This window comes from Mustela lutreola, chromosome 13 (genome assembly GCF_030435805.1).
Source record: "Mustela lutreola isolate mMusLut2 chromosome 13, mMusLut2.pri, whole genome shotgun sequence".
NCBI classification, from domain to species: domain Eukaryota; kingdom Metazoa; phylum Chordata; class Mammalia; order Carnivora; family Mustelidae; genus Mustela; species Mustela lutreola.
The window spans coordinates 60,671,516-60,727,885 of record NC_081302.1 but is presented as its reverse complement, the minus strand read 5'-3'; the positions used below and the strand labels follow the sequence as shown (position 1 = coordinate 60,727,885).

General features: G+C 39.0%; 1 protein-coding gene across 5 annotated transcripts; it reads right to left on the bottom strand.

Moving 5' to 3' along the window:
• Positions 1 to 8,493: 8,493 nt before the first annotated feature.
• On the bottom strand, positions 8,494 to 55,857 carry CDADC1 (cytidine and dCMP deaminase domain containing 1). Of its 5 annotated transcripts, none has more exons than XR_009346870.1 (11): positions 55,624 to 55,857; positions 54,796 to 54,893; positions 47,313 to 47,387; positions 37,369 to 37,546; positions 32,204 to 32,773; positions 26,940 to 26,989; positions 22,733 to 22,902; positions 20,690 to 20,879; positions 16,736 to 16,796; positions 14,475 to 14,661; positions 8,494 to 10,856 (listed from the first exon to the last, which is right to left on the bottom strand). XR_009346870.1 is itself a non-coding variant. In XM_059143899.1 (10 exons), exons 1-10 carry the CDS (start codon positions 55,703 to 55,705, stop codon positions 10,825 to 10,827), a joined length of 1,506 nt encoding a protein of 501 aa, XP_058999882.1. In that variant the 5' UTR covers positions 55,706 to 55,857; the 3' UTR covers positions 8,494 to 10,824. The 5 variants fall into 5 exon arrangements, 2 of the variants coding, with proteins under 2 accessions (XP_058999882.1, XP_058999881.1); XR_009346871.1 differs by lacking the exon at positions 14,475 to 14,661 and having other exon boundaries at positions 8,494 to 9,113; positions 10,716 to 10,856; XR_009346872.1 differs by lacking the exon at positions 47,313 to 47,387.
• Between the last annotated feature and the right edge of the window lie 513 nt (positions 55,858 to 56,370).

Sequence of the window (56,370 nt, the reverse complement as noted above, 5' to 3'; positions counted from 1 at the left end):
TTCTTCCAGCATTCACATTTTCTCGATTTGGGGGCTTGGGTCAAAGCAGTAGATTCAGTAAATATTTGCTTCTGCTGTTGATGGTGTTTCTCTTACGGAGGCATTTTTTTTTTTCCATTTGCTTTAATTAACTTTAAAGTAAATTTCTTTTTTTAATTTTTCTCCCTTGAACAATTTGGTTCTTGCTTCTGGTTTATCTCATTATCTCTAAATTAATGTCCATGAAGTACAGAATTTCCACAGTAACTCCAGAATGTGTAAGGAGCAATTTTCCTTCAATACTGTTTTCCATTAAACAGCTAGTATGAGTTTCATCATATGTTTCATTCTGAGGGCTAAGATTAGGAATGTCTGAGTCTTCTAAGAAAAAAAAGGCAGCACAGTGGAGATACAAGAACTCAATATAATTAACCACCTTTGGGAAATGGAATTAGCTGCCTTCTATTAGGATGATAAAGTAAAAGAAAGTAAAAACAGCTAAGAACAGGCAAAAGAAATACATAGAATGTTATTTTTTACGGAGGCATTTTTAAAGGAAGGTCAAGGTCTGACCCTGCATTCTCTGTCACCCTCCTCTCGCCTCAGCTTATTCAAAGTGTGGTCACAGAAAGGCAGGGGCTGTTGGCCAGAGGATGTCTGGAGGAGGGTCTTACCCTCCCTGCAGGTGTCAGGACACAACCCGGTCACTCAGAAGGACTTCATAAGAGGAGTTCCCGGAACGAAGAGTATGCAGAGTTCCAAAAGGCATCGGATTCTGGCCGATTCCCAGGGATCAAGTAGGCAGGAAGGATTGAGGTCTGTCTGTCACTTTGGTGGCAAACTTGGCCAAGAAGGGTAGAGCTTCCCAGCCTGTATTCATCTTAAAGTATACTCATCAATTAGGGCATCCTTTGGACATCATTATAGCAGTATGAATGGTGGCTTTCCCCAGCATTGCTTTTTTTTTTTTTAAGATTTATTTATTTATTTATTTATTCATTTATTCATTTATTTGACAGAGAGAGATCACAAGTAGGCAGAGAGGCAGGCAGAGAGAGAGGAAGGGAAGCAGGTTTCCTGCCGAGCAGAGAGCCCGATGAGGGGCTCAGTCCCAGGACCCTGGGATCATGACCTGAGCCGAAGGCAGAGGCTCACTGAGCCACCCAGGTGCCCCTCCCCAGCATGTTTAAGATAAAATTTTAAACAGATTTTCAGAAACACACATGTGTGCCACAAAGCACGAGTGTTATCCAGAACCTTCTCCCACATTTACCAACTAGAATTTGGGTTTTAGATTGAACTATTGTCTTCTTAGGGGTCTGTTTGAGATTCTCTCTCCCTCTCCCTCTGCATCTCCCTCCATGCACTCTCTCTCTCTCTCAAACAAATAGATCTTTAAAAAAAAAAAATAAAGGTATCTCCCCTAACAAAAAAAAAAAAGAAAAGCTTCAAATTTAAGGTACTTAGTTCTATTATCATTATAAAAGCTTGAGTTCCATTTCAAGTAGTGGTCTTGGGGACAGAACTCTGCCCAGAGCCCAGGACGTGTGGCTCAAGTCTCAACTAGCATCAGCTTCTGTTATCTGCTCAGTGGCTATGGTAGACCGTTACTTTCAGGACCTCCAGTGATCCTTGCCTCCTAGTTCTCATGCCCTGCGCTGACCCTCCTCATGGGGACTATGGGCCTGGCCGTAGGACTGGCATTGGCCAGTGAGATCTTAGCAAGCCTGAGCGAGGGTGGCTGGTGGAGCTTGTGCACACAGGCCTTGTCCCGTTTGGAGCCCTGAGTCACCAAGTAACAGGGCCTGACTACCCTGCTGGCGAGACCACATGGACAGATGCCTGGCAAGCCCCCGGGTGTGTCAGCCTCTGAGCTAAGACACCAGAAATCTGAATGAAGCAGCTCCAGCCTCCTGTCCCGCGGTGCCCAAGTGTGCCCTGCTCACGGCTGACCCACCGTTGTTGGGTGGCCATGAGTGACTGCAGCCAACACTGTCGGGAGCGCAACTGGCCAGCTCTGTGTCGCCCAGATGCCTGGCCTACAGCAAAATTCTGCTTTTTGTAAAAGATAACACTCCTTTCCACCTAATACCCCCACAAGCATCTGAGTTCTCCATAGATGACACTCCAAGTGTGTCACTTCAGGAGAAATGGGGTCCTTTAATAAGGCTGCTTCAGTGTCAAAACGAACCAGGAATGGCAGAATTTCTTGTCAGCAGAAATACTTGTATCTGAAGTATAGTTATTTGCATTTTTAATGTCATTGCTCTTCTTTCCTTCTAGATGCTTCCCCAAATATTTCCTGGTTACGCATGTATTATTTTCCAAAAACCTAAACCAAAAGTCAGCTGCCCAACAGATGAGCCACCCAGGCTCTCCCCATGCCCCCCCCCCCCCCCCGAGCTGAGCATCTTTATGTATGGGTGTCAGCACTGGGAGGGATCACAGCTTCTCCTGGTTCAACTTGGCCTGGGCATCAATTTCTGAGTGTAGAAACTTGCAGAAACACAACTGCCTTAACATCTAGAGTGGCTGGGGGCAGGGAGGGGAGAGTTATTCCAGAAAAGTCCTGGCTCGTGCCCTTCTGAAAGACATGTGGTGTCCCTAACAAATTACTTTGTGCTTTATCACCAAAAAGCTTCTGTACCAACATGTATTCCCCTTATTTCTTTCTCCTCCCCCCAAAGCTATACGGATTTAGAAATAACATTCAGGAAAATTCGAAGCAATGCTCATGTATCTTAGTGTCACTAGAGATAGAATTCATGTTTATAAAGAAAAAAGTGTTGGCACAGAAATAAAGCTAACCAAACTGAAAAGATCTGGGGGTGGGGGGCACCTGGTGGTTCAGTCAGTTAAGCATCTGCTGTCAGTTCTTGTCATGATCCCAGGGTCCCGGGATCAAGCCCCACACTGGGCTTTCTGCTCCTTGAAGAGTCTGCTTCTTCCTCTCCCTCTGCTGCTCCCCCACTCTCTCTGTCAAATGAATGAATAAAATCTTTTGAAAGGAAGGAAGGAGAGAAGGAAGGAAGGAGGGACTGAGAAGATATGGCAGACAAAGGAAGGCAAGAGAGGCCTACAGGAACAGTAACTTGCTGGGTTATAGTCATTCTTCTAGAAATGAAAGCTCTAACTCTATGTGGTAAATTAAAATTAAAAACTGAGGACACCTGGGTGGCTCAGTGGGTTAAGCCTCTGCCTACAACTCAGGTCATGATCTCAGGGTCCTGGGATTGAGACACACATCGGGCTCCTTGCTCAGCAGGGATCCTGCTTCTCCCTCTCTCTGCCTGCCTCTCTACCTACTTGTGATCTCTCTGTCAAATAAATAAATAAATCTTTAAAAAATTTTAAATTAAATTAAATTAAAAACTGCTACATATTGGTAGATATGTATACTTACTACTCTTTCTAATTCTTTCTACCACCACATAGGAAACTCAAGCTTGATGGTACCATTGTGAAAAGAAACAACATTTCACTGCTTTTCCATTGTGTATAATCATTAAAAATCACTGAAATTCCACGAATTTGTTGCATACTGAAACTTCACTCGGATGTCTCAGAAACATTTTTTTTTTTTAAATACTGAAGCCCTCCCTTGCCAATATTTTCCTTTTCATATTGTCAGTTATTGTCAAAAGTATTCATAAAGTAAATGCTCAGTGTTCAGGAGAAGTTCAGTACCCAGGGTAGGTGGCAGGGAGGTACAGTGTTAGCCAGCCACGCTCTGAATTAAACTGGAGCCTGAAGCCACCTGGAGGGCCAGTTCCAGCCCAGATCAGAGTTCAACAATAGAACCAGAGGGAGAAATCAGAAGTGACAAGTGGAAATACATCCAAATGCTACAGGGATAGCGAACAAGATTTGACTCTTTATCTGCAAAGGTTGCTTTTAGAAAATCTTTCTCAGGTACTCCTCATCTCTGTCAAGCCTTAAAACTAGCCCTTGGCGGAAGAGCACTGCTCTAACACTGTGTCTTTGGGGCTCATCCCCAAGGAAAAGATGTAGAATGATGTTATGGGGTGGCTATTTGTATGAAATATATTAGTGAAAAATATTCAAAATGACTTTGGGAAAGGAATTTGATGCTTAAAGCCAAAAACATTAAAGAAAAGACAAAAATGAAGAAGGGAAGATATGACTTTACCTCTATTTTTCTTCACCAAAACCACTGAAATGAAAGTAAAGGATTTTTGTTTTACTTTAAACATAACCTTACAGGACAAAGAGAATGGAAGAGGAAACAGCAGAATTTTGGAAGCTGTGCCTGTGAAGGTGAGGCCAAGGGTGCTTGCTGCTCTGCATGACGTTATACTCTCTGTTCTACACTGTTCCAGAACACCTGGTGCTGTATCCTAGTTTATGGAGTTCCAACCCAGACCTTGAAACTCACTCTAGTCATGTAACAAGAATCATGAAACAATGCCTTCCAGTTTCTAAGGGAAAATTATCCCCTATTTACAGTTCTATACCCAACCAAATTATCAATTAAGCGTGAAGGTAGAATAAAGACAGACCCTGGCAGGTACCCACTCCTGGTATCAAAACTGCTCACCAGCAGTCTTACCCGATAGTCATACTTTCCCAGGAAACATTCCCCTTTCTCAGGAATCTTCTGAAAACTATGCCCCACCAAATAGAGAAACACATGGGTTCCTAGAACAGGGGCTCTCCAGGGTTAGTTGCAAAGGGTGGGTCCCAGAAGACCCCTGTGCAGCACATCTGGTGAGCAACTGGTCCAGACTGGAGGTGGACAGAGGCTCTAAGAGGGATTTCTTCAGTAAGAATTTTTTTTAGGATACCCAGTGTGCTTAAAGGTATTGAGAGATACACAACTTCGAGACAAGTTTGGCTACAGATTAGTAGTAAAATGGAAAATCAAGCCCTCAAAAAAGGCATTTTTTTTTTTTTTTAAAGAGAGAGCACGTGTGAGTGGGACAGGGAGGGGCAGAGGAAGAGGAAGAGAGAGAATCTTAAGCAGATTCCATGCCCTGTGTGGCGCCCAATGCAGGGTTCCATCTTGCCACCCTGAGATCATGATCTCAACCAAAATCAAGAGTCAGTTGCTTAGGGGCGCCTGGGTGACTCAGTGGGGTGAGCCTCTGCCTTTGGCTCAGGTCATGATCCCAGGGTCCTGGGATCGAGCTCCGCATCAGGCTCTCTGCTCAGCGGGGAGCCTGCTCCCTCCTCTCTCTCTGGCTGCCTCTCTGCCTACTTGTGATCTCTGTCTGTCAATTAAATAAGTAAAATCTTTTTTTTTTTTTTTAAGATTTTTATTTATTTATTTGACAGAGAGAAATCACAAGTAGGCAGAGAGGCAGGCAGAGAGAGAGAGGAGGAAGCAGGCTCCCTGCTGAGCAGAGAGCCCGATGCGGGACTCGATCCCAGGACCCTGAGATCACGACCCAAGCTGAAGGCAGCGGCCCAACCACTGAGCCACCCAGGCGCCCAAATAAGTAAAATCTTAAAAAAAAAAAAAAAAAGAGTCAGTTGCTTAACTGACTGAGCCACCTAGGCACTCCAAAAGATAATTATTAAATTCAGGAAAATTCAATAAGGAAAGGAAAAGGAATCCTAGTGCACGACAGGAGGAGCTGTGATTAGCATTTCCATAGTCATAATAACAGTGAATACTAATTTAACCAAAGCAAAAATGGAACAGTATATGGAAGATGGAGAAAGGGAAGTGTGTGGAGAGGGGAATGAGGTGAAAGAAAGCTCTTCCATGATGGAGATTCAAAAGACAATGCCTAGAACTGAAAACTAGTAAGGGACAACACAAGCACGTTATTGGGACATAGAGAGATAAATGCAAAAGAATCAATTAAAATACTTAAGGCTGTTGTCTTTGTGATATATAGGATGGGGGGGAGGCTATTGTTTTCAAGTAAGGTTTATAGAGCTATTTATCATTTAAGATATGTGGGTATAATTTTACTAAAAATTAGTAAAATTTTTTTTACTAAATTGACAATAATGGGAGTCCTTGAATTTATTACTGTAAAATCAACCAACATGTCAAATGTGTGCTTACATTAGAAACAAAACTGAAAAAGTGGGGTGAAAAAATCCTGACACTGTTTGATTAGGTCCTTGGGACATTACTAACTAGTATTTAAGAAATCATTTCACTTCCTAGATTCTCCTACTTCGAGATCTGGAGAGAGTGTGCTACGCAGATGAGATCTGAGTTCCTTTGAAATTTGAGTCTATTTAAATGCAGTTCATGAACACAGTGAATACATTTATGGACCAACTTCTACTTATGTTAATGTGGGATGTTCCATTTTAAATGGGCCTCATTTTCAACTGGTACTTACTAATGGAGCTTATTTTACTTGGGAACAGGATATTCAAAAAAATCAGCCTAAAAAGTTCTGCACAGTATTAAATAGATCCACTGGATTTTTAATGGTCAATAGTAATTGCACGAAAAATATCAACGACTCTAGGGGCACCAGGATGGCTCAGTGGGTGGAACATGCAATTCTTGATGTGAGGGTCATAAGTTCAGGCCCCATGCTAGGTGTGGAACGTACTTAAAAAAAAAAAAGGAAAAAAAAGGAATTAAAAAAATTTTTTTAATGACTTTAAGATACATGACAAATGTTGATACAAGAAAAGAGAGGCCTACTGGTCAGGCAATAAGAGAAAATTTGATCATGCTGAGCAGTGCACTCTATCCTTGCAAAAGGAACCACAGCATGTAAGCCAACTGAGGCCATGTAGCAGGTATGTCACTTTTCTATGCTAGAGACAGTTTTAATAGACTCAATTCTCTGCTCCTGAGGGAAGTAAGTCGGGTTGGTTCTATGGGACACCAAGCTATGGCCAAATGCCACCCACAAGTGAACTTTTGATTGATTGATGACTAGCCCAGCTAGGTGTAACTCTGTAGATATTCCACTACCTTTCAGAAACAGGTAGAGAAAGTTATTGCAGGTTGAGGGTGTTTAAAAAAATGGTCTGGCTGATTCATATGGATCAGTAATCTGAAAAATGAACAAACGAAACCAAGCAGAAGCTATAGGTTATAACAATTTCCCACCTAAATTAAAACTGGAGAAGACTGCAAACTGCTTTTGATTTATTTACCCTAGAGCTAAATCTTTAAAAGATTTGAAGATGATACAGTGGGATTTGTCATCTTTAAATTCTGGTAAAGAATTTAAAATTCTTTAAATTCTGGCTGTAAAAATGGCCTCGGGTGTCAAGGTTATACTAGATGAAATGGTCCTTCCATCTGTCCTTCTAAGGCATGTGTAGTAAAACCCACACTTCACTTACTTGATGGCTTCTGTCAGTGGCTTGCAGCAGGGGCGTGTGTGTGTGTGTGTGTGTGTGTGTGTGTGTGTGTGTGTGTGTGACTTTACCCTCTAAGGAACACTTGGTTGGCTTCTGGATGGGGAGTTGCTACTGACATCTAGTGGGGTAGACCAGGGCTGCAGCTAAATGTTCTACAATGCCCAGGACAAGCCCTCATAGCAAAGAATTATCTGGCTCAAAATGCCAACAGAATCAAGGTTTGGGAAACCCTCATCTACGCAAATTTTCTGGTGTTCAAAAAACGAAAGACAAAAATCTAGCAAAGCTAGTACAACCGTTCTAAAATATCAGTAAAGGGTTTTCTGGTACATTGTTCAGGTAGGATTTTGAATAACACACAGCTTTAAACTTGTGCTTAGAGGTAAAGTACATGGTTAGCTCTGGAAAATAAAGATTATGCATTCAGTCTGCTGCTGAACGAATTCCTTAAACTTCCCAAAATTCAATTTATGATTTTTGGCAGTGAAAACTTAATATCTTCTATTTTAAAAATTGTCCAAAGCAAATTACACTGTTTCCGTTGGAGGTAGAGAGCCTAGCCCAGTGTTTAGCATGTAGGTGCTCAGGAGATGAATAAATGGTAGCATACATCTACATGGTGGTCCGAGATAAGGGGCCTAAGTTCCAGAATCAGTAAGTTATCAAGGTGGCCTCAGCTGTAACTAAGAATCCCTTCTTAGGGTAGAGGAGGAGGCAGCCATCCATAATCCAAGTTAGGACACTCCTCTGCTATGTTAGCACAATGGCCACAGTGTCATTGGTAGACCGGTCTGCTCAACCACAGAGAAGTTAGAAAACACACATAGACTCTGGCCCAATAAACCTTCTCTGCTAGCCAGAACTGGGTCACCCAGGTTAGAGCAGCTAGTTTCCTTTTCCCAATAGGAAAAGTATCACAGGCTATGGAGAATGAAGAAATTTGGCAAAGAGTAATAAAGTAAATGAAACAGACTGGCTCTAAGTCTCTCTTAGAAGCAGGCATAATCATAGCTCTCTGGGAAATGGTCCTGAGAGGCTTGGCCTTTAAAACGATGCTGGTCTGGCAATAAGCATGAATGTTCTTTCAGGAACCCATGTTGTGCCCTTGAAAGCAAATATAGCAAGGATGTGTAAGGAAAAAAAAATTTCCCTTCTTCCCTTCTAGATTCTTTGGCTGGCCTAAGAATTAAATTGACGTAAGACAAATGAACAGGAGAAAAACAAATTTAATTCCGTACAAACAGGAGGGCATAGAAATATGAGACTCAAAGAACTGACCAAGCAGGAAGCTTTTATACCTTTCAAAAAACAAAGAAACAATGATTTGTGAAGAACTGGCAAAGGGGTTTGCGTAGCAAACTGGCTTGGGGTAGCAAATTACTGAAGAAGTGACAAAGTGGTGTATACAGCCTTCTCAGTCCTGAACCCCCTCTCTTGGGACATGAGGGTGCTTTTACCCTCCAGGTGCAGGGAGGGTCCCCTTCACACAGGGAATTTATTTCCTGCTTTCAGGGGGACAAAGGGGTGTCCTTCTTGTAATGGATATTTCTTAAATAATTTTAATTCAACGTAATCCATATGCCAACGTAATCCATATTTGGAGTGGCATATTTTGCTCCTCTTCAGACCCACCTTTGAAACTGCAAGGAGCTTCATAATCCAGAAGCTGAGTTGGTAGATTGTTTTACTATTTCATTGAATTAATCTCTAAGTCTTGAAAATAGTTCAGTTCAGTTAAACAGTTGTGTCTCTCGTTTTAGGAGGTGGTGATGTAACTGGGCTCCCCACATAAGGCCTACATGCGAGAAATTTTTAATAAGGCATTTCTATGGAAACAAAAGAAAAACACGGGTTAATGATTAGAACAAATTATAAACCAGCTTCTGAGCCCAGGGGCGGCCAGTCAAGAAAATTTCTAGACGTCAGGGTCAAAGCATCTTCTGCAGTTTGAATGTCTCTGGTAACATCACCAGGTATTCAAGTAAACTTTCTGAGTGGCACACACAGCAGCAGGCATGAAGACTGTCTAAACATGAGTTACTGTGGCCATTTCTCTGAAGTTTATATCAAGTTGTTCACCTGCAGTTTGCCAGGCTTTGGGGAAAAGGGCAGTTTCTGCTCTTCACCATTCCAAGTCAAAAGTGGGAGGAAACTGGAAAGGCTAGTTTGGACAGCTATCGCCGAGTATCAGAGGAGACCAGAATTCAGGATCCAGTGGATCTTTCCATCTTACAAGTGGGAAACAAAACCTCAAACTAATTAACAGCACTAGAATCTGATATTTACATAGTGTATCACTGAAACATAATTTTTCTATCAAAGATAATCACAGTAAGACTAATTCGTTTGCAAATTAAATCTAATTTCAATACATTTGGCCAATTTACATAAGTATAGCAAGAATAACAATTGATGAGATAGACTCTTCTAAATCTGCTTTGGTGGAATTTTTCAAAAGGAATCTCAGAAAGAACTTTTTTTTTTTTCAGATGGAACTATTAAAAGCCTCTCAAGACTAGGAAGCCAAGTCCAGGACTTGCCATTAGACTTCACCTGCCACACCTATAAATCTGGGTGAATTCCTCTTTTCTCAAGGTCCCCAAATCATCTTGGGGTTCCTGAGCCTGCCAGGAAGTGCTTCTTCACTCACCAAATAAGCTGCTAGATGTAAGCAACGTACTAGACCTTTTTCTCCAAGGGGCTTTATTGTTTATCAGCTTTATAAAGTCAATCTGAGTTTCTTAAAGTTGTCTGGTCATATCTGAGTCTATGTGTATCTCTCATATATGACTTTCCAGTCAAAGCCTTAGTAACGTAACCAATGTTTCCACATATCCTCATTAAAAGAATAGATTCTGAGGTGCCTGGGTGGCTCAGTGGGTTAATAAGTCTCTGCCTTTGGCTCACGTCATGATCTCAGGGTCCTGGGATCAAGTCCTGCATCGGGCTCTCTACTCAGCAGGGAGCCTGCTTCCTCCTCTCTCTCTCTCTCTCTCTCTCTGCCTGGGTCTTTGCCTACTTGTGATCTCTCTCTGTCAAATAAAGAAATCTTAAAAAAAAAAAAGATTCTTAATGAACTTATGCAAATAACTGTATTTCCATAAAAATAAGAATACTAACAGTTTTTAAATGAGGGAGGCATGAGGTGGGGAGAAAAAGTAATTGTTTCAATTCTGCTTATAAAGGAATAATTAAACAAATTGGTATAAATCATAGGTAATTTAAGAGAAAAGAGAAGTTTTCCTGAAATCTGGAAAAACCAAATGCTAAAAACAAAACAAAACAAAACAACAACGACCAAACAAAAAAGTCATAAACAATTACGATCATCTTCCTCAGGTCATTCAGTCCCAAGTTCTTTCAATCCCATGTAATTAATATTTACTCTGTTTGAATCCAGTTTTTCTTTTAGTTCTGGAAATTCTTACCCAGGTCAGCTGGATGCTCTGAAAGTTATCAGAAACCTGTATCCTACAGTACTTGTTAGAGTCCATTCATGAATTTCCTTGAAGATGAAGCACTTTTGCAGGAAAACTTTTATAAAACCATCCGAGTGAAACAGTAACTGTCTGTAAATGATAAAAGACTTAAAAATGGCCATAAAGATCTACTAGATTTCATTACAATGCAATTGATAAGAAAATCTGATTATATCTATGACATACAACATTTTAAGATAATAACTAGAATTACAGTGATAACATCATCCTGGACATCTGATTTCTAGGAATTTCATATAATATCTGGAACACTTAAAACAGATAACTGCACAAACACAACATAAAGAAAGCTTGATATTTCTTATTTGACAACACTTCCCATGTAATTTAGCATATCACATAAACCAATTCATTTAGCATCTCTCTTTTATAAAGAAAGAAAACAAATCTTTTGAGATATTCCAGGGATCCTCTGGAAAATTCCAATTTAATTTCCTCATCAAAAAATTTTATTTAGAAATTTATTTTGAAAGGCTTGCTAAAAATATAAAAAAGTTGGGACACTTGACTAAACAGGACCACAGATAATTTGAAATAATACTTAATTACCTATTTAAGTGACAAAGATTTTAAAGGCAAATACAAAAGGTTACATTGTTTTAAGGAAAATTCAGCTCTTAATGTTAACACTCAGTTAAGTAATCAAAGATCTGATAAAAACAACATGAAGCACAGGAAATTACTTAAGTAAAACATAACATCTTTGCTTTCCAGGCAGACTGTTTAAAAGGTAAAGAAAACGACTCATAATATCTTATCAAGAGCAGACTAATAGTTCAAGAAAATTTTGTCCTTTTAGCAAATCAAAGATAATTACATTAGCAAGCTATTAAAACAAAAAAGCAAGTTTATTATTTTTAAAAACCCTTATAACAATTCAATTTTTAGCCAACGTTGACTACAGAAGGTAAATTTTTCTTTCTTTTTCATAAATTTTTTCTTTTCTTCCTTTTTTCTTTTCTTCTTTCCTCTTTCCTCCCTCCCTTCCTCCCTTCCTTCCTGCTATCTCTTCCTTCCTTCCTTCTTTTTCTTTCCCCAAACTTCTATTTCCTTAGTTTGTCCTTTATTTTTCTCTTTTCCATTCTGTAATGACCATTCTGAAATAATCAGCTTTACTTTAGGGCCAAATTTACTTTCTTTTCCCTTAGCTAAAATATATCTCCATACCTCATACCTTTCCTTAACTAAAAACACATCCTGATTTCTTTGCAATACAGGGCTGTTCTTATTGTTTCTAGTAGTTTTAATTACATATATTAGAAGCTTCCTACAGTTGCATTCACAGGGTGGTTCTCAACCTCCAAGGTCATCAGAAGCACCTGGAGAGCTGTGAAAACATACATTGCTGGGCCCCACACCCAGTTTCTGATTCAAAAGATCTTAGTGGACTTAATTTGAATCTCTAACAAGTCCCCAGGTGATGCTAATGTTGCTGGTCTAGGGACCCCACTCTGAAACTGAGTCTCTATTACCTGGTTACATGCTTCTGTCTTCCACTAGACTGTGAGCTTCTTCTTACACATCTCATCTCCAGGGTCTAGCCAGTGTCCAGCAGTCATTCAGTCAATCAACAAATACTTATTGAATGCCTATTATGTGCCAGGCAACTATCATAGGCACTGGATTTATCACCTTAAAAAATTTATATATTTTAATATATATATAAAATTTATATACATATAACATATGTATATGCATATGTATATAAAACATATGTATATAAATATGAATGTGTGCCTGTATATGTGTGTGTGTGTGTGTATGTACATTCCTGCCCTCATTAAGCTTTTCTCTGGTACTGCACAGGAATTTCTCAATAAATGTTGAAAACTGACCAGCTATAAAGAAGGAAATATGGCATTTTCATGTAAATTTTCATAGTGTATGGAAATATCAATTTTCCCAGTTCCTAATCCTAGTTTTCCCCATTTTATATTTTCCCATTTTGTGTTTCCCCCTTCTGATATCCCTTCAATGTCCAACACATAAATCATAAACCTGACAGTATTCCAGGCTTTTCGGTCTTAAGAAATATTTGCTGATTGGTTTATAAAACATTTGATGTGGATGCCATATTAATAAAAAACAATAGGGACGCCTGGGTGGCTCAGTTGGTTAAGCAGCTGCCTTCGGCTCAGGTCATGATCCCAGCGTCCTGGGATCGAGTCCCACATCGGGCTCCTTGCTCGGCAGGGAGCCTGCTTCTCCCTCTGCCTCTGCCTGCCATTCTGTCTGCCTGTGCTCGCTCTCTTTCCCTCTCTCTGACAAATAAATAAAATCTTTAAAAAAAAAAAATAAAAATAAAAAAAAATAAAAAACAATAAACCTAATGTGAATTTAAGCTTGTATAAATTATATATTGAAGCAACTGGGAGGATGTGAACAAATCTCAGTATTTTCATATTGACAAATATTTTAGAATACTTAACTACTCGTTTTCAAATGAGTCTTAGTTATCTCCAAGAATATTTTTCCTCCCCTCTCAATATTTATGGCAGTTCTCAACTGCCTGGTATGTGGACTTTGAACTCCCAGTGGACCTAAGCTGGCTGCTGTACAAACAGGGACATCAGGCAGCATTTGGATTGTCCTGTGTACCGTTCTGAGAAATGGGAAGGAGGTCTTGTGTGGCCATGTGGTGCGGTGGAAAGGTTGGGGACAAGAGCAGAGGCAAATCTCATGGTCTCTATACAGCCAAGGCAGGTGCTCCGTGGGGTGTCCCCCCCACAGGACTGTGGGCCATGGGCTCTGCATTCCCTCCCTAACTCTAGGAAAATGCAAAACACGTATCTTCAGCTTTGGACTAATTTTTTGAAGTTTCTCAGGAAGTAAAAATGAGAGGTCTCACAAATAGCAATTTGGAATATAAAGGAACTGATCATAGTGTTTACTGGAGATCTTCAGTATTCTTAAGGTTTATGAATATTTTTAAAAGATCTCCCATTGAAAGCCATGAGACATTCTGTTAACTGCATGAAGGGAAAAATGGGCAGCATTTATGAATGGAATTTGACAAAAAGTTGTTTCAATATTCTAGACTAAAATATTTCTTCACCGTTAACATCATAAACAAATCTGGTGTTGTTTGTGTTAGCAAATAGCAATACTGATTCAGAATTATAGTCTCTTTCTGCCGCTACCCCAAATCAGTGATCTAACACCGTAGTGCAACAATCACTGTTATTTCTACATATCAAAAGATTTTTTAAAAAATTAATAACATTGTTAGGAATATGCTTTTAAATGGGGTTCTGGTATGCCACCATCATATTTTATGATTTAATCCTAATTAAATTCTGAATATTAAAAAGATTTAGGTATAAATGTGAGATTTTGGTGAGCCACACACTGACTTAAAAATGGCCAGGTCATCATTTATTGCCCTGAAGCAGTTTACTATCACCTTCATAATCTGAAGGAATTAAATTTTTTAAAAGATGTATAATTCTCTGCTGAGATGTGACCTCCAGTGAACCAGTCCCTTTCAAAAAACTGGCTAATATAAACCTAAGACAAGGAGAAAGTAACCTCTACATCTGATTAAATTTGTCTTACTAAATCATCGCTACCTCATTTAATGTAATAAAAGAACACACCACCATATTCTGGAAAATACACCAATCTAAAATAAAAATATTCTCATTAACATCATCCATCCATATGGTAGTAATAAATTAGCTTCCTTACAATTTTTCTCAGTTATTCACAAAATCCACCCTTATTTTCTGAGTTAACAAGGCTGAATTTTAAAAGTGCAAATACAAAGTCTTGAGGCCTCACTCCAGTTTAGACAGGATTTCTTAGTGGTTTCCAAGACACAGCTTTTTGTTTTGGTGCTGTTCTTCACCCAGAGGTAAGGGTCTCAACACACCATCTGGTGATCAAGAATAACTTCGTATCAGGAAAACGTCACTTCAAACACATGGTATTAAAGTCATAGCAGTTGTAAGATCAAAACAATGCTTAAGTTCAAAAGGGACATTCAGGGGCACTTGGGTGGCTCAGTGGGTTAAGCCTCTGCCTTCGGCTCAGGTCATGATCTCAGCATCCTGAAGTGGAGCCCCACATCGGGCTCTCTGTTCAGCAGGGAGCCAGCTTTCCTCTCTCTCTGCCTGCCTCTCTGCCTACTTGTGATTTCTCTCTCCGTGAAATAAATAAATAAAATTTTTTTTAAAAAGGACATTCATTTTATTTTACCTTCAAATTCTCAACTGTTGAAGAACAGATTCTATCTAGATAACCTACTCAGGCAGTATGGTGTTTGTGCTGTTAAGAAGTGGATCACTCAACTCTGAACTCTATCCTTTAAAAGGGCAAATTAATGATATATGAGTTCTACCGCAATAAAGCTGTTACAAAAAGTGAAAAAGAGATAGGACGATATTTTTGTTGATATAAAACATTTGTTCAAAAATATATACAAAACATGACCTTGCAGTTCAGTGAACAGTCACAAAGCAAATCTACATTTGACCATCATCCAGGTCAATAATGAAAATATCGCCAGCAAAGCAGAAGCCTTCCTCTTGCCCCCTCCCTACCACAACTTCTCCTTCCAATCTCAGGACTGCTAAGGGCAGCAGCATGTCTTCCTTTCCTTAGTGATGCAGGAACAACAAACCCTGGATACGCATCCTTTATTGATTGTAGGTGGCAGGGATCTCCTAGTATATGGTTGCCTTTGTACTCTTTCAATGTTATCTTTTGTTGACCAGATGTTCTTAATTTTATAACCCCCCTCAAACATTGTTACTGAAAATATATTCTTTAATCAGATCATCTATATTTTTCTTTCTATTTTTTCAATCTTTTTCCCTGATTAATTTTTTCAAAAGATGGAGTGGGTAGGTATTTATTTTATTCCAGATTGCAAAAAAAATATCTACTACTTGAATAAATAAAGCTAAATTCAGAACAGAAATAATCAAGGTATTTACACAGAAACTACAGAATAGAAATTATTTTCATAAAGACCTCTTCATTTCCTGATTTTTCAGAGTAATAAAATCCTTGTTATTATCAATAACTTTTTAGTTATTATAGTAAACTTCCATTTACCTAGAATCCAAACAGCTGATAACTCAGCTTATGTTTAAATCTAATACTGTGGGGGCACCTGGGTGGCACGGTTGACTCACAGGTTTCTGATCAGGTCGTGATCTCAGGGTCATGAGACTGAGTCCCATGCAGGGCTCTGCACTCAGAACGGAGTCTGCTTGAGACTCTCTCTCCCTCTCTCTCTGCCCTTCTCTTCCCTTCCTCCCCTCACTGTGCCCTTCCCCCAAACACCCCCCCACTCTCTCTCAATAAATAAATAAGTCTCTAAAGATAATACCGCGTAGCCATAACTAATGATCAAAGTTATATACTAAGGAATTGCAAGATCTCCCCAAGATGGCATTACATTAAAAATACCTGTTAATATGCAAATAATAAAACTGTGAAGACTAGTAAGCATTTATGATCGCTGTGATTACTTTAGTTAGATTATTCAAATAACCAGAGGAATTCCATTCTCTGGCCAATCTCTACAAATGTGCCTTTACTCAAGCAAAAATGTATACACCCTCTAATTGGGCTCTACAGCCATCTGTATTAATTATACACACTTTCCTTTTTTACTGTCCGCCAAGCTTTAGTTTGGTATAGAAGAGCATGGTTTTAGTGTTTCCTATACCTTTAATTTATATATTCAACGTGTACATGATTATTTGTATTAAGATGCAGATTCTACAGGACCAATTATACACCAGCACTCCCTGGTGAACCTGGCATATAGTGGATACACAAATGTTTGTGAACAAATTGAAGGGAAAAAATCTAGCCAGCCAAAAGTGCATGCTCTGTCTACAACCACAACAATTTCCAACACTCCATCATTAGAACTCGCTTTGTAACCTTTCTTCTCAACAACAAAGTTAAGCTTAATGAGAACTTTAAATACTTACTCTCCTTGCTTTCAGGCTCATTCTGTTCACCAACACATGTTCCTGATGGATTCAGCTGCCACTGTAAAAGGGCACAAACTTTTTACATGTATGTTTAACAAGGATTTAATAAATAGCATTTCAGCACTCTGTTGTCAGAATATCAAAACTTTTTTTTTTTATGTCATAAAAAAGAGTTGGCATGTTCATACCAACCAAGCCCTAATAATGGCCCTGAATGATACAACTTCTGCGATCAGAATCAATACTTTTAGAGAAGGAAGAAACTTTAAAATCCTTTACCTTCAATTTAGAGGTAAGGAAATGGAAGACCAGTGAAGTATAGCTAGCTACACACCCAGGGCTGCACACTGAGGGCAGCAATAGAGTTAAAACCTGAGTCGGCCTGCTCAACACTATAGAATTTCCGCCATCCCACATTCTGTCTCCAGGTTCTACAGCATCTTACGATAGCTACAGAAGGCCTAGATATTAAGAATGAAAATATGATCACTATTATCTTGTATTTTAATATAGTCATATCACACTACAGATCATATCTCCTCTGATTTCAGTTTTCCATCTTAGCCATTCAGAAGGAAAGAGAGAAGCCTGGAGCAGGGAAGAGAAAAACTGAGTGTGATCAGCACCTCATGGCACAGCCCTTCCTTTCTCACTTGGCTAGAAGTCCCCATTGTCAGAATCACTAATGATTTGACCAAAAAGGCCTCATTAGGCACTATCTCTAGAGAAGTACAATTCAGTATACAGTGCCCGGGTCCTCTTCCATAAGCACCAGGGAGTTCAACAGATCAACTAGCGAATATCATGATGCTCGGTGGTGGGGTAGGGAATAAGATACCAGATGAATCTTTTGCCATGTGCAAAAAAGTCTTTGGAAAGGAAGGACATCTAGAACTGGTTGGTTCCCTGGAGAAATGGGAGCACCAGGAGAAAAGAGGATTTATAAGGGGTGGGAAATTATATGTGAACTTAAAAAAAAAAAAAAGTATGTTTCAAATCATGTCAAACCATTAAAATCCATTAATTTGGGCAAAGTAAAAACTAATAACCATGAATATATATTTAAGGATAATCATAAAAAAAGTAATTCTAACTGTAAGAAACTTAGAAGCCATTTAGGTGCCTCACAACAGGGGAATGTTTAAACAAGTTATATCTACAAGTTGGAATATATTGAATCATTAAACATTATCTTTGAAGAATTATCAAGACGGGGAAAATAAAACAACATGTTAACAGTAGTTATCTGTTGTTAGAGTTGTCATTATATGTTATAAGTTGTCAGAGAATATCTGTTCTTTTTTTATGTTCCTAGTCCTCTACAATGAGCATATATCACTTTCATAATAAAAAAAAAATGACCTAATAAAGCAAAAGCCACATGTATTAAATAGAAAAAAAAAAAGATTCTAAATAAATGGACATGGGCCTACACTGGTAAAATCTATTCTTGAAAATACTGTTTCTCAGCCCTAACCTAGCCTGCAACAATTCCACAGAACATACCAATTAACTCAAGGTATATGGCAACACACCAAAGAGAAAGACAAAACTTTTTCAAACAAAATTAATTTCAATTTGCTTTAATTTAAAAAAATATCATTTTTTGGATACTCCTATACTACTCTTGACAATCTAAAAATAAGTATCATCCTTAGTGATATTCAAATTTAGAATGAATTATATCATGTTCGTCACTGGTATTTACAAAAGAAGGCATTTAGTGAAGCAGGTAGCTGAAACAATTGACATCATATTGCAACCAGGCCAGAGGAGGGAAAGGATGAGAAGATGGGGAGAGCTAACTGTTACTGGAAGGAGCACAGAGAAGAACCATGCACAGCTGAGCGGGGTACCCCTAGTGGATCTTGGCCCATCTCTGCCCAGGGGACTCAATGCCTTTGTTCCTGTCATTGTATCTCCCCTTCTTCTGATCTCTTCATGCTCTTCACAGTGGCAAAGCTATTCAAATCCACGAGTAAGCAACATATTTCAGAATTCACTTAATCTGTAAATCACACTCCTGAAGAGCTAGGTCATTTAATCTTTGTGGAGAGAATGTGTAAAACCTATTTCTTCCCACTCTTCAGGAGGAATGAAGACATAGAAAACAAAAACAGAACTGGAGATTTCCCTTTGACTAGCTGGATGTAAGTTTCTGTTCACTTTTACAAAAGAGGCACCTCTCTCATCTCTCTTTTCTTTCAGGGTCCTCCTTAGGCTCAGGTCATGATCTCGGGGTCCTGGGATCGAGCCCCACATCAGGCTCTCTGCTTGGCAGGGAGCCTGCTTCCCCCTCTCTCTCTGCCTGCCTTTCTGCCTACTTGTGATCTCTGTCTGTCAAATAAACAGATAACAATCTTTTAAAAAATCATTATAAATTGGGCGCCTGGGTGGCTCAGTGGGTTAAGCCGCTGCCTTCGGCTCAGGTCATGATCTCAGGGTCCTGGGATCGAGTCCCGCATCGGACTCTCTGCTCAGCAGGGAGCCTGTTTCCTCCTCTCTCTCTCTCTGCCTGCCTCTCTGCCTACTTGTGATCTCTGTCTGTCAAATAAATAAATAAAATCTTAACAAAAAATCATTATAAATTTAAATAAAGCTGGAAATAAAAAAACAAAAATAAATGACAAAAATAAAAAGGGTAAATATTTATAATACTGCACACACAGAGAAACTAGACAATGTTTTATAGTTTTAAACTTTTAAATATAAATTATAAATATAAATATATAAGTGTATAAGTGTATGTATTCATATATAGAGAGACAGTTTAAAAAGTATCTTTTTGGTGCCTTATATGTTCCAGGGACTGTGGATTCAAGACAGGAATGTAAACTGGAATTTTTTTTTAAAGATCTACTTATGTATTTGAGAGAGAGAGAGAGAGAGAATGTTGGGGCAGGGGGAGGGGCAGAAGGAAAGAATCTCAAGCAGATTCCCCACTGAGGGTGGAGCCCAATGTGGGGCTCAAACTCATGACCCTGAGATCATGACCTGAACTGAAATCAAGAGTCAGTTGCCTAACTAACTAAGCCATCCAGGTGCCCCGGTAAACTCAAAATTTATAAACAATTATATGCTTTTTATACCCACTGCAAATTCTTGCATTTAAGTGTTACATTAAATGTCAGAATTATTATTAAAAGCAGCATATGATTCTGAGCAGGATCCTTTTGCTCTATAGAACACTGGCACGGCTGATAAACTTCTATTGGCACCTGTGGATGAAATGGCAGTAATGTATCAATGACAATTTCCTGAGTTTTGTGGCTGTATTATGGTTTTGTAGGAAAATCTACTGCTATTTGACAATGATCTGGTTATCATGTCAACAAGCTACTCTCAAAGGTTTCTGGGGGGAAAAAAGTTCTTTGTAACATTCTGTAACTTTTCTGTATGTTTGAGATTGTTTCTGAAAAGAAGTTTTAAAAGAAACCTACATAGTGGAACAGTTAAAAGTTCTAAGTTTTCCATGAACTACTTCAGTACCTTTTTTTTTTTTTTTTTTGCAATATTAAATCCCTTCTTTTTCTGATCTTTCCCATGAGAAACATGTATCATGAGTGCATGCGTGTGTGTGTGTGTAAGTCCCTCTCTTGGGTAATCCGAAACTATTTTCACCTCTATTTACCACCCACACCAGAAGGGCAAGGGAAGAGGTGGGTCAGAGATTTTCTTTTGTTAGCCACCAGATGGCACCAAAGGGACTATTAATTTAAAATCTGTAAGATCAAGACTGCAATTCTCTAGAAACCTATTAATTCATAAGACAGAAAGTTTAAGCTGAACATTTGTAATAAGGTGAGTGCTTGCACATAAAAAATAAACTCAGTAATAATATTTTGTTGGAACTCTTTAAAAGTGTGGGAATCACTAATTTAAAATAATCAGCAGGGTACCTGACAATATAATAGAAAGCATACTTGAAAAAAAAATGTGTTATCTACTTACTGTAAATTTGCTAACACCCTCAAGTTCCCCAAATCTCATGTAAGAGATGTCTGCCTTCTTTTTTCCAACATCTACATCTCCGGCATAGATCTGGTTTATGCCTGCTCCTTTAATTAAAGGCACACACTCATCACATGGGCACTTTGTGACAAAAATCATACTTCTTTCTTCCGGTTTTATTTCTTGACACCTACGAAAGATGTATAAATATTAAAAAGTTGGCTTCCACAAGGAGAGTTATATTTAGAGAAATCCTTAAATACTAAAATTGAGCTGATTTTAGAACAGATTTATGTTATAAACAATAGTAAACTTTATTCTAGCCAAATTAATGAATTACAAAACATATAAACTCATGAAATGTTAATATACAACCTGAACATGACAGTAATGATCATTAAAATTCATTTATTTATTCTAAGCAATCAGTAAGATGTTCGGTATTAGATTACAAATAAAAATGGGCAGACACTGAAAGAGAGGGGGGGAGAAGGAGAACAAGAACAGTGCCATCTACATTAAGAACTCTGTAATGCCACAGTTAGGGGCTGGAACTAACATCCTCCTTACAAGTTCACCATGGGAGATTAGACATTAGCTCATCATGGGTGCCAAAAGATCTGACCCTTACCTAGTACCTACTGGATATTTAATAAATGCTTGTTAAATTGCTAAATGAATACATAAAATCTGCTTTGAGTTACAATTACTTTACCTCTTCCCTGAGACAGGATGCTTTACTTTAACAAACATTTGGCTTTGGCAGATTCATGCCTCCATACAAATGAAGCAAGTCAATCTGTAACGATGAGCCCAAGGACAAGACCAGAGAATTAATTGTTTGCTGGGGTAGTTTAGCACTAAGGAATGCTCTCATCTGCATTTGCTTGTTCTGTGGTTTCCACTGCTCTCAGTCAGCTGTCTTATACCACTGCCAGCCTTCCAGATCCATCTCCCTAGTTCAGACCCATTCTGTTTGTCTAGATCAGGGTAACAGAATTTTATGCATCTTGTCTACTTAATATACCTACAAGATGGTCTTGAAGCATCTGGTGCTGTCTGAAGCAAGAATAGCTTCCCTTCAAGTAAGCATGTCCAATTGCCACAGTGGTGACTACCAGACTTTCAAAATTCAGCTCAAATGTCAGTTCCTCCTTGCAGCTTTCCCTTCATACTCCCCTCAATCTGCCACAGTCCCTGAATTTCCAGAGGACTTTGTGTTGGCCTTTCCCAGAAAACCCATCATCTTAGCTTGAACGAAGTCTTACACTGAGGAGCACTATGACCTCCTCAAGGACAAAAGCCATCCCTTACTCAGTTTTGAATCCCTTAAGATCACTCTCTTAATGGTAAATGTGGAGAAATGTTTGTGGAAATGATCTAGATTAGCATCTGAAGGGAGATAATGCAAGTTATCATCTCCAACAAAAACCATGTTAAAGCAATTTGGTTCAGAATAAAATTTATATATTCATAGATACATGTGCTCTAGATTTAGGAAATAAAGGATATCTTACAATTTGGAAATAGGGAAGACCCTAATGACAAACTTCAAGCAGTTGGATATTGGAGACAAGGAAGACAAGAAAAAAATAGGCTCATTCAACAAATTTTTTTTTTTTTTTTTTTAAAGATTTTATTTGTCAGAGCGAGCGAGAGCGAGCACAGGCAGACAGAGTGGAAGGCAGAGTCAGACGGAGAAGCAGGCTCCCTGCGGAGCAAGGAGCCCGATATGGGACTCGATCCCAGGACGCTGGGATCATGACCTGAGCCGAAGGCAGCTGCTTAACCAACTGAGCCACCCAGGCGTCCCTCATTCAACAAATTTAAAGGCCTGGAGGATCTCTGACAATGGCGTCAGGTCAGGCAGCAAACAGCAGATATAACCAAAATTATACTTCTGAAAAGAATATTTCTTAGAATTAAAATTAATTAATTAATTAATCTAAAGGAAAACTAATTTCAACTAACCCTTGCCATGTTTTGTTTTTTTTTAAGCCCTTCCTATGCTTTCAAAAAAAGACATGGAAACGAATTTCATACCTAAATGTCAAGGCATTCTGCTCCGCATGTACAATGTATCTGAATTTCCTTATTTCTCTGTCTTTCTGTTTGTCATCCATGTGTGGGAAGTCAGCATACTCGGATCCAACAGGAAAAGCATTATAACCGCATCCTATGAAGTACATCGCGCCTGTTCCATCACAACTTCTCTGTGGTAGTGAGCAAACCAACAAAGGTGAGTTGTCAACATTAAAAAAAAAAAGGCAACTGAAACTGTATTTTAAAGCTTGGTATCACACTTTATATAACTAATTCCATTTTCTATGACAAAAAAAATCAATCTTACATTCTTCTACTGCAGTATTGTCTTGTCAAAGCTAAATTTCAAGAAGACTGATCATTTCTGATATAAAATCTCAAGGTAGTCCTTGAGATTAAACACTGGCTTGAGATTAAACAGTCCTTGAATTAAACACTAGTTTAATCAAAAACTTGTTTAATTCAAATTATTTCATTTGATTCCGACATCTCTCCCCAAATAGGTTACAAGGATCCTGGAGAATGGAAACCATGTTTTATGCCTCTTTTCTGTGCCTTGAAGTAAACCTTTTAGAGTGTTCCATATATAACAGGTCCTCAATAAATAATTGTTAATTTCATATATGCTGTTCTGCTAGTTAACAAAGTCAGAAATTCTAAAAATATTTTGAACAATTTCTATTATTGAACTAAAAATGTGCTATTGTGATACAGCTGAAAAACAAAAAATGTGCTTTCCTTTTTAAAAACTTTTTAAAAGATTTTGCTTATTTGAGAGAGAGAAAGAGAGAGCACATGCAGGGGGAGGGACAGTGGGAGAGGAAGGAGCGGACTGCCTGTTGAGCAAGGAGCCAGATGCTGGGCTTGATCCCCATGACCTGAGCTGACAGCCAACTGACTGAGCCATCCAGATGCCCCCTGCAAATGTACTTTCCTTTAATATTCATATTTATTGAGCCTCTATTGTATGTTTATATATATATATATATATATATTATAGGCATATTATATATATATATTTATAATTGATTTTTTAATTTAAATAGCTCTTTTTTATCTCTCATAGTCAATGGCCTATTATATATAATATGAATGGTATATCAGTTACTAGAGTAAATGCTGTACAAATCATAAGTGTTTATAATAATTTGGAATATGCTATAAACCTTGGTAAATTTCAATATATTCTAACTATTCATGTGATAGTTTCAACAAACTCATTACTATGACCTCTTCTTTTAAAAAAAAGATTTTATTTATTTATTTGACAGAGAGAGAGATCAAAGTAGGCATAGAGGCAGGCAGAGAGAGAGGGGGAAGCAGTTTCCCTACTGAGCAGAGAGCCTGATGCGGGGCTCGATTCTAGGACCCTAAGATCATGACCTGAGCCAAAGGCAGAGGCTTAACTCACTGAGCTACCCAGGGACCCTAGTATGACCTCTTTATAAAAGTCTTAGTTATCATGCGCCAACAAAAGCTTACAAATAAAATGTTATCTCTCTAGTAATAATAATAAATTATTCTTGAGCATTTACTACATGTCAAACATCATGCTGAGTTTTATATGTATTATTTAATTTAATCAATCATCACAACAACCTTGACAGTAATACTATTAGTTTTTCCATTTTTTGGATAAGGAAAATGAGGCCCAGAGAGATGAAACTTATCTAGGGTCACAATGCTTAGCAACACAGCCAGAATTCAAGCCTGAGTTGCTAGACTCCATACTCATGTCTTTCCACTTTACCATGCTGCCTATTATAGATAGCTTGACTGGAAACTTAAATTCTTACAAGCACTTGAGAACCAAATGTTAAGCCAAAGCCTGCTGGGCTTTCATATAAACAAATGAGAGTTCCAACCATAGGCCAAGCACTGTGTTAGGTGCCAGGAATACAGCTATAAACAAGACACAGAATCCTTGCCCTCATGAACCTTATAATCTGGAGATAAGAAATTGTGCACATAATTTCAACTGTGATGAGTGTAACAAAGTTGCACAGAATGCTACGGGAGTTTTTGGTGGAGGAATCTATTCCAGTAGGTACTCATAGCTGGGGTAGAGATAAGTAGAGTTAAAAGATCTTTTGAGGGTGGAATTCATAGCACTTGTTAGTTGATTATACGTGTGTAGTAACAGGGAACAGGATGGTGACCACTGATGAAGAAATAGGTTAGCAGGGAAGATACTAGATTGTTGGTTAGTTGAACTTGAGGGGCTTTTGATATATCCAGGGAAACAGTCAAATTATTTGCTGTTAAGTCTAGGAGGCAAGGCCTGAGCTTCCTACTCCTCTTTCTTTTTTTTTTTTTTTAAAGATTTATTTATTTATTTATTTGACAAAGAGATCACAAGTAGACAGAGAGGCAGGCAGAGAGAGAGAGAGAGAGAGAGAAGCAGGCTCCCTGCTGAGCAGAGAGCCCGACGCGGGACTCGATCCCAGGACCCCGAGATCATGACCGAGCCGAAGGCAGCGGCTCAACCCACTGAGCCACCCAGGCGCCCTCCTACTCCTCTTTCAGTCAGACTTGTGGTTACTAAGTGTCTCTTGACTCCCTGCCCTTCCAATCCACGCCCACACCTCCAAGTCCTCATCAGCTCCTCTTTATTAGCTCCTTATTTGCTGTGTAGCCCCACTTCATTCCCCCTTTTAGTATAAATCTGATCAAATCATTTTCCCATCTCAAATATTCTTAGATTGTACTGTCCAACAGAGTAGCCACTAGCCACATATGGTTACTCTGAATTGAGACGTACTGTAAGTATAAACTATATATAGGATTATGGAGAGTTACTACTCCCCCCAAATGCAGAATATTTTATTAATAACTTTTATATTGATTACATGTTGAAAGAGTATTTCTGGATTTGATTAAATAAAATATATTCTTAAAATTAAATACATGTTTCTTTTATTTTTTTATTATTTTTAAAAGATTTTATTTATTTATTTGCCAGAGAGAGAGAGAGAACAAGCAGGGGGAGGGGCAGGTTGAGGGAGAAGCAGGCTCCCTGCTGAGCAAGGAGCCCAATGCAGACTTGATCCCAGGATCCTGGGGTCATGACCTAAGCTGCAGACAGATAATTAACTGATTGAGCCACCCAGGCATCCCATGTTTTTATTTTTTTTTTAATGCAGCTCCTAGAAAATTTAAAATTATGTGTGTGACTTGCCTTTTATTTCTATTGGTTAGCACTAGAGTATCCCACTATTGAAAAGATAATGTCCAAACTCTTTACATGGCATACAGATTTCTTCATGGTCCAGTCTAATGTTTTGCTACTCTACTATAGAGTACAGTATAGCATGTAGAGTGCATATTATAAGCCAAATCACTTGAATTTTCCCACATTCTCTCTCATACCCTCTCCCTCTGCATGTTATCCTCCCAGTCATACTAATTTACTGTCTCATGTCTTCCTACGCATTCTTCAAGACTAATAAATAGCACCCTACCTCCTCCAAGAATATTTTACTCATTTCTCCAAGCAGCAGAGAGATTGCTCCTCCATGCCCTCCCAGTGCCGTGTTATAATTACAGTTATATACCAGTCTTTTTTTGTTCTCCTGTCTCCATTAATAAACTATTTAAGGCCAGGAAAGGCAGAAAATGTGGTCTTTAGCTCCTGTTTACTGTGGCACAGTGCCTACCCTGTAGGGGTGTTTAATAAATGTTTGCTAAATGAACGAGTCTATCTAGACACTTGTTGAGGGAATGATCAGCTGCTTTTTTTTTTTTTTTAAAGATTTTATTTATTTATTTGACAGATCACAAGTAGGCAGAGAGAGGCAGGCAGAGAGAGAGAGGAGGAAGCAGGCTCCCCACTGAGCAGAGAGTCCCATGCAGGGCTCAATCCCAGGACCCTGAGATCATGACCCGAGCCGAAGGCAGAGGCTTTAACCCAATGAGCCACTCAGGCACCCTGGGAATGATCAACTGTTTATACAATTTAGTAAAAGCACCCATACAAAATATTAACCCCAATGGGTCAATAAAATGTAATGCACTTAAGATCGAACTATGTTTAAACAAAATCAAGGTTAAATGTCTAAAGAATGATTTCTAGGGGTGCCTGGCTGCCTCAGTCAGAAGAGCACACAACACACAACTCTTAATCTTTGGGTCATGAGTTTGAGCCCCACATTGGATGCAGAGATTTCTTAAATAAATAAAAACTTAAAGAAATTATTTTCATACTTACAGATTTTCCTTCTGCCCAGATGACTGCTCCAACTCCAGTTTTATGATCCTCTGAAAGATAAATGACATTTAACTCAGTAAAGATCAATTTGTTAATTTCAGAAACACATTTCCAAAAATAATATATATTGTTGAAACATAATTCATAATGTAGCAACAATCCTTGACATCTTCACTAATTATAGAAATACATTTTTATTATTAAATTTATTTAGTAAAAATTTACCACTAAAATAAATACTTTTAAGAATAGAATATGGAACTAGGTACTAAATAACCAGGCAGGGTCACTGCCAACCCAGTCACACATGATCTATATGCAGAGCTCATTAAAACGGCAGTGCCCACAGTCCAATTACTTCAAAGCTGCCAGAACAGAGTGTAATTTTATAGATTCTCCACTAAGCCAGTTTCTAAAAGACTATTTCTAACAGATGATGAAATTGATTTAAAAAGAAATTTCTGAAGTAATGGATTTAATGTAACAATAATTCACAACACTCAAATCTGTCTTCTACCATTTTTTAAACACTCTAACCATGGAAAATACATTTTGCAGAAATGTCCTTGCTAAGAAGGAGTTCAAACTTTTAATACAAACAAAAACAAACTTTTATTTGTTTTGTATTTGTGTATAAAACCCTTTCTTGACCTTCAGAGTTTACCTGAAGGGGAAAAGAATGGCAACTTAGTGAATAATGCTCATTTTGAATCAAGTGCCAGAAGTTTTAAACACGAGATTATAATTTCCTTGTAGAACCCAAACTTCTGCAACAAATAAAGCTGTATTTTTTAAAACCATTAATCTGAAACAGAAAGCTTTAAAAAACCAAAATAGAAATTCTGCATATCAAGGATTGACTTTTTCTACTAGTACTAGGGTAAGTTTCAAATTTCTAAGACAACTATACACTAATAACAAAAACATAGTATTTATCAAAATCTTAACAAGGGACTGATGTAGCTAAGTAGGTACACTTACACAGAGATGGTACCAATCATCTGAACTTACTCATATTGGTATGGAGTAAATGAAACTATGGTTTTACCCTATAATTTCCTAAAAGTTAATCCCCCCCGATGATAACTTTATCCTACCCAGGCATTAAAAATGAGTTTGCTTCATAAATAAATTTTAGAAGTTATGATAACATAATGAAATCCCCCATCTTCAGTTCAAGTAAGCTCGGGTTTTCAAAATTATATCACAAAGCATTTGTGCAATTTATCTGAAGCACTTTTAATGTACCATCTCATTTTTACCCTACAGGTAAAGCAGCTATTTCCTTTTCTAGATGAGAAAACAGGCCGAGAAATCAAGTGACTAAAATGTAGCCCTCCAGATGAAACCTACCCCTCCCTCTGATGTTAAGAATTTCTTAACAAAGGTTTCTCTCTATTGATTGCCCAAGTAGACAGTGGTGAGGGTTCCTGTATTTGTGAAATGTACAGCCCAACGTGGGAGGGAGACAGGAAGGGGCAAACACAGAAGCACCTGTTTGCCATGCTGTGCTAGGTAGGAAATGAGGAGTGGAGGGTATTGGGAAGGCTTGTTCTAGAGTGGAGATTCATGAAAGAGATTGTGGTGTAAACAAAATTTTGTTCCTTCCAAGACCTTCAGAATATAACATGAGGGGGGAAAGAATACAATTATAGCTTTACGCTCATTACTAAGGCAAGTGGCAGAAGCTAAAAACATAAGATTATATTTGCCTGAAACATCAAAATCTTTTAAGCAAAATTATCCTTAATATATGTATAAACCTGAAATAAAAAAATGAGAGACTGAAATAGAAATTCTTCATGCTAAGGGCCTATTTTTCCTATCATTGGCACAAGTGTTTTTCATGTTATGTTTTTCCAGTTTCAGGAGCCACTTTTTCTGTTTCAGTCGGGGGACAGACTAAACATTGTCAGGAGGGGGAAAATGTGATTTTCCATCAGTATGCAGCTCTACTGTCTAGCTAAATCTAGTTACACTGACAGAACATCCTTTACTGTGCCTTTTAAGATCAGAATAAATTTCATCCATGCTAGATGGAGATTTCCCACGGCTCCAAGGCTGGATGACAGATGAGATCATTTCTCAAGAATCTTTTTGTATCTGTAATTTTTACAGAAATTGCTCCCCATGATCTGATCATTCACAAGGTTTTCTCTGTACATCCTTTGAAGGAAAGGTCAACTTATAATCACTGAGCCCAATTCCTGAGACTCTGATCACTGAAAGTCAGAGAATTCTTTATCCCATGGCTCTGGAACACGGGTGTGGCTATTTTGCCCCTGATTCTGGGGTCACATCAGAGTATGTCCGTGTGCGGTCCATAGCCCACTTCATCAGAATCACTGGAGGCTTGTTAAAAGGGAGGCCTCCCAGCTCCCATGGAAATCTGAAGCAACCTCTCCAAAGGAGTCAGGCGGGGCTCAGGAACCCATACTTTCCATGAGCATCCCCTCTGATTCACAGGCGTACTGCAAGCTGAGAATCACCAAGTTATGATTTGAAACAGTTCACTTTTGTGGCTACTCCAACTTATATTCATCACCAAAGTTGTGGTTTAGGAGGAAAGCATAATCCTCAGCTTTGGAAAGCACTTAGTCTAAGGGAAAAGAGGACTCAAAAAAGATAAAAAATCACACTTGAACCAGATGGGTAAGAGGCAATGCCCTCCTCTCTTTTATCCCCCTCTAGAGTCTAAATGAACACTGTCACTTTTTTGCTAATTCAAAATGTCCTTTAACAAGATCTCTGGGGATCCTATTTATTCAGCATCCAAAAAGCAAATAGGCATCTACTTCTTAGTTACTTTTAGAATTCTGTTGTTAGAGGTTTTGGGATTCATTTTACTCATGCATATTTTTGAATGAAATGGATTAAAGAAATGGTGTCTTCACTTTGTGAAATAAAGTCAAAACAAACTGAACAGAGTGAAATGAAAATTCTGGGTTATTCAGAGCACACACTATCATGGGGATAGCTACCTTGCAGGATTGTCCTCAGTGTTCAGTGAGATACATATATAAATTTCCTGGCTCGGTGCCTTACAAATTCCAGGTGCTCAATAAACTGTTACTGTTATAATTTATCATCAGTGAAGAATACAAGTCCAGAATTCCTTATCAATCCCTTATATCAAATGTTTTTTTGGGGACAGCCTGATGTACTTCTTTTGTGGCCACACCTGACCAAATATTTAGTGCAAATATTCGTACATTTTACTCCATATGTATGTGTTTGATTACAATGTACTGCTTCAGGCCCCTCCCGGAGAGCTGTGCCATATGCAATACAATACCATATTACCTTTCTAAAGGTAACCATATTACCTTTCTAAAATCTGAAAAATTTTGGACTCCTTTTCATCTTGCTCCAAGTATTTTGGAGAAGGGATTGTGGACCATCTACATTTGGATATAAAAAGATTTCCTTTATCCATTCAACACACTGTGCTTCAGTGCTAAGGAAACGGTGATGAACACATGGCTCTCTTCCCCAGAAGAGCTGACAGCGGAGCGGACTGCATCCCCGAGACTTGCATCCTAGCCAGGTTTGGGTTCCAGGCAAACAGTCACGCAAAATCAAAAATTTAACCTTGAAAAATTTTTTCAGTTATCCATCAAGTGCAAAAGCACAATGTTATGTACAAAACTCTGCACAGAAATAGTGGATAACTTTATAATTTATTACAAATTTATGAGATACTTTATAAGTATCTTATAAAGAACATGGGGACGAATTTGTATCTATACATTACCACCTCTTTTTTTTTTTTAACCACATCTTCAAACACTGGAATCATACATGGTATGATTCATATTCATGATTCACATTCATACATATTCATATTCATATGTATTCATATTCATACATGGTATGATTCATGATTCATACATGGTATGATTCTCCTATGAGAATATTGAGGAGATATTGAGATCAATTAAAAGAACAGTGCATGCCCATCTCACTCTGGAATCAGCTGAATTCTTATTAGCAAAGGGGAATTAGTGAATTATGGCTGTAACAGCTATTCCCATTTATTTCTGTCCTTCCAGAACGGTTAAGAGAAAGATTCTTTAGAAAGCTGGTTTTTTGGCCAAGACACTAGTGCATGGCCCACGATACAACATAATGACATTAAATCAGACTTTTACACAACAGTTGTTTGGAATCATACAGTTTGTGCCTATAGTAGAACCAAATTCTTTAATAAAAATTGAGTGATTATTAACCCTGCTGAAGATCAGAATCCCTTGGAGAACTTTAAAAATTCATAGGCCTAGGCCACATCCTTATGGACTCGGTTCAGTGGGTCTGGGTTGGAACTCAAGCATTTGTACTTTTAATAAAACCTTTAATGGTGATTCTGATATACTGTCAGTTGAGAATCTCCATTCTAGTGAAAAGTACTTTGATTGTGGTCTTTGTTTAGAATATACTGCAGACCAGTGGCATTTGTATGAACCTTTTCTTGTGATTTTCTTTCTTCTCCTTCTTTCTTGGGATAAGCTAAAAAATATCCTCCATTCATCAAAACTTACTCTACTGCTCCTCCTGCCTATATTTTCCCCCCCGCTTTCAAAGTTACATTTAAAAGTGATCATGATTTTACTTTGAAAAATCTTATGCTTGGTAAGATGTGAAAACATTGTTCTATAATTGGAAATACAGATGCCATCTTTCATCACAATAACGAAAATTCCCAAGTAACACTTTCCTTTTTCACATAGACACTCATGGACAACTTAATGAAGTAAAAACATCTGTTTTTTCAACTTGCTGATTAAAGACATACCAGCAACTGGAAGAATTTAATATTCCTTTACTACAAAGCTATTCGTTATTTTGAATTCATATTTTTGCTATAAAAATTTTTAAAGTTTTTATTAAATGCTGAATACATACAAAATATTGACAACTCAACTAAAATGAATGATTTTAGTTCTCTCTCCTTTCTCTTTTTGTCCCATTTCTAGTGGAGGGCTCAGTGATTAATGAGATGACAAAAGCAGGAAGTGGAAGGGTCTAGATAATCAGTCCCTGATTTATAAATGTAGCACTGAAAATAAGGCCACAGGAATCCTAAAACTGCTCTAAGAGTTGCCTACTCAAGGGTTTCACTAACTTCACACATATAATGAACAGCAAGACCTTAGTGTCTAAGAGTAAATGAACTCTACAATAGATGAGACGAATACCATTTTACTTCTGAGACAAATACAACCCAATCAGTCAGCCCCAATTTATGCACTAAGCATATAACTCACCAGTTCGATATGCCAATAACCTGGCCTGAACCATGCAGTGCCTTGCAATTTCTTGTGGCAAACTTTGATTGTGAATTTCATTAATCTGTTCGGGATTACCACAATAAAATCCGTAGTGCTTAAAGTTGGGCACACTGGAAGCTACTGTGGCCAAGAGTAGGATAAGGTCTTTCATATTTTGTCTTAGATTGCTAAAGTATGGATTTTCACATAGGTTCTCCAAGCCTATAGTCATCAGTATTTGCTTATGCATTTCTTCATTTGAAACCAAAAATAACATTTCATATTCTTTTATTCTTTCTTGTTTACATTCAGAATAAAAGTCAATGTTAGCATCCGGCAATGTTTTTGCAATTTTTTGAATAAAGTCACATTTGTAAGAGGTCTCCTCTACAAACTGCACCATATAACACACCAAAGGCTGAAGTAAGACACACACATGGGCCCGACTGTTTGACTTCAATCTTTCCACCGCTTTGGCATCTAACTTGGCATCTTCAGAACTAGAATCCTCAGTAAGCAAACTTATTTCTGGATCAGCAGGCCAGTATGAAATTCGGTTAACTCCAGCTGAAAACAAAATATGAAAGGCAGTTATCAGATCCATGTTGAAATTAAGGGCTTTCTTAATAAATCCACCTTATCACTGTGGTAGATCCAGTGGTCCCAATATAATAAATGTCTATTATGAAGTCAACTATAATATAGCCCAAAGGTTGGCAAACTATGGCCCAGAGGCCAAATCTGTCCCACTGCCTGTTTTTTTTCCCAGCTTGTAGGTTAAGAATGGATTTTATAGTTTTAAATAGTTGGAAAAATCAAAAGAATAGTATTTTGTGACAAATGAACTTTTTATGAAATTCAGATTTCAGTGTCTATGAAGTTTTACCGGAACAAAGACTCACCCATTCATTGACAGTCTCTGGCTGCTTTTGCACTACAATGAAGTAGTGGAGTTGAGTACCTGTACAGACACCATATAGCCTGCAAAGCCTAAGAGATTTGTTATATAGCCCTTTATGGGAAAAGATGGGTGCCTGGAAGATATTTGTGGAATCACAGGCTTTGCTCAGTGTGGTCCCCAAGCCCGGCACCAGAACTACATACTGTAGTCCTATAAGTAATCAAATGGCTGCTTTTAGAAAGATCATAGCTGACAACTGATATTGTTGAGAGTTTCGTATTTGAAATAAATAATTCATCCATACATTAAAAATGTACCTATGGTCGGAATTCTTCCTTTGGGAAGCTATTCTAAAAAAAAAAAAAAAAAAAAAAAAAAAAGAAAAGAAAGAAAAATTCTAAATAGAAACAAACAAACAAAATCATGCATGTATATCTAGTGCAGCACTGTTTAAAACAGTAAAAACATAGGGGTGTCTGGGTGGCTCAGTCAGTTAAGTGTCACCTTTGGCTCAGGTCATAATCCTGGGGTCCTGGGATCTAGCTCCTGTTTTGGGCTCCCTGATCAGCACAGAGTACCCTTCTCCCTCTCCCTCTGCTTCTACTCCCGCCCCTGGCCCCTGCTCGTTCTTTCTCTCTCAAGTAAGTAAATAAATAAATAGTAGACATATAGAAAAAACCTAAATGGCCAAAAGAATGTGAGGGCAGCAGTTTATATGAACGTGTTGGGGGGTGGGGAGCAATATCAATTTTTTAAGCCCACAAAATTAAAGACAAAACAATTTCTTTTCAATTAATGTGACAGAAGGTTAGTAATCTTTAATGTACAGAAAAAACTGTAATTCATTAACAATACATAAGAATTGACGAGAACAATAAGGCCTCAAGACAGACAAAACAATATGATCAGACAATTTACAAAAGAGAAAATAAAACTAGGTAACAAACAGATGAAAAAAATAGTTTATATTTGAGAGGGAACAATTAGATCCTTTACACAGGGTTAAGCACTCAAATGATCATCAATTGATTAGTATTTTACAAAGAGACTCCTTTACTAGTTATCTCATGGAATTTCAGCTAGGACAGATTTTTATGATTGTGCCCAGAAGGGAAAAGACAGATGGCCCACAGAGTGTCCTGCATTCCAAGAAACAGATGAATTAAGAAGTCTTAGTTGAACAAACACACATTTCTATCTACACCCTGCTCATCCTGACTCTTACTGTAGCTTGGGTTATAAATCAGCTTTGAAGGCTCAGAGCTGATATCAGAACGTTTCCTGTGGCTGCATTTCACCTTCCCTCTGCTGGAGTTCTCACAATCCATTTCTACTCAGTGGTGATAGTCAATCTTTCACCTAAGCATCTGGTTTGCTTCTAGCAATCCTGATTTAAGGAGAAGAGGGAATGACTAGTCTCTGAACAAATGTTCATGTACCACTGGCAAATGCTACAGCAGGGGTTTCCAAATGTTTTGGTTTCAGAACTCGTTATACTCTTAAAAATTATTGAGGACCCTAAAGAGCTCTGTTTATATAGGTTATACCTACTGATATTTATTATATTAGAAACTTTAAAAAATTTCAAAAAAATATATATTTTTTAAAGATTTTATTTATTTATTTGACAGAGAGAAATCAGAAGTAGGCAGAGAGGCAGGCAGAGAGAGAGAGAGGAGGAAGCAGGCTCCCTGTTGAGCAGAGAGCCCGATGCGGGACTCTATCCCAGGACCCTGAGATCATGACCTGAGCCAAAGGCAGCGGCTTAACCACTGAGCCACCCAGGCGCTCCTCAAAAAAATATTTTTTAATTCATTAAAAATAACAATAGAGAACCTACTATACTTTAATATAACACAGTTTAATAAAAAATAACTATTTTCCAAAACAGCATAAAAACTAGTTGAGAAGAATGGCATTGTTTTAAATGTTTACAAAATTCTTTATTATTATCTGGCTTAATAGAATACAGCTGGATTCTCAAATCTGCTCCTGCTTTCAATCTGCTGTGATAGGTTGTTTTCACTGAAGTATATGAAAAGTATTCAGATCCACACACATGTATAGTTGAAAAAGAAGATTTTAACACACATTTCAGATAACTGAATATTCCTCTTTGACACTACATAAAAATTTGAGGGGTAATTTCTTAAAAGTTAGTTACAGTATGGAATCTGAAATATATCAATAAACTTTCCATACAACTATGTTAAAGTCCATTGGTTTACTGTGCACTTACAATGGCTCTCTCACGCATGCATGATTTTGTAGCATCCTACGTTGGTCTTTTGGAAAATACTGGTTTACCGACTTTACGATATTAAGACAAAGTACTGTTCGTTAGCATGACCATCATAAATATTACATCATTAGAGTCTTAGTGTTGATCTCAAGTGTTAGGAAGCTGTAAGCTCATGACGGTGGATGTAACTTTTTCAAAATTCTAATTTTCACTTGAAGACTCAAACTTTATCATTGGCAACAAATACTGTCAGTTTTCTTAGGAGTGATAGGTTCACTTATTCCTTTCTGAGAGAACATCTGCCACACAGTTTGTCTGTTCGCAGTGTTCCGTGAAAAAAAAAAGTGAATAATTCAGTTTATAACATAAGCCTAAAGAGTTACGGGCTCCCCAGAAAAAGAAAGAGAAGAACATAGCTGGGGGCCTGAAATGACTTCGCTTTCCAAGAGTATTTCTCCATTATGAACACTGACCCCAGAACCTTGCTTCTCACAAACCAATGATCCCGCATGTGCTGCTCCCATGGAATGTGTTCTTCTTCCTCTCCATCTGACCCGTCAAGATCCAGCTTAAGCCCCAGCCTTTCATTACACGACAACCTGTATAGATCACTATTACACCCCTCAATTCATATATCACTTAACAGCCTTTATCACTCATTTGGTACTAGATGATGTGTTACATTAAGTTGTAACAAATAATCCAAGCAGCAAATTGAGGGAATGGATTAAAACTGTTTAAGCCTTGTTTGGGATGCCTGGGTGGCTCAGTTGGTTAAGCATCTGCCTTCAACTCAGGTCATGGTCGCAGGGTTCTGGGACTGACCCCCACATCTGCTCCTTGCTCAGCGGGGAGCTTGCTTCTCCCTTTCCCTCTGTCTGCTGCTCCCCCTGCTTATGCTCTCTCTCTGTCAAACAAATAAAATCTTTAAACAAACAAAAAACTATATAAGCTTTTTCTTCTCCAGAAACTCTCCAAACCTGCTCTTTTTGGAGGAGGAGTCCTCATTACATAGGCATGAACGATTAAATTATTGGCCATTGGTAACTGAACTCAAACCTCAGAGGTCTGAGAAGTGAGACTGAAAGCGCCAACCCTTTAATTACCTAGTTGGTTCTGCTGACAAGCGGGCCCCCATTTATGGAGCTTCCCAAAAGTCCCTTCACTAACAAACTCAAGTGTGGCTGAAGGGGGCTTGTTAAGAATAACAAAAGACACCTCTATCACCCTCATCACCCAGGAAGTTCCAAGGGTTTTATTTGCTTTGTACCAGGAATGGGATGAAGACCAAATATATAACTCATATCTAAGTCACAACATCAAAGTGCCTATGTAAAAGATGTAATATTTTTTAAATGGGAGAATGGTATGCATACTTACCTGGATACAAAACAGAATCATAAGCATAGCTTTAGTGAGCAGCCTGGTGTAGCAGAGATGGATAGTTAAACATTAATAATTTGTGCTTCTCCGTCCAAAGTACAGAGCAGTCCCTGGGAGACAGCTGCTCAGACAGGAGCTACAGAGCCCACAGTGGATGGGAACAGAAATGATGCAAGTGACTTCTAGGCCAGCATTTTTAGTTTTTAGGAGCAGTGTGCCTTCTCTATTCTCTGTCTCAGTCTACCTCTGGATGCAAAAGACTCAAGGCCCTAGAAGACAACAGTAGCAAAACACAGAAGATGCCTACACCCATGAAACAGCCACATGGAGAAAAACCACCTGCTGTTCAGCAACACCTATGTTGGACTATTACATGGGTGATAAAGGTCTAGTATATTGAGCCACTGAAATTTCAGTGTTTATTATGGTAGCTAGCATTAGTCTACTAATACACAAAGGCTCATCTAAACAGTGACAGGGCTGAGACCAGAATCCGTGTTGTTTGACTTTTCTTAGTATCAAACTATATTCTGATATGTATTCATATTTCTAAACGATAGTGGTGTTTAGGCAATTTATCTTGGTTATTCTTAGATAAATACTATTAATCCCCAACCAAGCCTTATCTACACTTACCATTTACAATCATTTTCAAACAAGCAGAACAGGGTTTTCTGGAAAAATAAAGATCACAGTTTTTCAGCCTTGACCCATGTTTTATAAGAGCAATTTTTCCAGCATGTAAATCTTCACTAGAACAGTGGAGACCAACAATTTTCGTGTTTTTCACCACCACAAGACCAGTTCTCTTCACCTACATTAAAATACAAAATAATATTGTATTAGTGCTAACATCTATTTAAAAAAAGCCCCAAATGGAGTCACTCAAGCTAAGTCCACATCATTGGACTGAGATTTAATACCTAGTTGCAGTTTTGGCCTCTCCCAGGAATATAACCTTAACCAGTCAGACTGAAATTTCCTGGTCAGCTAGTGAGGAAATCCACCTGATAAACTCCAGCAGCCCCCCGAAGGAGTGTAACTCTGCCTGAAACAATCCACTTTTTGCTAGACACTTCCTTTTCCTGCCCCATCTGTAGAAGTCTGTAGAGGCCTATAGAAGCCTCCCCTTTTTGCAGTGATGAAGAGCCCCTCCCTATTTACTAGAGATGCTGTATGATTCACGAATCGTTGAATAAAGCAATTAGATCTTTAAGTTTACTCAGTTGAACTTGGTTTTTAACAGATTTGGTGGAAGCATCTGGATACAAAGGAAAATTCCTGATGGCTTCAGGGACAACAAGAAACACAAGCATGATACCCTCTGTCTTTCTTGCCATATCTAAGGGCCATAGGTGAGTTTCTCTTGGTTCTGGGCTTAAATGTCTTTGCACTGAGCTCTTAATCTGATTGCTTTTCCAGTCCAAAATCCCCCATTTGATTGGAACCCCCACCCCTTGACTTAGCCCCCAGATTCCATATTGGGAACTCCTTGTGGTTCAGTCTACAACTCCCCATTGTGTGGAATCTTAGGCTATAGTCCCTATTTGTTGAGGAGTGCTGGTTCAGTCCTTTTCCCAGTCCTAGATTGCATGTTAAGAATTGGTAGTGGTGTGCACAAGGCCTTCTTTTGGCCAGGCTAAGGTAAAATCTCTTGATTACTGCTGGTGTGTTAAGGTGAGCATGTTTGTCTTACATTGTGTAGGTAAAAGCTACTGCTAATCGGACTCTTGGCTGACCAAAAGCTGCCAAATTGGTGGACATGGGTTAAGCACTTAAAAGCTGTTAGAGCAGGGGCGCCTGGGTGGCTCAGTGGGTTAAGCCGCTGTCTTCGGCTCAGGTCATGATCTCAGGGTCCTGGGATCGAGTCCCGCATCGGGCTCTCTGCTCAGCAGGGAGCCTGCTTCCTCCTCCCTCCTCTCTCTCTCTGCCTGCCTCTTTGCCTATTTGTCATCTCTCTCTGTCAAATAAATAAATAAAATCTTAAAAAAAAAAAAAAAAGGCTGTTAGAGCAATTGCCACCAAACTCTAAGAATCCTGTGTTAGGATAAGCTGGTCATAGAGTGGGTTAGAATGACACTAGGTCACCCACCAACCTCAAGAAAATTTTGATGCAATTAGGTATAGGGTAAAACATCACACAACTCCCAACCCCGGTATAGCAGCATGTTCTTCTTAGCTATTAGTTTGGCTCTGAGAAACCCACTTAGCTTAAAAGTAAGTAGATAGCTAGACAGACAGATAGATAGGTAGGAAGACAGATAGATAGAGGAGTGCCTGAGTGGCTCAGTCAGTTGATCATCCGACTCTTGGTTTCAGCTCAGGTCATGATCTTAGGGTCCTGAGATTGAGCCCTGTATCAGGGCCCATGCTGAGTGTGGAGTCTGCTTGTCCCCCTCTCCTCCCCCCGCTCTTTCTTTCTCTCTAGAATAAATAAAATCGGAAAAAAAATAAGAGAGAGAAAGAGAGACCCTTAAATTCCAAAGCATACTACCTTCTGGCACCCTTACTTATTATAAGTCTAAAAATTATAATCCTGGAAGCTAAAAGTATCTACAAAATGACAAAATCCTCCTAAGCTTTTTTGTACCCTAAGAAGTTGGCTTGGTAACAACCATCAGGTTGGGGACCCCAAGATACGGCCAGACAGAAATGTAGGTTGTACCTCCTTTACCACTAGCTACCGCTGGACAGAAAATATGGGTTAAACTCCATTTCTGGCTAGAGCCCTACCAAACTGCTAGAAGCCCTCAGATAACTAACAGCCTAGAATGAGATGGACACGGTGAGGAATGGTCCAGTTAGATAAGATCATTCAAGAAGAAAGGGTTTCCAAATCAAACAAACACAGTGGTATATACCTGTTTTAACTGGCATGCAGAAAGCTCCAAAAGGCTTCAAAATTCCAAAATACCTTCACTGAAAGATTTGTTGCAAATCACTTGTGAAAAATTAAAGACACAAGAGGTATATACAACAGAACTCTAAGACTGAGGTAACTCCTACTGTCACCCTCTATCCTCCTTTAATTGAGTATACCTTCATTCTAGCAATCCTCTGCCTCAATCTTCTTTCCAATCTTCAGGAGACTACAAGACCATAAACAAAAGTCCACCAAGTAGGTAGCCTTACAGAGACCCCTAGAACTAGCCTTGAAGGAGGGTTGACAGGGCTCCAAGGAAGTGTCAGGTAAATTGCTACCTTATTCCCTTAAACAGCCAAGGGAAAATAAAATGAAAATGATTTGAAAACCTTGATAAAATTGATAGACACCAAAGCTACACCGACTTTACACCTCACTACAAGTCTGCTGAGGGATCCTAGGAAAAACTGGCCAAAGCTGGCTAAGAGTGAGAACTCTTACCAGAGTCAGCTCTCCTGGATCTCTGTCTACAGTAACTGATAGAGAGAGAGAGAGAGAGAGTGAGAGAGAGAGAAAGAGAGGAAAAAAAAAAAATCTTTTGAGCCCTCTCTGTGGACGCCTTTGAGTCCAGGGGGTTATTTAATACTGTCAGGAATATTTACTGTTTGTCTCAGCTGAAAATTGATAGGATACTTAAAAGGAGTTTTTTTAAGTAGCTTGTCCTGTGGTCAGAAGTTGGCCAGATTAAAAGCTGATATTCAAAGCCTGATCAGAGTTTTTCTTAGACATTCTCCCCTAAGCTAAAATAAAAAACTATGAACCCAGAGGAAAAGTAAAAACCTTCTCACGCTTTTATGGATTTACTAAAAAATGACAATGACAAAGAGCTCTAAATCTGTACACAGAAATCTTTTGATTTCCATCTTGAGTTGGAAATATTTTCCCTAATATATAAAAGCAAATTGAAGATGATGTGGTTGGATGGGGGACCAACCTATGATGTCATTTAAGTTACAACCCAATTCCTTGAGAAATTAAAAGCAACTGTTCTTATCTTACAGATCTTTACAAAACCAGAAATGCAGCTCTAGAAACAATTCAAAATCCACCTATTCTTTTTACCAATCCCCAAACCTCCCATATTTATCTCAAAAGGCTTATAAATTGTTTTGGAGGAACTTAACATTCTTTCCCTGTGCCTTTGAGATGCACATGTTTTACCGGATCTTCCCCAGGAACTCTAATCTAAACCATCCCCAATTCCTAAGACTAAAGAAAAAAAGGGGAGAGGGTGGAGGTTTAGTATAAATACAAACTGCTACAGAAGCTCCCTTGCCCAGAATTTAGTTCACAGCTTTCATAAAATTGTTTGTCATGGACAAATATAAATGCTAAATGTCTTCTCCACTGCTTTCTCTCCCAAAATGTGGGATCAAGAACATTTCTTTCCATTCCTCTTTCCCTCTCTGACCATCCTTTTTCCTAATTCTTACAGCATGAAGGTCCTTATGATTTTGTCCATATTTTGCCTTGCTTTGGCCTTGTATCTCGGGCCGTTGCTAATCCAACTTCCAAATGACTGTTGAACTTGCCCTGATGCTGGTGATTCTGCAGTTCTGCCTGTCACAAACTTCTCCCTGATTTCCAACACCTGTTTCTCCAGAACAAACCCTGTCTCTTGTTAACAACCCAGGGAAACATTCATCCAAGCTCTGTACAAAGGAAGGGACACAAGGTAAGAGCAACCAGAGTAAAAACTGCCTGTACAGTCTAAGCCCCTTAAATTGTACTGGTTCCCTGGCTGTTACCTTTCCAGTTCTGAGCCAAGATTCAAAAAGGAATTACAGGAGGCATACATGATTAAAAATTAGCTCCCTTCCCTGGTTAGGAGTGAGTATGAATGAGGCTATGATCAGGAAATTTTCCTTAACTCTTTAAAGTATTACAGAATCTGCTTTTTAAAAAACAGCTGCCCAACAAAATCCTTGGGCCCTCTGACCAAAGCTGTTCTTGGTAATGGGATGGCCCTTGATTATTTTTTGGCTGAACAAGGAGCTGTCTGTACTGTGACCAACACCACTTGCTGCACATGGATTAATGCTGTGGGAAAGCTGAAACTCAGCTGTGAAACCACCGAAAGAGCCACCTGGCTTAAGAAAGTGAATCCTTGGGGCACCTGGGTGGCTCAGTGGGTTAAAGCCTCTGCCTTCGGCTCAGGTCATGATCCCAGGGGCCTGGGATCGAGCCCCACATCGGGCTCTCTGCTCAACAGAGAGCCTGCTTCCTCCTCTCTCTGCCTGCCTCTCTGCCTACTTGTGATCTCTGTCTGTCAAATAAACAAATAAAATCTTTAAAAAAAAAAAAAAAAAAAAAAAAAAAAAAAAAAAAAAAGAAAGTGAATCCTTCAGTAGGGTCTTCCTTTAACTTATTTAATTTTGCCTGGTTTGGGTGTTGGGGACTGCAGCTCGAAACACACTCTAGATATTGGGGACTACCCTGCTTGTAATAATCATAGTGGTCTCTCTGGTTTGTTGTATTCTCTCAAATACAGCTTTAAATGTGTGTTCGCAGCCACTAACCACCAAACAAATCATTTACCTGAGACTGGAACATCAGAAAAGGAATGAAGAGAATGACTTCCTTTAAAAATGTGAACTTGAAGTCATGGTCTGTGAATACTACAAAGATTCAAAAAAAAAAAAACCAGCGAAAACAAAACTAAAACTCATGTCCTATGAATACCACCATAGACGATCAACAAAAACTCTAAGAATTTCAGAGCAACAGCAAGGGATGGCACTAATGCATTAAGTTTTGATCACATCTCTCAGGTGGAGGGGTCTCAGCAACCAAAAGAAGGCCCCAAATAGAGTCACTCATGCTAAGCCCACACCATCAGACTGAGACTTAATGCCTCACCTAACTGAGGCTTTGGCCGCTCCCAGGAATATAACCTTAACCAGTCAGACTGAATTTCCTGGTCAGCTAGTGAGGAAATCCACCTGATAAACTCCTGCAGTTCCCCAAAGGAAGGTAACCCTGCCTAAAACTATAGACACTCCCTTTTCCTGCCTGGTCTGCCTGTAGAAGCCTCCCCTTTTTGCAATGAGGAAGAGCTCCTTTCTATTTATTAGAGGGGATGCTGCTAGATTCATGAATCATTGAATAAAGCAATTAGATCTTTAAGTTTACTCAGTTGAACTTTATTTTTTTTAACATATCTAATGATTATATCACAGATTATACTTGATTTATTAATAAAATAAAAGTTCTATTTAGTTCTTGATCTGAACCCAGTTTGAACAAAAGCACATTTCTCATTAGGTCCAAAGACTTTTCTGAAAGTTTAATGTTGGCTTTATACCAGAAATTTTCTAAATCTAGGCATTCTTAACTGAACAATGAACCATTTAATTATCCATTAATTTTTCTGACTGAAAAATAAGTACACTTTAACCTAGGAAAGGGTGAGAACCAAGTTGATTTGACTTGTTTCTTACAGCATCCAGTCTATAACTATTTAGTGTTAAGCTTCTATGTGGTAATAACAAAAAAATGTAGGAAACCCTGTGGTTTTATACATGGATAAGTGAAGCCCAAAGAGATTATGTGGTTTTCTGAAAGACCCACAGATGGTAAAAGGCAGAAACAAAGCAGAGGTCATCTTAAATTTTTAAAATATTTCAAATACTGACTAAATAAAGATAGTTCTCAACTTCTTTCTCAAAACTGACTCTCCCAATTTTTCACACTATGGCAGTCTAGACTAATGTGGGTAGGTCCCACCTTCTACAAATACGTAGATTATTTACAAAAAGTTTTTTTTTTTTTAAGACTTTTATTTGTTTGTTTATTTGACAGAGGGAGAGGGAACACAAGCAGGGGGAGTAGGAGAGGAAGAAGCAGGCTCCCCACTGAGCAAGGAGGCAGATGTGCACCTTGATCCCAGGACTCTGGGATCATGACCTGAGCCAAAGGCAGACACTTAAGGACTTAGCCACCCAGATGCCCCTACAAAAAAGTTTTAAATGCATAGTCAAGCTCAAAAGAAAGGAAGACACCTTCTCAGGTGTTACAAATGAAGAGAACTCAAAGCCAAAGCAGTAAGTCTGAGCTACCTGAGCAGTATGCCACCCACGTAGGGGATTGGGCTGACTCTGCTTCCAAGCCCTGGAGGCTGGGGACAGGCTGGCATTCTAAAGAAGTGTTACTTTAAACGTAATGTGTCCTTACCTACACAGATATTAACTAAAAAAGTTGGTGTGACAATATTAATATCAAATAAAATGGACTAAGTTAAAAATCAGTTCTGTGTAAGGTGAAAAATAGAACTTAAAAATAAGTTCTATGTAGACAAAATAGTCTATACTATTTTCACAGGAAAGGGCTCTGAGGTAAGGAATGTAAATCCAATCTTTGGGTCTGGGACTGATTATTACAGTACTTGGGGAACTTAGGCTGAGAAAAGGGTACCCGTTATTCCCTACTCCCTTTCAAAGGGCTTCAGTCTACAGTTATCCCCAAGAGGACACATCTTGAAATTAAAGTACAGACCAGAGCTTTATTAACTAAAACAGTCAAGTTTCAGTTTCAGTTATGAGTATAAATGTTTGCAACTATGGAGAATGATATTTTATAAAATGTCTAAAAAGAAAGAATAGAGAAAAGTTTATAGAATTCCTTCTCTGAGTTAACTAACCACTTCCTAAACTATAAAGACATTTAAAAGGAATACAAAAATCTGTCCTTTGCAAAATATACTTCCAAAAATAAATTTAAAACATGAAAGATCTATATTGGCCTTTAAAACAAGCTTTAAATTTACCGTGAACTTTCCCTTCCCATCCCAAAATTTCTTGAGTTTTATGTTCCCCAAATACAAAGTATATGTTAGTATCTACTTCTGAATAATTCCAGTGAGTTTTTCTTTTTAAATTACAACTTTGGAAAAGAACTAATAAAGCCATATCAAGAGATCTCAGCATGCTAGAGTTCATTTTATTAAAATGAACTAATTGTGAGGCACCTGGCTGGCTTGTTTGGTGAAGCATGCAACTCTTGATCTTGGGGTTGTGGGTTTAAGCCCCACGCTGGGTGTAGATATTACTTTAAAAAAAAAAAAAAAAGTTTAAAAAATAAAATAAAATAACTATGGACTCTGAAAAACAACCTGAGGGTTTTGAAGGGGTGGGGGTGGGGGTGGGAGGTTGGGGGAACCAGGTGGTGGGTATTAGGGAGGGCACGGATTGCATGGAGCACTGGGTGTGGTGCAAAAACAATGAATACTGTTACGCTGAAAAGAAATTAAAAAATTAAAAAATAATAATAATAAAATAAAATGAACCAATTGTGACAAATGAAAATGGCTGTAATTAAAGATTTTAGCTTTAGATTTTCTCAGTAGCTAAGCAAACAGAAATAAAGCCAGAAACCCTGGCCACAAAAGACTTTTAAAAAAACTATCCCTGGGGCACCTGGGTGGCTCAGTGGGTTAAGCCTCTGCCTTTGGCTCAGGTCATGATCTCAGGGTCCTGGGATCAAGCCCCACAGGGGGCTCTCTGCTCAGTAAGGAGCCTGCTTCCCCCCTCTCTCTCTGCCTGCCTCTCTGCCTACTTGTGATCTCTCTCTGTCAAATAAATAAATAAAATATTTAAAAAAAAAAAAAAAACCATCCCTAGGGTGCCTGGGTGGCTCAGTTAGTTTAGCCTCTGCCTTTGGCTGAGGTCATGATTCCAGGGTTCCTGGGGTCGAGTCCTGCATTGGGCTCTCTGCTCAGGAGGTAGTCTGCTTCTCCCTCTCCCTCTGCAGTTCCCCCTGCTTGTGTCCTCTCTCTTTCTAAATAAATAAATAATATTAAAAAACAATTCCTAAAAAAGACCCCAAAACCCAACACTATTCCTCATAAGCGGGAAGTATACTCATCAATTTATTATTAGAACAATCTTTTATCCCTCCTCCGCCCCTCAGCATAGGCACAGAGACAAAACAAACAACAACAAAGAACAAACAAACTTTTAGGCTAAGTTTAATTTGTCACTTTTTTGTCCAGAGTCCTCTTCACCTCAGAAAATATCTTTTATCTTTCAATTTTAACTAAGGTCAAAATGTCAAGTTTGAGATAAAGATTTTTAAATCCCAAACTTAAAACAAAACAAAGCAAATAAAAGCCTAAGTTGCATTTCATTTTGCACTTCCACTCACTGCAACTCCCAGGAGACTATATCTTTTCAGTGAATCACCATTCTGGATGCCGAATGAGTCACTTCCCTAACATCTTGGCAAGTCCTGTGTTATCTTAGTCACAGGGTTTTACATTACAATTTAAGCAACAAACTAGTATATTAAGTGGTGAGTCACTATTTTTTTTGTCTTTGCCTTTCTTAAAATTAAAAACATCTAAATATTCAGAGACAAATTATTTCTATATTCTTTTTTTTTTTTTAAGATTTTATTTGTTTATTGGACAGGCAGAGATCACAAGGAGGCAGAGAGGCAGGCAGAGAGAGAGAGAGAGAGAGGGAAGCAGGCTCCCTGCTCAGCAGAGAGCCCGATGCGGGACTCGATCCCAGGACCCTGAGATCATGACCCGAGCCGAAGGCAGCGGCTTAACCCACTGAGCCACCCAGGCGCCCCCCTTTTTTTTTTTTTTAAAGATTTTATTTATTTATTGGACAGGCAGAGATCACAAGGAGGCAGAGAGGCAGGCAGAGAGAGAGAGAGAGAGGGAAGCAGGCTCCCTGCTGAGCAGAGAGCCCGATGAATTTCTATATTCTTGTTGGGGATTTTAGAGACTCACTCTCAGAACTTATCAGGAGATCTCCAGGAATGCACATCAGAATCATGAAGGTAACTTTTTTCATAATATACTTGTTTTGTCTCCACTAGACACTCAATAAATTAGAATCTCTCCGGAAAACTTAGAAGATTAAAATAACAAGGAAATACTATGCAATATTAAAAAGAACAAAGTTCATCTTATCAAGTCTGGGTCTGAGTTTACCCTTCTAGTAAATTAGCCCGCTACTATTTCACAGATACTGGCAGAACACATGAAGCTCCAGGGTCAGAGACAACCTGATCATTCACAGTGCAGCAAGCAGAATCAGCACCATGTGTGTGATGTTTCCCTTGCCTACAAGTCCCATGGGGGTCATGCAGATGGCCCAGAGGGATTCCGAGACAGGAAGTGGGTGGTGTTATAGGAAAGGAACACTAAGCCTGGGCACTGCTGTTTTATCACAGACAGTAAGCAAACCTCCTCTCTGTCCCAGAGGAAGACATCAGCTCAACCTTCAGCTCAACCTTCAAGGTTGCTTGCTACAAACACAACTCCAAGAAATGGCCTAGATAAAGAGCAGTTAGGGCCTTGCATACTTTAAACCAGCAAGATGTGTTGGGAGTACGAGAGAACAGTGTGTTTCTCAACACATTTATGCAAACTAGTATGGAAATGTATCAAGAACTGAATTTAAAAATTAAAAAAAAAAGACGTAGGAGCATATCATACAACAATTTGGATTTGTTTTCCTTTTTACAGGAGACATGTATATTCTTGTAAATGCATTGAAACTTTTAGAAGGATATGAAAGGTATGTAAGAACATGCCTTGGAAGTAGAAATGGGAAACCTGAGTATAAGAAGGACTTTTATTCTACTTTATACCATTGTTTTTGCTTTGTGATTACAAATGTCTTTTTAAAATTTTTTAAAAATTCACCTGTTTTTTGTCAGTAGATATCCTGGCCATCTCTTCATTATCTCCTAAGGGTCCATGCTTTCCCTCTTCCTTTTCCTAATTCAAAGCGGATTAAGGGGGGAAAATTAGTGCACAAAACATAGAATTAATTCAGTATTTCCTATTTGAAGGCTGGTTTTCTTGGTTTTAAATCATTTTTTTTTTCTTCCTGATGAAAGTGCATTGACTTCACCCTTTTTTCAGGTTCAAGTTTAGACTACTTAACCTAGTATATAATGCCTTTACATATAAAGTCCCCTCCATACTTTTCCAAAATCCAGAAGTACTGAAACTTGTGGTCAGAAAATAAAATTCTGTAGTTAAAGAATTGGAGTTGGGAAGTTTTAAGGAACAGTCTAGAATGTGGCCATAACTTAAAAGGGCTAAATGGTCTGCCTCTGCCTGCCTCTCTGTCTGCCTGTGCTCGCTCTCTCCCTCTCTCTCTGACAAATATAAATAAATAAAATCTTTAAAAAAAAAAAAAAAAGGGATGCCTGGGTGGCTCAGTTGGTTGAGACGCTGCCTTCGGCTCAGGTCATGATCCCAGCGTCCTGGGATCGAGTCCCACATCGGGCTCCTTGCTCGGCAGGGAGCCTGCTTCTCCCTCTGCCTCTGCCTGCCTCTCTGTCTGCCTGTGCTCGCTCTCTCCCTCTCTCTCTGACAAATATAAATAAATAAAATCTTTAAAAAAAAAAAAAAAAAAAAAGGGCTAAATGGGAGTAAGGGTATATTAACTGCAATTGGGAAGATAAGGAAACTATGCAGCTAAGGCATTAGATATGGTAGGCAGAATGATGGTCTCCCAAAGACTTGCCTGTCCCAGTCCCTGGAGACTATGGTTCTGTTTATGTTACTATGGCAAGACTGTAGAAGGAATTAAGGCTGCTCATCATCTGACCTTGAGATGGGGAGGATTATCTGGGTGGACCCACTGTAATCACAAGGGTCCTTAAAAGTGAGAGAGGCACATCAGTACCAGCGTGATGCAGCATGAGACTCAGTCTGCCACTTCTGGCTTTACAGATGGAGGAAGAAGTTCATGGGCCAAGGCAACTGGGGAGCTTCTAGAAACTGGGAAAGACAAGGAAATGGAAACTCCTCCAAGCCTCCAAGAGGAAAACAGCCCTGCTGACACTTTGATTTCAGTCCAGTAAGACCCATTTTGGGGTTCTGATTTCCAGAACTGTAGGATAGTAACTATATAAAATGTGTGTTTTAAGCCACCAACTTTGTGGTAATTTGTTACAGAAGTAATAGGACACTAACATACGAAGTACACAAGTCTTTCTAAAAGTAAAACTTGAAGTAGGAAGTTTTGAGTCAGGGGCTAAACTCCTTCATTTATTCATTCAACAATATTTACTGAATCCTTGCTATGTGGCAGCCACAAACCTACTTGCTGAGGATGCAGCCCTTATAGACACAGGAAAGTGACTAGGAAGTGAGCAGATTATTGACACAGAATGATACAGCAGGATTCTGTGAGCCCGAAGGTAGATGGGCTATGTAATAAACTGGAGAAAGTTTGAAAGTGGGAATGGTAAACTTGGTGAATGTTGGAACTCTGTCTTCTGAAACAAATGTTGGATGCTAGAAAAAAAAAAAAAAAACAACCTCTAAAAAGTTTACAAGAAAAGCCATGTCCTGGGAATCACATTTTATCCCAGCAGAACAGGAAGTGGGAAAGTGATGATCTTGGTAATGGAATGGTAGGAGGGAGATGGTAGTAGTGGTGATGATGATTATTACATAAGTGATAATAATAAAGTACCTAACAGTGTTTCCCAAGCACCAGGCTCTAAACTATCTCATTTAATCCTCATAACTTTACAAAGTAGCCCCTATTGTTTCCATTTTAGAAATGAAGAAATTGTGGCTGAGAGTGATTAAATAACTCTGTAGCTAGTCAATGGGAAAACCAGGACCTGAGCCCCAAGTCCATTGTCTTAACCATTATGTTATCCTGCTACTGTTCTGGAAAAGTACAATGAGTACACAACGGGAAGAACTGGGTGAGAGGGACAGTACCTGATATGTAAAAAATGAGGTGGAGTGCCTAGGGGGCTCAGTGGGTTAAGCCTCTGCCTTTGGCCCAGGTCATGATCTCAGAGTCCTGGGATTGAGCCCTGTGTTGGGCTCTCTGCTCAGTAGGGAGCCTGCTTCCCCCTCCACCGCCTGTCTGCCTCTCTGCCTACTTATGATCTCTCTCTCTCTGTCAAATAAATAATAAAATCTTAAAAAGAAAAAAATGAGGCAACGATACACTTATTCTAGTTCTTATTTTACAGTCACATTCAGGCAATTTAGGTATGTTTAACTTAACTAAAATGAAAAGCTATGAACCAATAGGAGAGATTATTATTTCGAAACAATGGCCATTTTCAGTAGTCCTGACTTCTGTTCTAGAACTTTGAGTTAGCTGTGCTTTTCCCAAGTCTCAAAAATAATTAGTTTCTTTCCCAACTCACTTATCTAATTTTGGGCTGGATTCTTAAAAATTATTGGATTTTATACTTAATGTAAACTCTGCTGAACAATCCTCAAAGAGCATCCATACACTATAAATATTTTACAACACAGAAAAATCTCAGATATTAGTCATATTTAGAAGGGGCGCCTGGATGGCTCAGTGGGTTAAAGCCCCTGCCTTCAGCTCAGGTCATGATCCCAGGGTCCTGGGATCGAGCCCCGCATTGGGCTCTCTGCTCAGCATGGAGCCTGCTTCCTTCTCTTTCTTCCTGCCTCTCTGCCTACTGTGGTCTCTGTCAAATAAATAAGTAAAATCTTAAAAAAAAAAAAAATAGAAGTGGTTTTAAGTTAAAATACATTGAAGCTGGTAAAAATGAATGACAATCTAAATGTCCAGTACTAAGGGAATATACATGGTACATCAATACAATGGACTGTTATGCCAATATTAAAACATAGTAACAAGCACATATAGTCCATAGTTTGTGCCAGGCACTATCCATGAGCTTGTAAACTCATTCACTTTTCATAAAAGCCCCCTGTAGTATGTACCAGTAACATTCCATTTCATGGATAAGGAAGTTGAGAGAGGGAAAATAACTTACTCAATATTACACAACTACTCAGAGGTAGAGTCCAGATTTGAACCCAGGTAGGCTAACTACAAAACCACTGCTCCTTTTAAACCATTAGACTAACTTCCTGCTCCAGGGGGAATAACAGTATTACAGCATAATCATTTTCCTAAGTGAAAAAGGCTGAATCCAGAAGTGAATGATCTCAAAAAACATCGCAAGAGAGAGAAAAGAGAGAGAAGGAAAAGACTGAGAAACAGCACAATAATGTCAGTAATCACTAGACAATGAAATTATGAAAAAAAAATTTTTCTTTAGTCCATTTTATAAATAATAAGCATACATTACTTGGGTAAAATAAAAATATTTTAGAAGATAAAAGATTGGCTAAGTGTCAAAGGCAGTATTTCCAATCTAATTACATGTCAAATTGCATCTTAGGGTTTCTATGACTTACTTTTTATAGAAAAAGCAGAATAAAAAATTTAAGTGAAACAAACATTAAAGAACATTTTTCTTCTCTTGAAAGGAAAAAGATCGTACTCAACCCTATGAACATATTGTGCGATTAATACTGAATTTATTTTAATTTAATACACAACTCTGTTGAGAAAGAACTTAATTTCAGCAGAGGATTTATTCTTGAGATACATATTATATATATACAGAAATATATATGTGCATATATATATGTATATATATATGAATTAAAATGAGATAAAATCTTCATATTAAGAAAAAGTCTTCAAAATTAGTACACAATCTCTAATAAGCCCAGCTTTTCAAATGTGCTTTTAAGAAGTCTTAAATCTCGGGGCACCTGGGTGGCTCAGTCAGTTAATCAACTGACTCTTGATTTCAGCTCAGGTCATGATCTCAGGTGGGATCAAGCCTCACATATATCCTGGGGCAGAGCCATGTGACAGGCTCTATGCTCAGTGGGGAGTCTGCTTGAGATTCTCTATCCCTCTCCCTCTGTTCCCTACCACTGCTCATGTGCACTCTCTCTCAAATAAATAAATAAAATCTTTAAAATAAATAAAGTAAAAAAGTCTTAAATCTCTTAAGCATTTGCTTCTGTGTCTTCAAGACAATTTTATCTGCGAAGAAACAAAAACAAACCCAAAAACCCAATGGGTTTGAAAATCTTCCACTTTCATAAAATAATATTAAGCTACTAAGAGACAGAAAGAATAAAAGACTTCAAAATCATGAAGGAAGTGAAGACTTTCTCAAAGCCATTAATAATACATGAAGCCAGGGTGGGGCTGAGGGAGTGATTAATAGGAAGTAAACCTGCAAAACATTTTAAATAATGTTTTACTACTTATTAAACACTTCACATAGTAATCAGAGAAGAAAACTACTCCAAGAGATATCTTTTTTTTTTTTTTAAGATTTTATTTATTTATTTGACAGAGATCACAAGTAGGCAGAGTCAGGCAGAGAGAGAGAGGAGGAAGCAGGCTCCCTGCTGAGCTGAGAGCCCGATGTGGGACTCGATCCAAGGATCCTGGGATCATGACCTGAGCCGAAGGCAGAGGCTTTAACCCACTGAGCCACCCAGGCGCCCCCAAGAGATATCATTTTATCAGGAAAAGTGAATTCCCTATATGCACACAGACATTATACCCTTCACAAAAATCAACTCAAAATGATCACAGACCCAAATGTTAAACATAAAACTAAAAAACTCCATAAAAAAAACTGAGATAACACTGGGTATGGTGATGGTGTTTTAGATACACAAAGGAACGATCCATGAAAGAAATCAGTGATAAACTGGACTTGATAAAAATTGAAACTTTCTCCTCTGTGTAAGACACTGCCAAGAGAATGAGAAAACAAGCAACAGACTGGGAGAAAATATTTGCAAGAGACATATCTGATATAAGACTGTTATCCAAAATATACAAAGAACTCTTAAAACTTAACAATAAGAAAATAACCTGACTAAAATATGGGCCAAAGACCTTAACAGACACCTCACCAAAGAAGATATACAGATGACAAATAAGCATATGAAAAAATCTGCACATTACATGTCTTGAGAGAAATGCAAATTAAAACAAGATACCACTACATGCCCATAAGAATGCCCCAAATCCAGAACGCTGACAAACCAAATACTGCAGAGGATGTGAAGCAATAGTAACTCTCATTCATCGCTGGTGGGGATGCAAGATGGTACAGCCACTCTGGAAGACAGTTTGGTAGTTTCTGACAAAACTAAATACACTCTTTATCATACAATCCAGCAATCATGCTCCTTGGTATTTACCCAAAGGAGCTGAAAACTCACATCCACACAAAAATCTGCATACAGATATTTATAGCAGCTTCATTCATAACTGCAATAACTTGGAAGCAACCAAGATATCCTTCAGCAGGTGAGTGGATAAATTACATGTGGTATATCCAGGCAATGGATCTTATTAAGCAATAAGAAGAAGTAAGTGATCAAGCCGTGAAAGAACATGGAAGAACCTTAAATGCATACTGCTAAGTGAGAGAAACCAACCTTAAAAGGCTACATACTACTGTATGATTCCAACTATATAATGTTCTGGGAAAAGGCAAAATTATGGAGACAGTTAAAAAAAAAATCAGTGGTTGCCAACGTTGGGAGAGGTGGGGGAAAAGATAAATAGGTGAATCACAGAGAATTTTTAGAGCAATGAAAATATTCTGTATGATACCATAATGATGGATACATGTTATTATACATTTGATATACACAGGATATACAGCACCACGACTAAACTGTAGTGTAAACTATAGACCTTGGGTGATCATGATGTGTCAATGCAGGTTCATCTACTGTAGCAAACGTACCACTCTGGAGAGGATGTGGTTAGTGATGGAGGCTATTCATGTAGGGAGGAGCAGAGAGTATACAGGAAATCTGTGTACTTTCCTGGAAATTTAGCTCTGAACCTATAAGTGCTTTAAAAAGATAAAGTCCTAATCATTAAAAAGTTAATTCCTTAATTCCCTGTTAAAAAATTCTTCAGTGTAGTCCCTACTTATAAAATCTAAACTCCCTTGCAAGGCATACAATATTTTTTATTTTCTGATTCCTGTATACCTTTCCAAGATCATCTCAGTCTCTTCCCTTCACCCAACTTCACCCTCCCCCATGAGGACCACAAGTTCTCTCACTCCTTCAAGCTTTTCCATATGGAGTCCCTTGGCTTGGTAAATACCTACTCATTCTTCACGTCTCTGTGCAAATGGAGCCTCCCCTGTGCATCCTCCTCTCACTTCCCCACGCAGAGCCTGGCCTGCAGTCTTCAGTCTCGGTAGCATCTCTGCTTCCTGCATCTTGTTTAAATACCTAATTTTTGTCTCCATTAGAAAATAAGAACCAAATCTTTCTTTTGTATCTCCAAAGCCAAGCACACAACCTTATCCACTGAAACGAAGACACCAAAAAGAAAAAAGAGAAAGAGAATGGTTGTGTTTAAGGATTTACAAAAAGTCATCTTGTGGAAAATGTGAGGCAATCTTACAGCACAATTATTGGCAAGTTGGAAACTTGCATAAGCATAGGCAGGATGCAAGCACGATTTTGTAAAAGAAAAACAAGCAAAAATCCTGCACTTAAAAAAAGACTGAAGGAAAGTACCAAAATGTTAAAAGTGATGTTGTTAGAATGGTGGGAAGCCATGGGTAATTTCCCCCCCCTCTCCTTTTTTCAAAAAATGTCTTCAATGCTTAAACAACCTAATACTATTTTCCCTATATGGCCTTGGCCCCCTAAAAACACTCTAAACTTCCTAATCTATCAAACCAAATGGTAAGAACCTAGGACCATGCCACTCCAAGCATGGAGGAAAAAGATGAGAAGCACCTTGGTGCCCAAGGGTTGGAGAAAGTGAAGATGCAGGTTTTTATAATTATTCTTTCTATATATTCCTAACCTGTTTTGATCACCTCTTTTAGATCCAAAAAAGAGACTATTTACATGGAACAAGAAACCAATCAGCATTCACGGATTACGTACTATAAGAATAGATGCTAAAGGGGGATTAAAGAAATTCACAGTAAAATAAGATAAAATAAGACACAGTAATAAAAATGAGGTAAAATAAAGCATGATCTCCATTTTCATGTAATTTATAGTTCTGTAGAAGGGGATAACTACTCACATGAAACATCAATAGTACACAACTGGGTCATAGATTATGCCATCCAATTGCCCAAACCAACATATAAGTACCATTAACACCTGATAAACATGGCACAATCTGAGAGAGTAACAATTCTATTTTTAGATTAGAAAGATGAGCTATTACAGCTATAAGTTACAAATATCACACTAAACCACAGAAATATTTTGCGAATTTTAAGGTTTTTGAGTTTGCTTTTAAGTGTGGCAGAAACTACTAAGTGGGAAAGACTAAGGAAACCAAATATACCTGAGATTTTTGTCTTTGGGCTTTCACTGCTGGGAAGAGCTCCATCCAGAGACTGAGCAGAGTGAAAAGGTTGACTTTAGAAAGCCTTGGTATTTGACCTACAAAAGAGAGGGCAGACACTTTAAAAATTTTTACTAAAGATGAAAACAGGAACTCACCCTCAATGCCATTTGGGTGCTGCAGCCTTAACTTGGCTGCTTTCGTAGGAAGCAGAGAAAAAACGATAAGAGGACAAGAGAATCAAAGGGCAGGAGTCTGGCTACAACCTCACTTTAAGCGACCTCCTCCGGCACTTTTCAAAGTCGGGCCCTTTCTCCAGCCCTCACATGGCAAGGAAAACAAAATGGTACATCTGATACATGTAACTATGGGAAAAAATCCAAACTAAGTCATGAAAAGTCCTTGCGTCTGAGGTCATGGTGGAGCAAGCTTTAAATTGTGGTGTTGCAAGGAGGACAGTGCGGTGACCTTCGCGGGTAAGGCAGCTGAAATACAGGGAAGCGTCGTGTGTGGTTAATTCGGAAATCAAGTCAAAAGCGCGGAATTTTCAGGCTCAATACCCCAGATCCCAGCTCTAGGTCCTGGGAGGAAAAGTAAAGGGCGGGGGGTGGGGGAAAAGGGGAATGAGCGCGACTTCAACAGCAGGTCCTGCCAGGCCAGGGGTTCCTGGTAACCGAGCTGAGAACGCGTCTAGGGCGGGAATGCGATATCCCAGGGCAGAAGCGCGGGCGAAGAGGGGCAGGCAGGGAAAGCGGAGTTACGCGGAGGCAGAGGCTCAGGGCAGAGCCGAAAGGCTGGGGTGGCAGCGGCAGGGTCCGAGGCACTCACCAGTCATGCTGCCAGTCTGGGTGCTGACTGACCGCCCGGCCCCCGCGCTCTCCAGATTTTGCATCTGCCCTGCTTCTTTCATCCCAAGCCTAGCGGCCTCTGCTGCCCAGAATACCTCTGGCTATCTGGCATGATCTTGGCCCTAGCGGCTCCACCTCCCGCCTCCTCCCAGCAACTGTACGGCAACCGCCAACTCGGCGCAGCCAGTGACGTAAGAGCCCGACCGCCACTTCCGGGCGCCCTGTGTGTCGTATCAGCGAGGTGTGGAGGCCGTGGCGCAGGGCTGCCCCTCTGGCGGCGGCTGCCTGGGTGAACAGCGCGGCGCACTAAATACTTTCAGGCCTGACTTCAGCTGTCGATGTTTTTGGCCTGGAAGTCGCAGGTTATGCGGCCTCTGACAGAGTGATGAGGCCTGCGCAGACTTGAGATTTCAGGTGAGAAGAGTGAAGGGGAACTGAAATGGAAGCGCCGCCCCATCTGTCACAGCCGCGATCTGAGAGAAGGGGAAGGCGGGGTCGGGGAGGTGGGAGCTGGGCGGTGCAGGTGGTTGTTACCATCAGATATTGGCCAGTCCTTAGGAACTCAGTGCCAGGGACTACCATAGGGACGTTCTGCTGCTCATCAAACGTACCACCTCAAGAAGTCCAACTGTAGGGGCACCTGGATGGCGCAGTCGGACTCTCGGTTTTAGCCCAGGTCATTATCTCCTGGGATCGAGCCCCTTGTCGGACTCTGCTCTCAGCGTGG

What these genes read in the sequence shown, in the direction of transcription:
- CDADC1 (XM_059143898.1), bottom strand. Translation starts at nt 55,705, where the DNA reads ATGAAAGAAGCAGGGCAGATGCAAAATCTGGAGAGCGCGGGGGCCGGG. An exon ending in CCCAAAGACAAAAATCTCAG is followed by an intron (nt 47,388 to 54,795) that starts GTATATTTGGTT and finishes GCTTTGAATTAG; the next exon opens with GAAAAGGAAGAGGGAAAGCA. An exon ending in TATCTACTGACAAAAAACAG is followed by an intron (nt 37,547 to 47,312) that starts GTGAATTTTTAA and finishes ATTTTAATGTAG; the next exon opens with GTGAAGAGAACTGGTCTTGT.